This window comes from Barbatula barbatula (genome assembly GCF_947034865.1).
Source record: "Barbatula barbatula genome assembly, chromosome: 15".
In the NCBI taxonomy this organism is placed as follows: domain Eukaryota; kingdom Metazoa; phylum Chordata; class Actinopteri; order Cypriniformes; family Nemacheilidae; genus Barbatula; species Barbatula barbatula.
The window spans coordinates 16,550,102-16,622,190 of record NC_136778.1 but is presented as its reverse complement, the minus strand read 5'-3'; the positions used below and the strand labels follow the sequence as shown (position 1 = coordinate 16,622,190).

Sequence of the window (72,089 nt, the reverse complement as noted above, 5' to 3'; positions counted from 1 at the left end):
AGACTCGGACCTCGAACTCTTTAATATTGTTAGATGTCACGTATAGGCCGATTCCTATGGGGATGAAGATGAGGCCGATGACGAAGAAAGCGGGCAGCACTGTCCCCGCTGTTAAGATGGGCTGCCAGGCGGGTAAGCGTTGCTGTTTGAACGCCGTGTTGTCGGGCTTTCTGGTCCGTATGGCGGTATCGCCGAGCCCTGCGGATCCGGAGTGATGCCCGTCTTCCTCTTTCGCGCTATAGCTGGACGCCATCATAGCTTGCTACCGGCTAGAAAGCTTAAAAAACTATATTAAAATACAAAGATATTGCATTTACTTAGCTGTAATCGGTCGTGGTACGAAATTTAAGTAGAAACGCGATTTCTTATTTCTACTCTACTGCAATGTTCTCCGGAAGTAAAGTGGTCTGTTTTGGTTTAGGCGGTACGAAGGGAAGAGTCAGCAAGTGGTGTCCGATTCGCGGAAAGAATTGTTTATTTGACCGGCTTACCTGATTCAGTTGAACGGATTCGCAAAGCGTTTTTTATCATTGAACAGTAACGCTTGTTTTGTAAATATAACTATAAAATAAGCAATATTTTGCGATCAAAGTCTTACAAAAAAACTGAATGAATGATTTCTTCTAAAACTATTTTCATCATGATCGAACAAAATCGGAATTTGACACAAATAAATGTAATCAAAACAGCTGAAATTCCCACAATTTCTATTTAAATAAATTACTTAATTTATATCGTAATGACGCATTCAATTGTAATCAATATTTTTTAATGCTCTGTAATCTTTTCAATCTTTTTGTAATCTTTTTTTCTGGGAACACAGGGCGACTCATTCGAATCAATGAATAGGTTCTTTGAACTACTTCATATAAAGAACCGTTTAAACGATTCGATAAAACAATCACTTACCCAGGATCTGACAGGCGTGTCCTAACACGTGACACCACTGCGTTTTAAGTTTTAGAGAATAAAATAAAATTGGTAGTAACATTGCATTTATATTATTGTTATTTTACCATTAAAAGTTTTTTATAAATCTTAATATGGGTAAGAAGTGTACTGAGAGTATTCAGCTTTACTTTTAGATTTCATTGTCTGCGTGCAGGGCCCATAGCCTACTGCAAAATGCAGTGGTTGGAAAATTCCAAACAAATGAGTTTGTGTAGGCTACTGTGTTTGAATATGGAAGTATGCAGGTGCTTGTGGGCAAGAACTACAATAAGAGATAGTACAGGTCACTATAATGCAAAAGAGCTAGGCCTACTATAAAACTAAATGTGCAGAGACGGAGGTCAGCCTCAATGCTTAGAACTGAATAATGACATTTTAAGAATACCCAAGGGTGCCATTTGTGAATGTCTGGAAAATGCTACAAAGAAATATTTGAATCTTAATGTATGCACTTATTTATAAGTATTCCAAATAGTCAAGAGCAAGACGTTCCTCCATTTCTCTGTTTTTGTCTTGTTTTACATGTATGCAGTAATCATTCATAAATTGAAAATGAGATCGATCAGTTTTAAGCACTTATATATAAATCTTATGAATAAAATAAACGAAACAACTTGCACTTGACTTGTTTATAGTATAGCTGATTCAGTGTCAGCAAAAGGTTCAAACAGGCTACACAATTTGCACCACACGATGGCGCAAGACACCAAAGTAAGGACTAGCTGTGGTCAAAATTGTCTCTACGGTTCAACAAATCTCTCACAGAAATGCACATTTAGATTTGCCTATTTTCTCGTAAGGCTTGACTTCTGTTGTTTTCCAATAGCTTTGTCTTCAGATTCTTCAAGTCTTCAACTTTGTCCTCCATTTAAGCACTTTATTTTAAAGGCCCCTTACTCAGCTTTAAGGTCTGACTTCTCTCATTGCTGTGCTTTATACTGTAAATCTTTTCACTTTGGCCTTTTCTTTAATTCTTCTTTGAGTCCATACTCCGAAAGCCTGACCAACGTCATGCTGTCAGCTCTGTGATTCCTAATCTGCCTGCCTGGCAGTCGTCTGCTCACATTCCTGAGCAAACATGGCTGCATTTATTTGAGCACTTACAACCTCCATCCTTATTTTGCTTTTTTGTTAGCCTCAAGAAACTTATTTTTGAATTCTGCAGGTTTTTCTGGAGTCCCTTGACCTCTGGCTGTAAAGCTGCCTCTCATTCACCATCAATGCAAATAATTTCTACCACATTAGCTCCTTTAGAACTGGCTTTTTGAAAGTTTAAAGATCACAAATAGTGTTAAAATTGGATAAACAGTTATATACGTATTATATATTTTTTTCTACACGACTGTCTATATCATATAGTCTAATCCACACACCTGTGTGCATGAAAGGGTTATAAGAATACATTTGAGAGTGCTGAATAAAATAGATTGGCCTACTAAAAAAATCTCTTTTAGGTCTTGTGTGGAAAATCCTGTTTGGTTCCCCGGTGGTGTATCTCTGAGCGAAGTGTCGTATGCTAACCGCAAGGATGTTAGTTCAACCAAAGATGAAAATTCAATGTGAGTGTAAATATTGTGTTTGAATACAGCCCCTGAGGCAGCACAAATTCTTTATGCAGAGAATCTATTTTAAACGTTATTTTGTATATCATTTCAGTCTTAAGGGCCTTATCTATTTTGTTTTGTTGTACAACCATATTACATGAGTCGTTGGAATGCTTGATTCTGATTGGCCAGTCGCAGCATTTGTAGGTTCGTTATTCCCAAATAACAACCGCTAAAGAAAATTAATAACACACGGTAACCAGGATGCAGCAAATCATTTTAACCGTTTTTGGACAAATTTAATATAAATATGGCTTTCAATAACATATATGACATTATATTTACAAATGTTTAAATCAAATTGCCTGTTTGTAACATTTAAACGTCTGCTCTTACCTTAAATCCGAATATTAACACCTTTTCCTCGCGGAAGGTCTGCATTCAGTAAAATAAATCAATTAGCAAATAAAATATTTCAAATTCACATTTCAGTTCCAGTTCTTTTCTCATCTGGCAAGTAGCCATGTAATAAGCAGGAAGCTAATGTACAAGCCGCCGGTTGTTAACGCTTCGCTTCAGGTCCTGATCACACTGACAGGTCTTATTTCTGCGATAATGTAACACGTGAGTAATCCAGGCATGAAGCGTAGATTATAATATTTATTAGACAAGACAAAGTAATTTAACAAAAGAATAAAGAAACAAGGAACAAAAGTAATCCATGAAACATATAATAACCAGGACACTGAAACAAAGAACAAATGACAAGAGAATGGCTTATATAGACAGAACCAAACAGGGTATCAAGACATACCCGGACAAAAGAACTACAACGAGCACACCGGAAACAGGAAGTGACAAAATAACTTAAAAACTTAAAGTCCACATCAGACACAGACTGTATCGTGAGATATAACAACTGGTTGCCTGTACATTATCCCTTAACACTCCATTGTGCAACAGCTCTCAATGTTCTTCTCCAGTTTGCATATGTAAACTGTCTGGCACATCACATTTGGTTTTGACGCGTGAGATCCATATATACATAATGCTGTTATTGAATCTGAATGCAGATCACAGGAACTTCGGCATAGGGGAACACAAAGACTATGGAAACGATTCCTTTAAATTGACACGGAATGCATGAATCATATAACTTTTAACTCCAGATCTTGCTGGTGTCAACTTTACAAACCAGTCAGACAGCTCACACACCTTTGCAGAGTAGCAGTGAAGCATGCACCACAGTCTTGTCCTGTTTTCCTCCCAACTTTTCTGCTTTCTCAGCAGGAGATATTGAAATGCTAAACCACTATGATTAATCCGCCGCTTGTAGCTGAAGATGAAGTAAGCTGCTCGGCCTAGAGAAACACAAACAGACAGCAAGGGGTCTATGTGCTGTCAAAGCCAGGAAGAAATACACAAATAAAACAAGAACTGGTCATGAATAGCTATTCAGTCATTGATTCCTACCGACTCTTGAAGAAAAGGGAAGAAAGGAACAGGCTGCTTGTCCCTAGTGGTGCACGGAAACTAGATAACTCTTTCAGTTAATAATCTCTGCATATCACGCAGGATGGGGTCTTGATGGGGTAACCATTTAAGAATGATTTAGGTGTTAGTTATGCAACAATTATTCTTTTAAATGCGTAATTACCTCATGCTGCATTCCCTTTGTGTCCAAATTACCATAATTATGTGTTTGCGACTGATACAAACCACTAATGTCTTCATCAAACACGTAATTACTTGTTTGAAACTCCAGCTTGACCATTATGAAATGGAAAAGTTACGGAAGCAAAAATAGCAGTTATTTATGTACCTTTACACACATTATTATAAGATGTGCCTTTTTATTATAGCCATTTTTTTATTATTAACATAAGCCATGGATAAATCGTTTCTGAGTTGGAAGTGAACATCTCCAATGACAGAGTTTTTGTTTCGTAATTGCAATAGTTTCTGTACATGAATGAAGCATTTAACACCTTACAAATGATCAACTTTCAAATTATATAAATATGTATTATATAAAATATTTTTAAACTTACAAAAGTTTCATCAATGTAAAATTTGCAATAATACATTGTATTCTCTTTTATATATTTTTCATAATCACCTCTCTCTACTACTGTTTTTATTTTATCTGTATGTAAAGCTGTAGATGTAAAAAAAGTGCTTAAAAATGCATTTAGAATAAAATGTTGGTATTTGGTTGAATTTAATTTGATGATGCTAATATGAGGCATAGGGTCACAGCTTGTAAATACATGCGCTATTATTATATGATCATTAAAGGTTAAAGGGGTGAACTTAGACAATTAAGAAAGTCATGAAGAAGACCAAAACATCGTGAGTCTGGAATAATGGATGCACCTTTTTTATGTAGGTGAACTCTAAGCCAATCCATTTTGGCCTCTTTAAAGGTCATTACATCAATTGTCCGAGACAAGAAGATCTATAATACCCGGAGACAACAGTCCATTAGCATTCTCATTCATCACAATTTCAGTTGGTCAGCTTGTAAGGAAACCCACATTGAATCACCCATCTCTGCTTATGAACACTCTGAAGCTCAAGGTTTTTTGAGACACTTGAGACATATGACTAACTGCTTGGGAGCCCTGGGATAATTAGATCATGATGATTCTGATTGACTGATGGCAGCGCAGTAACATTACGTTCAAAGCCCATCTGTGATGTCAAAGGTAGTAGACATGGAAAAATCAACACTCTTAAAAATGCTGCGTGGTTTCAACCCATGGCTGTATAAAATATAGACAAAGCAAATCTATATACTGTATATGGGCAAATTACAGAGAAATTACAGAGGTTTAAAAGGAGTTGTTTAACCATCACACATAGAGTGGATGAGATCTGTTGTCACCATAAGAAGAATATGATTTTTTCTGACTTTATGAAAGAAAGACACAAGGTTAAATCTGACAACAGATAATGACAAACCATACCTGTGTTATAAATCGCCATCTTGATCTGACACCTACTAATCTTAGGTGCCTCCCCTGAGATCCATCTGGTCGCGTTATTCCATGAGGTCACGGTGGTGGGTGTCTGCACCTACTTTAGCAACACTACCAAGCAGATGGACTCACAGCGTAAAAGGTTCCTGTGTCTTAGGATGAACTGAGAAATCATGAGTCAGCCAGGATGTGGCCTGCCTTAAAAAATACCCAAGCCTGGCAATGTCCTTGCCACCCTGAGCACCCATCCACATCATAACAGATTTCAATGACGTGTCATCTTTCATTAACTCCTTGTGAGTGATGGATTAACCTCAGAAGAATATTAAGAAAAATTTGCCTTCACTCACTCGGTCATGGTTTTTGAGAGATGAGACAAAAAGTACTGTAACTACTGTATTCTTAAAGTAGTCATCTAACGCGATTTCGTGTTTTCCTGTATCTTTGGTGTGTTACAAGTTGTCCATGCATATATTCGACACGTAAAATTGCAACAATTTAAGTCTCAAACCAAAAGAGATGTTTTATTTAAAAGCGGAGGCTCATCCAAACCTGCCTTAAACACCCTTGTTTAGACATGTCCCCCTCATTGTTACGTCTCTTCGTGAAGAACACCGCCAAAATGCATATTCAAAGAAAGAAGGCGTGTCTATTCCCGCTGTAGTGTTGTTGTTGCTGCCGCCATGTCGTGGAGACGCTGTGTGTTTCATTACAAATAAAAAATGACTTAGTTGTGTCTTCCAAACCTAGGACAAAATTAGAAATCGGTAGTTAAGTATTATTTACAACACTGTTCCAACACAGTACAACTCCAAAATCTGAGAGTGTGCAGCAAAATTAACACCTGGCTCTGCACAAAGGCTGTTTCTAAAAAGTGGGGCAATTCCCCCAAATAAATTTCCATTACGTTTTTCATTATTAAAGAATTTGCAACTTACTATTGAAACGTAAGCTTTTTGTCTGTCCTACGATCACAAATGCAATAGGCCCACACCCACTCATTTTAGGACACATGATCCTGACCACCAGTTTCAGGACCCTAATTGGTTTTTACAACGCCACCTAACGAATCAGAGTTAGGAGAGAACCGTAATACCAAAAATCATAAAATCACAACTGAACAGTTGATCAGACACACACAAAAACAAAAAACACACACAAAATGTTTAAATTACATTGAACATTTTCAACTCTCTAATTTAAATTAGTTCTTAGTGAACACAGAGCACATACACATTTTTTTACTTTTCCTGACCTTTAAATATTTAAGGCTTTGTAACGTGCCACTGATCAAAGCAAAGTTGCTTTGATCAGAGTTACAAATTATCAGCATTTGGCGTCTGACTTAGGTTGTATCTCCTCATTGGTGGTCCTAGACCTTAGTACTGCATTTAACACCATTGACCACATCATGCGCCTACATAGACTCGAAAATGATGTCGGCATTAAGGAAATAGCTTTGAAATGGTTTAGATCTTATTTATCCAACTGTTTTCAATATGTAATAAACAATGAGGTTTCAGTCAAATTGCACCGGTTACCTATAAAGCATCACATTAACTTTACATTTACATTTATTCATTTGGCAGACGCTTTTATCCAAAGCGACTTACAAGTAGTTTTATACAGTGGCACATTACTGCAGAGCAATCAGGGGTAAGGTGCCTTGCTCAAGGGCCCTTCAGTCATGACCTGCTGGCACTTTAAAATCTTGCGTATTGCCTATAAAGCCCTACAGGGCTTAGCTCCTCACTACTTGAGTGAACTTCTCTTGCATTACAGTCCTTCACGTGCACTACGCTTTCAGGCATCCAGTCAGTTGGTAATACCTATAATTTCAAAATCAAGTGCCGGTGGTAGATCCTGTTCTTATCTACGGCCTAAGCTTTAAAACAGTCTCCCCCACACTGTCCGGGAGGCAGACACACTCTGTCAGTTTAAATCTAGACTAAAGACGCATCTTTTTAATCTTGCATACACTACACTATTATAACTATTATAAGGTTTAGGTTGCACTAGTTAGATCAACCGGAAGCCAGTCTTGTCTTGTTACAAGGTAACCAGAGCGGGCCGGACCCAGTTCATGTCGAGAGCTGAGATGATAGAGCTGGATAAAGAAGGACGCAGCAACTTGGCACGTCTTCACTACAAAATTTCAGCTGCTTTTAGATTATTAATTGTTAAAAAGGCTACTGTTAGGCTTTTATTTAAGTTTCTTAGTTTGTTTTGCTATACGCACAAATGACGTAATCGTCACAGCATCCGTCCAGCGGGCCAATCAGTGCCGCGGAAAGGACGTGCAGGTCAGTGCTCCAGCCCACTGAACGGAGTCTGACTTATCGGAAAAGTGGATGGATGCGAGCTGGACTGTATAGTTTATATTTGCTAAAGTTGTGTGCGTAATTGTAAAGTAAGTAACGGCCTGTTTATACATTGTTATCTATTTAGTTTATGAACGTTTGAATAGCTCATGTGTAAACGTTAATGTAGCGAGTGACGATACAGCCGAGATCGTAAAGACGTTTGTGTGTATATACTAGTATTCATACTAGTTTCCTCACTTATTTCTTTGTCGTATCAATAATGTGCCTTTTATTCAGTATTTGACGTATTTAATGTATATATATATATTCCTCACTTTTATTTTTTAGTTGAAGTACTCGTTGGGCGCATGCGCACTAATGTGATAGAGCGGTCCCATCTCTGTTCTCAGAGCGCAAAGGTGTCAAATATCAACCGCTCAGTACTAATGATTCTTAGCGGTGTACTTTCCCATATAATGGCACATTTGGTCTACTTGTTGTACTTTGTTGATCATTGTAACTTAATATTCAGTGTGGAGATTACTGTTACTATGTTTCTTTTACTCGTTATTGTTATCTGTACTTATGTTTCTCATACCTTTATTTATAGAAAACCACACACATGTGCAAATCAGCATTATTCCGTGTACTGAGTTGTGGTGACAATAAATGGTTTACTCCCAAATGTCTGATCCTCTCTGATGAAAGTCTCTCACCGGACGCTCTGTAGTGGGTCTGTTATTCAACCGGCACATTTGGCTTCTACTAGTCAACATTTTTACAATTAATGATAATCTTAAATCTATTTTTTTTACTTTGCCTTGTTGTGCAAGCACTGTCGAGCTTGTGCAGAGGCTGCAGCTTTTGCCAGTGGGGAACTGGAATCCCCTGGTTTGACCTGGTTTCCCTCTGAGTTTTTTCTCCTCGCCACCTTTTGCATACTGTTTTGCACTGTTTGCCTGGCCGGGGGGGCTGCTAGAATTTTAAAGTTTTATTTAATTAACACTGCATATCGGAATTTATAGTCTGTTTACAGTTTTTCTCAAATGCTAAAACTCAAAAGCCAATCCTCTAAACCAAATGTCCAGTTGTCTAAACACATTTACTAAATATAGCCATCATTTTCCAATATCATAAACACATTTCACATGAAGACACAATTCACAAAACACAATCCTCCGTTCTCATAAATCTTAACACATTTTTCCTTGTTAAAACACAAGTTGCAAAATAACTCTGCTCATATTCTCAGATGAAAGCTCATGTGATGCAAAATGATTGCCACAGTCAGCAATATTTGAACACAATGAACACACCTGGCACCATTCATTACACACAACGACTCAAAATTTAAGACACTTGTTGCCAATGCTGTGACCACATGTATAAAAGCAAGTTCAGAGGGCACAGTTTGCTGAAGATTTGAGTCAGAGGAGGGAGAAGAGCTGGCTATAGAAGAAGAGGAGCAGGCCAACAAGGGAGAGGAGAAGGTCCAGGAGGGAGAGCAAGACAACCTCGCACCATCATTACAGACAAGATGCGAGCAACAGTCATTGACCATGTCATTGTCCATGGCATGACAATGGCTGAAGCAGGACTAAGTGTCCGTCCAAACCTGAGTAGGTTCACCGTGGCCACCATTATCAGGGCATTCAGACAACACAACAGGTATTGTACTCTATTGCTTTCTTTGTCACAATACAATTTACAAGCCTATGAAAGTAGTCTATTTGTTTCAAATAAGTTGTTACTGTATTTGTAAAACATGTCAATTGACCACACGTTTCTTTCTTTAGAGTTGAAAGAATGCCACATCGAGGTGGGAGGGTTGCCATATTTACAGCGGCACAAGAAACCCTCATTTTGGATATGGTTCGTGAGAACAACCTCATCAGACTCCGGGAGATCAGAGACAAAGTCACTGCCGATAATGTCAACTTTGCGAGCATTGATGTCAGCTTGGCCACAATAGGGGGTAATATCACTCTTTGTGCGGCCATGGGTTTGGAGGGGCTTGTCCACCGGCATTCTGTCCTTTGGGTCTTACAACATCCAACGTCTCCTCACCTTCCTAGAGGAGCTAAAAGACATCCTCCTGGACCGCCCATCACATTTATGTGATCATTTGGGACAATGTAAGCTTCCACAGAACAAACCAAATCAGAGAGTGGTTTGTACAGTAACCACCTTTTAAACGTCTGTCTGCCACCATACTCCGCTTTCCTGAATCCCCTGGAGCTCTTCTCATCGTGGAGATGGAAGGTTTATGACAGACAACCATACACTAGATAGAACCTCCTAAGGGCAATGGAGCTGGCCTGTGTTGACATCCCAGTGGAGGCCCTCCATGGATGGATTCGCCATTCCAGGGCGTTTTTCCCGCAGTGCCTGGCAAGAGACAATATAGCCTGCAATGTGGATGAGGGGATGTGGCCCGATGCAGCTCAGCGACATGATGCCGCACAGAGATTGTCGTGTGTGTGTGGTGTGAATAAAGTAAATAAAAAAACTTCACACCCTGATCATGTTTTCAAGAGTACTGTTGTGTGCAATAGATTCAGTTTTTGGATTGATTTGTGTTACAGTAGTGTACATGCAGAATTTACTATAGATTTATACTCTTCATATAAAACTCAGAAATCTAAATGCCTAATGCTCTGCAGAGATCTAAGATCCATTACTGTAAAGTTTCTAAAAATATGCATTGGTAGTTATGAAACAAAGAACCTTCTCACAAATTGAGCATTGTGTTTTCAATTTTTTTGCTGTTGTGTGTAATGATGTGTATAGTGTTTACATTTTTGAAAGCTTCGAGCTGCTCTTTTGGTGTGAAAGTTTGAGTTTTGAAGTGAGAAGGTGTGGTTGTGTTTATGTAGCTTTAGAAAAGGGTATTGTGTTTAGACATTGGGGAACATGGAGGAAACGTTTGTGAAATGTGTTTTAGCATTTGAGAAAAACTGTAATATTTGACCTGTGTTTCTCTCTCTACAGGGTGCTGGAGGGTTCATGGGAGTTTGCTCAACCAATCCACATGTGTTTTGTGGATTTGGAGAAGGCATTCGACTGTGTCCCTCGTGGCATCCTGTGGAGGGTGCTTCGGGAGTATGGGGTCTGTGGTCCTTTACTAAGGGCTGTCAGGTCCCTGTACGGCCGAAGCAGGAGCTTGGTTCGCATTGCCGGTAGTAAGTCGGACTTGTTCCCAGTGCATGTCGGACTCCGGCAGGGCTGCCCTTTGTCACCGGTTCTGTTCGTAATTTTTATGGACAAAATTTCTAGGCGCAGCCAGGGGCCGGAGGGTGTCAGGTTTGGGGACCACACGATCTCGTCTCTGCTATTTGCGGATGATGTTGTCGTGTTAGCCCCTTCAAACCAGGACCTTCAGCATGCACTGGGACGGTTTACAGCAGAGTGTGAAGCGGCTGGAATGAAAATCAGTACCTCCAAATCCAAGGCCATGGTCCTCAGTCGGAAAAGGGTGGCTTGCCCACTTCAGGTTGGTGGAGAGTTCCTTCCTCAAGTGGAGGAGTTTAAGTATCTCGGGGTCTTGTTCACGAGTGAGGGAAGGATGGAACAGGATATTGACAGACGGATCGGTGCAGCTTCTGCAGTAATGCGGTCGATGTACCGGTCCGTCGTGGTGAAGAAAGAGCTGAGCCGCAAGGCGAAGCTCTCAATTTACCGGTCAATCTATGTTCCTACTCTCACCTATGGTCATGAGCTTTGGGTCATGACCGAAAGGACAAGACCTAGGACACGCTGGTGAGACTATGTCTCCCGGCTGGCCTGGGAACGCCTCGGTGTCCCCCCGGAAGAGCTGGAGGAAGTGTCCAGGGTGAGGGATGTCTGGGCATCTCTGCTTAGACTGCTGCCGCCGCGACCCGGCCCAGGATAAGCGGTAGAAAATGGATGGATGGATGTTTCTCTCTTCTTATCTTGAATGTGAGGTTCTAGGTCATGGCTCCTGTGCATGTGTGTGTCTGTCTGTGTGCACGTTTGTATGTGTGTCTGTGTGTGTTGGTGCGTGTTGTAAGGAGTGTTTTGAGTGTGGGTGTTGCTGAATCTGTGTATATGCGTCTGTCTTCTGTGTTTTCACTTTTCTTGTATTGACTTGTATAACCTTAAATGTTTTGCTTATAGTCAATATGTTCTCTTGTACAGCTGCTTTGTAACAATGAAAATTGTAAAATTGACTTGACTTAAAGCACAGGTGCCAAGTATGTAGCAGTACCTATACCAATTGGATGTTCTACCCTCTTTTCTAAAAATGTTCAGTATCCCTCTATTAAATTCTTCCACTTCACTGAAATAGAAAATGGAGAACATAATCACTTCTGGGTTACCTGTTAACGCTTACAAAACAAAAAATATACTCTTACATGTTATGATAATCTGGAACAGAGATGAAGGCTTGCTCTGCATCCTGCAGTGACCATTTTGTCAGCCCAGCTAGGTCATATGTGATGGCCTATCAAAATAAAATGCTAAATGGAAATATACACAGGTCTGTACATAATCAGCATACAGTAAAATATACAGTAGGCTAAGGACAGAAATACGCACAATACATGACATGTTTACAAGGATCTCCCTTCTTGGATTGTTATGTGTTTCTTGAAAAAGAGAGAGTCCAATAATTTGAATAATTTTTTTTAATTCACTGAATATAAATAAATAGACTTAAACTAGGCCGAAACCTAGTACTTGACCAATTTTATTTATTAATCTTTTGTCATACTATTGCCTGCACTGAGCTGTGTCCTTGAATAGACTACACAGTACATTACAAATCTAGCACGTGGTATTTTAACAGTCAATTATTATGATGTCATATGTAACAATCAACATTATAGGAACAGTGTCAAAATGAAGAGACATACATCGTGGGATTAACAGATTTACTGTGAGCACGAGACAATTAAAAAATTAAGATGAATTAAAATTACTTAAAATGGAAAAACAATGAGTAATTAACAAGTTTTCACAACGAAGAGTGCTACAGTTAATTGTGCTGGTTCTGACTAGAATGAATAATCATCCTGTAGTCACAAAATCAACATAAGCTTGCCAGTATGCTACAGTTTCGTTAAACGAATATACTTTCAACTTGTTATAAAGCATTAGAAGCTATATGTTGGCTATATATTGCATTCAAGACTATTTAGCAACTCACTTCGGCTACATAAACTTTCCAACAAAATGTTAAATGTTTTTCAAATAAAAATGTATTCACATTTTACCCTCACACTCTGATTGTCATCCATTCTGCAAATGCACTCGTCACTTCCGTTGTCGCAGGGTCCTAGAAATGCATCCCCAGAAATGCGGTCCTGAGAGTGCAGCCTCCAATATTGCAATCAGATACTACTTTAGCAGGAGGCGGCATGCGGTGGCCGAGATAAAAAAATCTCGTCAATCATTTCATGTCACCGTGCCGTCAATTAAACCTATCAGGACTGGGAGAGGGCGTGTTGAACTTTATCCGTTCAGCACTAGGACAAAAAAAACAGCGAGAGCACTTCAAAATCAAACCACTCGAATATTTCTCGTGGTACAATCACGAAAGCTGATAGAGGTGTAAGTAGCAATATGTAACAATAACCAAAGTTGCAGCTATGACCACGCAAAGCCACAAGAACAATATTTACGTGAAAAACTGATATGTTTAAAGAACAACCGAGAATGAAATCAGAAGGTATATTTTACATTTACAAGTGCCTCTCACGATTCTTACCTGCTGCCTTGCGGTCTCGAGGCATGCGCTTTATTAGGTTGAGCAACTCAGTTGACATAGTCACTTCTTGCCGATGACAGCTTTTAGAGCTTCAAGCATTAATATAGGCCAATTCCCATGGGGGTCTGACATGACACAGTGGACCACAAGTTTTCGGAGAAACATCCAAAGTTTCGAGCAAAATGGCAATTTTTCAAAACCTGTGACCATTGGCTGGTGCTGTTCCCAAAATGTCGATGATGCTTAGAAAGTTTGTGCCGATAGATCAAAGAATGGCCGGGATAAGGCCTCAGATCATTTTTTGGGTCAACTTTGAAAAGAGCGTGAAGAATTTAAAACAGAATGGACATTCTTCATAATGTTGCAAATCCCACTCCAGAGATTAATGCATCAACACTCACGTTCTACATTAAATATGACCTACTTTTGTGCAAGTACTGTACATATTCGCAGTACATAATTGTGGCGAGCAGGACGGGATGAGGGCTGCGAGGGAACGGTGCGAGGCCGGTGACGTGAGTGAAAACGAGTGTGCACCGGTCTCACATCTCTCACAGAGGAGGTCCGGAAGCATAAGAGAGGAGCGAAAACAGGGTAGGACGAGATAGGACCAGACCTGGACTTTATGTATTGTGTTTGTGTGCTATTTTGTATTTGTATTTTAAGGTCGTTTGGTTGTTTGTTTATTTTATTAAATGTCTGTTTTATGTTCGCCGGTTCCTGCCTCGTTCTTTCCTTTTATTGAACCTTGCTACAATAATATTTATAAGTGGGGTTCTATAACACTACTAACAACAACAAAAAAAGAAGACGTTGAAGTGTTCACAATCTAGAATCATCAGATAATATCCGTTAACAAAAGCAGTTTCAGTCTCATCTGTAATCTGCTGTTGAGACTCTTCTTTAAGATAGTTTAAGAAAGAGGGATGTTGTTTAAAAGGTTTTCACAGAATTACAAGTATGTAGGTTATTTTGGGAGGGTAATGTTTATACCACTTATGTTTTCAAAGCAGGAGAAAAAAACAAAATGGCTTTGTCATAAAATCAATCTCTCTTTATGAAGTATTCATTGTTCTGGTGTCGTTCTGATGATGAAAGCCACAGACATCGTCCTTTAGTGTAGAATCAATAATATAGTGAGGACAGTCTGTGTGTAACCAAAGAGAGATGGCATCGGGACCCCCAGAGTGAATGAACCCCTCTGTCTAAGGATCTGTGTCAGGTTGGAGAAGCCTGGGTTAATTGGTCTGAGAGGAATCAATACCATCGGCTAATTTGCCTCCAGATCTCACCAGCTTAGTGACATGGAAGGGATAGCAGGATGAATAAATTCACAAGCTTTCGATGAACATCGCAAAGCACCAACCATCCGCAAACCTCAGCAATTACATTCCCTCAACACTAATGATTTGTATTTTTAATCTCTGATGCTTATGTTTTAGTTCAAAGCATAATCCCAATGTGACACTGTTGGTCACTGAGCAGGACTAACAGGTTTATGGGTTCTTGTTTACTGCTTTCTCTTGATTATTTGGTCAAAGTCAAATATTTTGTAGTTAAAAGAAATTCATGTTGCCACAATTGTATTTGCCAACTAAATTCAAACTGCCACAGTCACCAGCCAGAGTGTCCTTCTGCTCCACAAGAGGGCACTCTATACACCACCCAGACTGCCCGTTCTTACTACATTTCCAATAAGACTTTGGACTCATCAATCAACATTGCATTCCCCTTTGTCTTCTGAAATGTTGCCTCTGCCTAAACTCAGTTTACACACTCATTCATTCATGGCTTCGTATTGCTTTTAGTTACAGTTGCTGGTGTATTTACCCATTTCTATGTTCATGGGTTTTGTATTGTTTGGGCGGATTTTCTGTGTATGACCTCTGCATGTTTTTGGACTATGCCTTAGATTACCCCTTTTAATAAACTGAGTTTTTTTTATGGAGTGTTTATGACGTGTTTACATGTATGGTCTTAAATTAGGGCTGAAACATTTTCTTTTGAAACTTCCTTTTTGACACTCATTGAATTAACATTTTTAATGGAACCAAATGCACAAGCAAAGCTTATCCTACGCAGGTCACAACTACAGAGGATGAGATGAAGGGGTTTTATAAAATTAATTGATGCCTATTTCAGATTGCTTCATCTTTCAGAGGATATATGAAGTGTCTTGAGTTTTATTTTCCAGTTGAGTTATTGTCTAGGATTCCTCACACATTTAGACTGAACTTTGACCATCTTTTTCAGCCGAGACATGCCCACTTAGGAACAAAACCACAATATAAAAAGTACCAAAATAATACACTAAATCTAAACACAATAATAAACACAAATATACATGTTATGGCAGACTCAGACAAGAAGAAGAAGAATCAGGCAACACTATAATGTAAAGAAATGTAATACTGTCATGTTGTGTTTATATACAGTAATTTACTCGCTATTAGGTATACTTTTTATACTTATATTTATACCCAAAATATTACACAAAATTTTATACTTTATACTCAAAAGAACTAAAGCCAATATACGTGAGCATCACTGTTGTGTATGGAAATTAGTATTGAAACCATGTATGAGTATTTCTGGAAAAATAATGTCTTTCAAAGAAAGAAAGAATGTGACAAATAGGAATTTAAGACCATAGTTTATGGAGTATAGCTTCTTCTATACAACAACTATATTAAACATGTCCATTTGTTTACTTACTAATTTTTTTTAACAAACAGAAGAAATTACTGATGAGTTAGGGAGATGAATATCAAACCCTTATCTCAGGTGTGACCTTCTCCATTGCAGGCACAGTTGCCATGGCAGAGATGTGTGATGCTTTTGACAGGACAGATGGGTGTTCATCACACACACATAAACACATTCATCTACAGCCGTGTTAAACAAGCAGGTGTATCTTACAAAAAATATGTTGCTGGTGAATGAAGCATTCATGTTTGAACAGGCTGGGTAACTACAGTATATGCAGAGAATTTCCAAGGGCTTCCATCTGTCAAAACAAAGAGAGTGTGTAGAGCAGGGATCTATATTGTTAAAACAATATGAATGTAAAGGTAATTGAAATGCATGTTAAACTGTGGAAAATTAAATGGCATAAGTTATAAAAGTTTGTCTGTAAGCGAATTCTGTTGTTTTGCTACTTTGTGCCATTTTGCAAACCTTCTCTCCCAAACCTTGCCATTCAAGAACATGTCAGCCAGTCTAATGTTAATAGACCTCAATATGCAATATATTCTCACAAGCATGTTGTGATTTTGCCTAGTTTTTTGACACGTCAAAAAAGCATCGCAATGTGGAAAAATCACCTACAGTGCCATTATAATGTTTTCTAATTGAATGCATTTTTTATCACAGAAAGTATTGTTATAATGGCTGATGGTGACCATAAGCATCCTTCACGCTCCAAGTGAGCATGCATTTAGACATCCTCAGCTCCCATTGCTGTAGCTCACAGTCCTGAGCATCTATTTAAAACAGGAGAGATTCTCCCAGAGACCTTGAGGCGTCAGTTATGGTGGCCGATCCATCAAAGTCCCAAGTGAGGGATGATGTCATCACTACAGGTCATCTGAATGACTGAATGTTTTTTTGTGTCAGCTCATTCAGGAATGTGGAAGTTACATCTCTGCACACCTCAAACTGCCTTCCCTTTACAGGTATACTTCTCTCTGTCATCATATCATGTCGTTGCAAACCTTAACTGCAAAACACAAGTTTTTTAACAATGATATTGCCTGCATGAACGTGGGTCTGCGATTCAGTTAAACTATGTACCGTGTGTAAGCGACTGCTCCTTCTATTCTTTCACTTCAGTTCCCTCAGCGGTGCCTCTCAATGGCCCATTTCACCAATTACTGTTTTCACTGAACCAATTGAACCCCAATTGTCTGCTTTCTGGGAGATGATAATTTGAAGTGAACTGCGGCCGACTGTGTCTCCCATGTACTTCAGCAGTTTAATTGCCATAATTATGGAATTACAACAGCAAATGAACTGCCCTGTCGCCATGCCATTGAGTGAATGTAGATTTTACTTATGCTCTTCTATGAAGCACTAAGAAGGATAGTGATAAGACTCATAGGACACTGCAGCGGAAATGAAATAAGCTCATTGACCAGCAAGTAAAGGCCCATTCTCACACATTTCTCATTTTTATTTTTTGCCTCTAGCTTTTATTTTGTGTAGATTATTTTGCAGTGTTAAACACCACCCTGGTAGCTGTGTTTTGATTTTCTTTAAGCTTTTCTAAGCTGGTTCATGCACCAACCTGAACCTCAAACAAGGTTTAAAGCATTAATATGGCTTCTGAAACATGATGGTTTATGAACCATAACCATCTTACACCAGCTGTAATCAATAATCTGATTGGTACATCTAGAAACAAGCTACCATGTTGCAAAACACTACCTGTTTTAAACTGGATTTTCCAGTGGGGTAATGATTAAAACTGCATCATATACTGGAAACTTTATGGGGTTTTTTCAAGTCTGTGTAAAGAACAAGTAAGACTTGTTATGATGTGGAACACCCACCCTTTCTTTGTGTCTTATGACTGCTGTTCTGTAATTAATCATAATTGCACAAAATAGACAAACAATGTTATCCGATGCTCAATACAGTTTTGCTACAGTAGTTACATGCATGGTGTGTGTATGCCATTATGTACTCACTGCTCTCTTTCCGCATGCTTATAAATACATATACAGTAGATGAAATTAGTGTTTTTGAATAGAGAATTGGTTGCATTTGTGACACATTCATTCATGTGGGACATTGAACAGAGCTGCTCTAAGTTTATGCTTTCATCATTTAGTCTGTGGATTCTTCCATGACAAAATAATGGAACGAGCCCAGGGCATGTTGGCTGAAAGTTTGTAGCATACTACACACTTAAAGTAAATTGAAACACTTCCGCAGATTTGAAGTTGTCCTCTGATTGTGTCACGGAAGCCAAACAGGTAAGTTTATTGACAATGGTGAGAACAACAACCGTAGATTTATTGGAATGGTAATTCAGATACGGATATAATGCCTCTTTGAATGGGAGATCGACAAAACCAGGAGTTGGAGGACCATGGTAAGGGTGCTCTTTCTCTTTGGAGAACACTGGAGATTGCAGGAGCTCGTTGGAGAACTTGGGAGAACACTGGAAAACAGGTAGGTTCATGGAAACAGGTAAGTAATCCAATAGGGGTTTGAGTCCATGTATCGCGTTGGAGACAATGTGGCTGTCTGCGTGAGGAGCTTTAATGCTGGTGTGCGCTGATGAGGTGCAGGTGCTCAGAACTCTATGAGTGAAAGCATGGAAAGTGGGATGGAGCCTTTTGTGTTTGTGACAGATTGGCCGTTTCTCAATTACAATAATGCAAAGAACAGACTTGTGTTCTCGTGGAGACCGGTCTTGACTTCTGAGACTTCAAACTAGTTCCATACAGGAACAAATTTTAACTTAATTTTGTACGTTATACGAAATGCTGCTAGAAGTCATTTTAGTTCAAGTGATTTCATGGCATTTTGATTTAACTTGGAAAATTAGGCCAGCTTTTGAACTAAAGTTTGTAAGTTGAATTTCTTGCAGTGTGGTAGACACTTATGGTAGAACCTTATTGTACAACTTAAAATGACCTGTTGATATGTCGACATCAGCACAAAGTTGAAAACTGAGGTATTGCAGTAACTCAAGTTATTATACTGAAAGGTCGGGTAACACACTCAGTTTCTGCCAATCTCATATTAATCTTGAGAACCTATACAGTATCTTTGAAGAGTTTTTAATTTGATCAAATTTATAAAAGAGAGATACAGCAATACGATTTTTTTCTGCAAAAACATGAGCTGCTGGAGGCAGGCAGTTAGATGGAACTACAGCACGAGCACACAACACATCATTGCATTAATCCCCTTTGCTCTTTACATCATGCACGTACACACCAACGGCCAACAAAGAACAAACATATGACATATTTTGACTTACTGCATGCAGTTCATGTCCGGCATCTTTTAGCACTGGGACCACGTCATCTATCAGTTTCAAACGCTCTCCAAATCCAGGGTTATATCCACCGTTTATGTAACATCCATCACTGAAATGGCTTTAACAAACCGACACACCTAAACTTCACTATTGCAATAGTAAAGAGCTGCAGCTACAGGCCCATAGCGCAGCCAATCTTGATGGTAAGCGGGTCTCGAGGAGAATTGCCTAATAAAATGATTAGGCAAGACTTTTAAAGAACTTTCCGAAACAGGTTGGAGTGCTGGGGGAGTGTATCAAGCACAGAAAAACTACAAGTTGACCATGTAAAGCTTAAGAAGCCTTCCTTCATTCATTTATTTGCTGTTTGCAGACAGCCAGGGTTGTTTTTCATGAGCGGAAGTGTGTGCTAAAAGGTATAACAGGGATAAAGATAGTTGCATAGCTTTTAATCAATTATGATATTTAAAAAACTGGATTTTATATTTTCTAAAGAAATTGTGAATGGTACTTGCTTATGTTAAACTTCCATTAAAGCATTGCTGTGTAGCTGCTGAAGTGATTTGTGTGTTTTAGCTTATTGCTGTGAGATTGCCAAGGTGCTAGGGCCTTGCTTGAAAGCTAAAATGTGCTATTAAAACATTGCACTTTTTTGAGCATCCCACTAGCCCAAAAATAGCAACAAGATTGGTTTAGTTTAGGGCTAAGGTGAAGTGGAGAAAAAGTTGTTTGAAAACATTACTACCATTATGGTTGAAAATGAGCATGGTGATGCTACTGGTGCAGACATGACACATTTCACCTTTAAACATTTGGCATGGAACACTATTTTGCCCCACTGTAAATTTAGCAGCCACTGACTGTGTGTATTTCACAAGCACACTCAGATGTCTAACGTTACTTATATTACAACACGTCACATAACTCCTGTAACTAAATCCCAAAGACATGCCTGCCAATTTCAGTCGGCTCTTTTAATCACTGGTGGCCGTGAGCGGTAATGAGTTTGTGGAGACACAGCTGCTCATGGAGGAGTCATTTTAAATGAATATCTGTGGCCTTAATGGAGCAGAAAATGACAGCGGAGATGACAGGATGTTTTGGTCAGCAGGCCTCCACACTACATTTATCAGTTGCCCTCTCTGGGTCTACAACTCACAGAGGAACAAGACAAAGTCGTGTAAGCTCAGATCCAATCAGCCTGGCATTAATGGACGTGTTTGACAGCTTTTCGTCTTGCATTAGAAATGCCAAAATTGCTTTACATTATGTGATGATTTATTCATGCAGCCCCGAGATGAATGACTCTTTTGTCAATCTGTTGATTTACATGTTTGCTGAAACATTCAAAAGTGTGAATGGTCTTAAAAATCTATACTTTAAATTGAAAGTAAACAGTATGAAGGATTGGCACAAGCACAGCATTCCAACACACCCAAAATCAAACTCCCTGTTTGACCAACTCAAGGAAACACTTTCAAATTGACCTCAGCATTATGAATATCATCTTTATATTCATCATGAACAAATGACATTTCATGCTGAAGCCCTTTCTTTCACGGGTAATGGCACACTGCACAGTCACCATATGGGGGGACGGGATCCAAAAACTCAATCCCAGATCACCCATGCACTGTTCCAGCCCAGCCGCAGCAGCGGGATATAATTAGATTGGAAATTACAGAAAGTTACAGGGAGCTAAATCCCCCTGTGGATTGCGTGGCTATAAATGTCTTGCAAAAGCCAGTGGATGTATCACCATAGCAACAACCCTCTTCTGCATTCTATTTTAAGGCAAGGAGGAGAATAGTGGAGTGGAGGGCAAAAAAGCGCAAACATTGCTATTTTAGCATTGAAAACGATACATTATTCAAATGCCAAAAAAGCTCAAACTTTGCATAAGAGAACCACTGCAATAAATAGTTTGAAAGCATGGTTTGTTTTGGCCTCGCAAGGTCAAAAGGTCAAAGAAACAGCATAATTTATTTCTATTCAAATATGAAGTTTTGTATGCAACAGATAGAACAAAGAGTGTCTGAATTTTGAATGATGTTGTCAATTAAACTGTACATGATATTCCAGCCCTTCAGAGTAAAAAAATGTATCACATTTAATGAAACAGCTTGGCCAACTGTAAATCTTTACACATTTCTTTTCAGTCTTCGAGCAGCAGTCACCCTCAGCTAGGGGGTGTGCACAGCCTGATTCAGGGCAGTAACAAACAGCCTTACCGATTTACAGACTTTGGTGTTTTTGTTATTTTATTCAGACATCAAGGAGAGTGCTAATGTATTACAGCTCACACCGACCTTTATATAACCTTTACTGATAGTTCAGCCAAAAATCTTTAAAATATCTTCTTTTGTTTTCTGTGGAAGAAAGAAAGTCATAAAGGTTTGAAATGACAAAAAGGTGAGTAAATGACGACAAGTTTTAGAAAACACTTTAAAAGAAAACAACCCAATCATTTCATGTTAAATCTAAAATTATTAATATTTTGGAGGTTTTAATGACACCCATCCCCACCACGTTCAGTTTTGTGAGGTTTTCACAGAATGAAACTGGCACTATGAATACTCGATTTCAGATGAGAAATCTTTCCTGTAGCACAGTGGTTAGAGGATGGCGCTAGCAACGCAAAGTTTGTGGGTGCATATACTTAAAAACATTTCATTTATGAGTTTTTGAAGGTGGGATAACGTGCTATGTCATGCATTTTGAATTTGTTACATTGTTGAACATGCTGGCTTCTCAAGCTTTACATGGTCAACTTGTAGTTTTTCTCGGCTTGATACACTTAAAGTTTATAAACACTTTAAAAGTCTTGCCTAATCATTTTATTAGGCAATTCTCCTCGAGACCCGCTTACAATCAAGATTGGCTATTGCAATAGTGAAGTTACTATAACCATGATTTCTATGAGGAAGTCTGGAAATCTCCCGGATGTCACCTAAATTATTTGTATTTGTGTTCCGAAGATGCCGGGTGGTCTTAAAACATGTTGAATATCATATGGGTTAGTAAAAAATTTAAAAAATTTGATTTAGATGAACTTTTCCTTCACATAATTTTTCAGGCAGTGGTATTCATTCATTTATTTGCTGTTTACAGACAGCCAGGGTTAAATCTACTAAAGACATCGTAAAAAATTGGTCAATCCACTCATAGTGTGCAACGACGATACTACATTTGCAAAAACAAAATAAGGACTTTAATTGATATATTCTCCTCTGTCTTGTCAGTCTACGGTGCGCGTTCATGAGAGCACTTCGACGCATGCGAATTTGGTTTGTACGGTTGGGCAAAAAAGTGCAAGTCTTCCTCAATATCGATATTATTATACATTTTGCAAAGATCAGCTTATACACAGCATGCGTCTGCTTGTAAACACACAGAACGCCGGCGTCTTCCCCCACCGAATGCGCAGGCGTCGAAGTGAACTTTACCATTAAAAAACATGTTGCCTCCACACTACTAGGTGCCACTATAACAATATGTAGTCAAGTCAGCTTTATTTACATAGCGCTTTTTAAAATTGTCATTGTTACAAAGCAGCTGTACAAGAAAACATTGACTATAAGCAAAACATATAAGGTTATGCAAGTCAAAACACAGGTCAAATATCAGACGGACTATAAATTCCTATATACAGTGTTAATTAAATAAAACTATAAAATTCTAGCAGCCCCCCCGGCCAGGCAAACAGTGCAAAACAGTGTACACGTCAACGGTGGCGAGGAACCCAAAACTCCATTGGAGGAGAAAAACCTCACAGGGAAACCAGGCCTAACCAGGGGATTCCAGTTCCCCTCTGGCAAAAGCTGCAGCCTCTGCACAAGCTACTACCAACTGACAGGACGCCTGAGAGTATAGTGCACGTGAAGGACTGTAATATGAGAGAAGTTCACTCAAGTAGTGAGGAGCTAAACCATGCAAGGCTTTATAGGCAATAAGCAAGATTTTAAAGTTAATGCAATGCTTTATAGGTAACCAGTGCAAGGTTGGCAGAACCGGGCTAATATCCTCATACTTTTTTGTATGAGTAAGAACTTGAGCTGCCGCATTTTGGACCATTTGGAGTTTTTGCAATAGGCCTGCAGGGCAACCACCTAATAGTATATTACAGTAATCTAGTCTTGATGTAATAAAGGCATGAATTGTGACAGTTTGGTTAGGACAGAACCCAGATGCAGGCAAACGAAGGGTTAACTTAGAAAACTTTATTAAATTGAAAACCCACAATGGGGAAAACATGAACAAGACACTAGCAAACAAACACTTCCCACGAGGGGGACAAAATGAAACAAAGTCCTTAAGAAAAACCAACTAATAAGTGGTAAGTGGAATGAAACACTAAAGGGAAGATTGACAGGGGATGGTGACAAGACTAAACACTAATGGCACGACTAACGGAGAAACAGGGGCATGGCTGAGAGACATGACAGGAGGACACATGGTGCGAAGTAACAACAAAAGCCACGTGTCTTCACACATAACACAACAAAACCCGAAAGACATGGCAATGTCATTACTCTGCCCAAGGATCTAGAAACTTGAGACAGGAAGGACAGAGCGTGACATGAATTAGCTTCTCTGCATCTGATGGTGACAGCATATGACGTAGTTGAGATGTGCCTGAAGATGAGGGTTTTATGAAACATCCATCAATAGTTAAGCATTCTTGGTTGTTACGTATGGTGGTTTTCGAGTTCAGTTATAAGAAATTGTTACTTTTTTATATCGACTATGCATTCCACTATTCGGTGGAATTCTTGTGTTTCATGAGGCTTCGATGAAATATAAAGTTGCGTATCATAAGCATAACATTGAGAGCTAACTCTGTGCCGCTTTATTATATCTCCAAGAGGTAGCATGTATAATGCGAAGAGCATAGGCCCTAAGACAGAGCCCTGTGGTACACCATACTGGACTTGCGATTTGCGTGACACCTTATTGTTTATTGCTATATATTGAAAACGGTCGTATAAATAAGATCTAAACAATTTAAAAGCTATTCCCTTAATACCGACATAATTTTCGAGTCTATATAGGAGCGTTTTGTGGTCAATGGTGTCGAATGCAGCACTAAGATCTAGCAGCACAAATTAGGAGATACAATCTCAGTCAGACGCCAAAAGTAGATAATTTGTAACTCTGATCAAAGCAGTCTCTGTACTGTGATGTGCCCTAAATCCAGACTGGAAATCTTCATTGATGTCATTCTTTTGGAGGAAGGAACATAATTGAGTTTAGACTACTTTTTCCAGAACTTTAGATATGAAAAGTAGATTCGAAATAGGTCTGTAGTTAACTAGTTCTCCAGGGTCGAGATGGGGTTTGACAATGGGCCTTAAAACAGCCACCTTATATGCTTTAGGCACATGTCCTAATGTCAGGGATGAGTTATATAGAGGATATATAATTTCTTGCAAAATCTCAGTAGATTTGTAGGTATAGGGTCTAACATGCATGTAGTTGATTTAGAAGATCTAATGATTTTAGATAGTTCATCGTGACCTATGGTAGCAAAAAAACGCAAATTCTCCTTAGGTGTACGGTCGTTAGTTGTTTGTTCACCGGGTTTCACTTCTGGTGGCATAGTTATACTTTTTTCTCTAATATCTTGGATTTGATTTGTGAAATAGTTCATAAATTCATCACTGCTATGCTGGTATACAGAATGTCGAAGTAGTTAAATAAAAACCTAGGGTTGTGCTAGTTTTCTTCTATTAGTGATGAAAGGTAGGCGGATCTAGACGTTTTTAGGGCTTTCCTGTATTTTCGAATACTATCCTTCCATGCTGTACATAATACTTCCAATTTAGTTTTCTTAAAGTTGCGCTAAATTTTTCATGCCGCCTTCTTTAGAGCCTGAGTTTGTTCACTATACCACGGTGTCGGGCTGTCATTTGTAATCTTTTTTAAGCGCAGAGGAGCAACTGTTTCTAGCGTTTCCGATAAGGTGGCAGTAACATTTTCAATGGTAGAAGATTTGAGACAATTAAGGCAAATTATCAAGAAAAGCACATTTTGTAATCTAAGTTATTGTTCTACCATATTTGTAACTAGGGGTTTGATTTGCAGCATAGGGTAATGAAGCAAGCATGATACCAGATAATGATCCGAAATGTCTTCGCTCTGCTGAAGGATTTTTATGTTGTCCACATTTATAACTTAAGACAGTATTAAATCTAAAGTATGATTACGAAGGTGAGTGGGTCCTAACACATGTTGTCTAACGCCCATGGAGTTAAGAGTGTCTTTAAAAGCCATTCCTAAAGCGACTGTACCGTTATCTACGGGGATGTTAAAGTGACCAGCAACAAGGCCAGTACTAGTTCTGATAAGAACCCACCAAATTCTTTAATAAAATCTGTTTGGTGCCCTGGAGGCCTATAAACAATAGCCAGAATAAATTTTAAGGATGTTTTATCCTTAGTATTAGGTGTTGATACATGAAGTACCATGACTTCAAAAGAATTGTATTGAGGATTAGACTCCTCTGTAACTGAACAAAGAAGAAATCTAGAAGTTTAATAAATAAAAAATGATTTAGTTGTTTTTCTGAAACATAATTTTGGATAGTAATTTAATAGCAATTAACACCAGCTGAGCATTTAGCAAACAAAATAAGAGAAACAAACAAATAAACAAACAGCAGATGACATCAAAGTGCCACACTTGCATTGGTGACCAGATTGGATAGTTCATTAGTGTTTATCTAACCAGATGGAATTCATCATTATTGAAGCTTCAGCTGTAAGAGCGGCATCAAACACACACACACACACACACACACACACACACACACACACACACACACACACACACACACACACACACACACACACACACACACTTCCCTCCCCAAGCTCTGTTTGCTTTTTCCTAACTCATTGATTTTGTTTATTGGTTGTCTCTTGGCGCTGAGCGGCCTTTTTTTAACGCACATTGTGGGAGCATTCAAATTTTTTCTTTTAAGTGGGTCATCATTTCCTATGGACTCCTGAAAGGTAAAAAGGAGCTTTTGTGCATCTCTTCGTATAAGGCAAAAGCACCCTGCTTTCATTCTCCTGATGAATGCTCATTTGTGAGCATTTCGGAACTACAATCTAATGTCTATGATACATAATAAAATATTGTGGGTGGATTTGAATACTGGTTTATGTGGTTGTGAACCCTTGAAATTGTGACACGAGCTGAGCTTGTCTGTATGCCACAGTGAGTAAAATCGGCATGGAATCTGGTTTGAAGATCTGAGTGTTTAAAATGGACATTTTGCTTGAGTCTGTGCCAGTAACTCAGCCATGTAACCAATACATGGCTTGAGTGCATGTATGCGATAGATGTGCTATCTAGGGCACTACGATGTAGAATGGAGGACATTGTGAAATTCTAGACTGCTTTGTAATACTACAATCATTAAAGTTTAGGGCTTACTGCATTCTTATTAAATGTAGACTGTTATGGTAACATGTTTCTTCCAGCAACTTGTTTTGTTGTTGTTTCAGCTTCCATTGATCAACATGTTATCACCCTTGGTTGAGATACTGTAATTTGTAAAATGTGTTTCAAAGTTTTTGAAAACAATATCACCACTGTAAACCCAAGACTCCAAAACAAAAAAATTCGACAAACTCTTCAAAATATTTACATTTACATTTAGTCATTTAGCAGATTCTTTTATCCAAAGCGACTTACAGATAAGGAAATATTGGATGCAATTATAACAACATAGGCCACAAAATACATAAGTGCATCAAACTAGTCCATTAAAGCCTAGCACAGTATAAAAAGCTAAGAATAGAGCTCTCTTCGGTTCATTGAAGACCACTCTTGCCGCCGCATTCTGGATCATCTGGAGAGGTTTGATTGTGCAAGCAGGAAGTCCAGCCAGAAGCGCATTGAAATAATCCAGTTTGGACAGGACAAGAGCCTGGACTAGGACTTGCGTAGAGTGCTCCGATAGGAAAGGTCTAATTTTCCTAATGTTGTAGAGGATGAATCTACAGGACCGGGTGGTGCTGGCAACATGACTTGTGAGGTTAAGCCGATCATCGATTACCACTCCCAGGTTTCTGGCTGTGCTGGACGGTGTAATCATTGATGAGCCTAGTTGAATGGCAAGGTTGTGGTGAATCTTTGGGTTGGCTGGGATCACAAGCAGTTCCGTTTTTGCAAGGTTTAGCTGCAGGTGATGATCCTTCATCCAAAGCGAGATGTCATTCAGGCATGCCGCGATGCGAGCATGACCGTCGGATCGTCCGGTTGAAATGACAAGTAGAGTTGTGTGTCGTCGGCATAGCAGTGATAGGAGAAGCCATGCCTCTGAATGACCGAGCCGAGGGATGTCATGTAAATGGAGAAGAGTAGCGGTCCAAGCACTGAGCCCTGTGGCACCCCCGTGTTGAGCTGTTGGGACGCGGAGACCAGGATACTCTGAATGACCTACCCGAGAGGTAGGACTCAAACCATTGCAACGCCATTCCAGAGACACCCAGAGCACTGAGAGAAGCCAGGAGGATGTGATGATTGACAGTGTCAAAGGCAGCAGACAGATCCAGTAGGATGAGCACAGATGACATGGATGATGCTTTTGCCAGTCTCAGGGCTTCGATGACTGAGAGCAGTGCAGTCTCTGTGGGATGACCGGTCTTGAACCCAGACTGATTGCTGTCTAGGAGGTTGTTTTGCATGAGAAAGGAGGAGAGCTGGTTGAACACAACTCGCTACAGGGCTTTGGCGATGAAGGGAAGAAGGGAGACAGGCCTGTAGTTTTCTAGCAGTGTAGGGTCGAGGGTGGGTTTCTTTAGAAACGGTGTGATGCGGGCCTCTTTGAACGCTGTGGGAAATGTCGCAGTGGTGAGCGAAGAGTTGATGATGTGGGTCAGAGCAGGCACAACCGTTGGAGAGATGGCCTGGAGGAGATGGGTGGGGATGGGATCCAGTGGGCAGGTGGTAGGGTGGTTGGAGCCAATGACCTTGGAGACATCAGCTTTAGACAGAGGAGAAAAGGTGGGGAGCACACACGTGTCAGGGATGTGGGCGGGTTCGACAGGTGGTGGCGTAGTGAACTGGCTGCTGATGGCAGTAGTTTTCTTTACGAAGAATGATGCAAAATCAGCAGCTGTTAACTCCGATGAAGGTGCGGGAGCAGGCGGACAGAGGAGAGCAGAGAAGGTTTTGAAGAGCGTTCGAGAGTCCGGAGAGTTGCAGATCCTCGAGTGGTAGTAATCTGTTTTTGCAGAGGTGACATCTACAGAGAAAGAAAAGAGAAGAGATTGGTAGAGAGAGAGGTCTGCAGGGTCTTTTGACTTGCGCCATTTTCTCTCAGCTGACCGGAGGCTGGCGCAGCGGGAGTGGCAGAGTCCTCTGGTTTGATCCATGTTTCTGTAAGTGCTACAATGGAAAGACCAGAATGTTTAACAAAAGCTGTAATGAAATCAGAATCCACAATCCTATTGGGAAAGTAGAAGGGGCAGTTGCTAGCAGTGATACATTGTGAAGATTATTAGCATTGCGTCGCCTTCGGCATGCGGCAGATAATATCCAAGATAAATGAACATTCATCATCATTCTCAACAAATCGTGTTGAATTTACTTTTTAAATTACGTTAAATTAACTCAAAAGTAAGAATTATTTACAGGAGCTCAAAATATTTAAGTTTACACTAGTTTAACTACTTAATTACTTTGAACATCCAGTACAGAAGCCCAACTTTGTGAAAACTGATTGTCATGCAGATGCATATTTCATGCTTTAAATACATGCACTTGCCTGGCCCAAAATTAACTTCCTGTCTGTGTTTGGTTATTGGTTGGGCTTATGGCTAGTTATTTAACAATTTATTTATATTCAATAAATCACAACTAATAAACTCTTCTGACTTATCAAAAATATTCACTAACTTGCAGCTGTAAGAGGTCAGAGGAGACCTGGCCCTCCCGGTTGAATCTCTCCCGAGTTTTATTTTCTACTTTTATACATTATTGAAGTTTTGGTTAATGTGCAATAGTATGGTTTTATGGATTAAACAGTTTACTCTGGACTGCTTAATCCAAGGAGTGGTTGCTTTTCTGTCATATTATCTGAAAGCCTATGTCGTATGATATATATGTGTTTTTAATTGGTTAGACTGACTGAATAGGCTTTCAATACCACACAGGAGCTATGACTACAGAAGTCTGTGATTTGTGTCGATACGTGGACAAGCATGTGGGCATTTACATGTTGGTTCCTCTCATCTGTCCAATTAATGGCTGTTTAGAAGGCAGGGACCCTTCTAGTCCCCTCAGACTTTCCAAAATAATTTAGCTTGTGCACTTTGGTATCTGGATTACAATCTCTGAAATCTCTCTTTATATCCAACCTTTATCACTCTCACAATCATACTGTCTTTCACCCTGTAATTGTTGTTCATCTTTAGTTGATGTCTTTGTCATTTGGAGGTCTTTTTTTACAGGTAACCCATTTATTTATGTGATGAATGCAATTTTTTAACTACTGTTAAAATATTTAAAACCAGCTAAAAGGAATTATGACTACAAGTGGAAGCATAATGTTATTACTGTCTGCGTTGATCTACAGTGCCCTTGGCATCTGCTCAGAAGATTGCTATGTACTGTCTTCTAGTGTAGCTGGTTATTATAGTCTCCTGAGAAACAAAGAAATGCAATATGTTAGCCTGCATGTGAAGCCTGTATTTCATGCATGTTGTTTAAAATACACAGTGTTTTTCCTTCCCATTCCTTGCATATTTTCCCCCTGACTTTGTCAGAGCAGTCAGTTGTCTGAAGTCAGTGTGCGGGTTGTGCATGTTCATGTCCCTTGAAAAGTTATAAATAAAGATGACTGATGATGGATCACAGTACTGCAAGAGCGTAAGCAAACTTCTGGGGATGTTTTTTCTAATCTCTCTTGCGGTAATTTGGTGTCCTCTCCATCTCAGTTCTTGCGGCAAGAATCTGTTCTCCATAGCAACATTTGGTCTGCCATCAACATAATGGCTTGTCCTCAAATCCACTAGTCCTGGCACATCAATGATTATGCCACCTGCAGTCTCTGTAGTGACTAGGGTGAGCAGGGCTTCCCCCTGAGCGGAAACAATGGCATTTAAATGCATTGGATGAGCACTAGGACCCAGAGAGCGCTGCATTTTCTTCCAGGGGTTGCCTAAGCCTCAGTGCACACCCCTGCCTTGGAAAGCTGAGAAAGAGAGAGAGGGAGGAAAAGAGAGAGGGTGAGAGCGGAGGAACGCAGCAGCTCCGTTGTTGTGGTCACTCTATGAACACTGCTCAGGCAGAAATGGAGGGGCTGAAGTATAGGAACTGACCCACTGTCATCAAGAACAGTGGAATACATGTGGATGGTCTTTTTGAAAGTGGATCAGCATTAAAAGGTGACTTGATTGTTCTATTGGGCAGTACACATGGACACCAGTGCATGATTTTCAGAGTGCATGCTTTTGTGAGTCTGTTTTTATTGTAAGGGTTTTAACAAAAAGAGGCTGGAGTCGGTTTGGGGTGTAGGGACAGTCTTCTCATACCTCTGAAGACGAGCAATGTGGAAATGAGTCATCACTCCACAAGAGAGGAATACTTGCGTGTGTTTGTGTGTATGACAATGTGGAGGACACATTTTTGCTCAGAGGTTGCTAAGCAGACTTTGTCGAGTTCTCAGTTGTTCAGTGTGTTATTTAGATTAAACTTTGTCGCCAATGTTTTTCCTTTAAAAATCTTTAGGTGGAAAAATTGACACAAATGAGACAATTGTTGGCATGCAGTAAGAAAACAGATTTGTAAATGATATTGGATAGACTAGTTCAGATAATCTGAACTTGGAAAATTTGGAATCAAGCACGGTTTGAGATGTTGTTGAGGTCTCTTTTAAAAATCTAAGAAGTAGACTCAGTCGCAGTCTCAATTTGCTGTCAATCTATTCACTGCTGTCTTGGAGAAGCACTTTAGCCATTACAGAGATGTTATGTGTGATGTTTATTTTTTTCCTATGGTTATGTGTAAGGAAACTTGTTCCTGTATGACTGTTTGTTTAAGAGGAAAAACTCTTAAGTAATACACTCCACAAACAAACATTAGAACAGTGTCTGCTGTAGGCACAAAAGTTTGCTGTGGACTTAAAAGGCATTCCACTGTCAGATTTTTACCGTAGCATATCTTAGATCATCTAAAGAACCTTGTGTTTCTGGTGTTTTTGTTGGGGAGAGACTGTGGTGAGGGCAGGTTTACCACAGACTGTCTGTGATCTGCGCGTTAGCATGGACAGATGGTGGGAGGCGTGTGTGTGCGCGTGTGTGTATGCGTGGTATGTTGTGTCTGTCAGGCGGAAAACTAGTTAAGAGAGGAAGATCTGATCTAAGCACAGCAACAGCAGTCAAAAGCCCCCTTTTCAACAGCACTGCCACGTGTTTCACTGTGATTGTACTTACAATAAGTTGGAGTGTATTAATCGGTTTGTGGTGATGTGTGTGTCTAAGCGTGTTTCGTTAATTCTGAAGGAACCTGTTTACTCACTAACTGATGAATACTTGTGTATGTGAGTCAGTGGTATCAGCTTTACACAATGTTTATTCCTTTCATGGTATTTCTGATGTCTTGCCTGTGTGTGTGTGTGTGTGTGAATCATAAGTTGTTTGCTGGTTTCGTGAATGGGTGTGTGTGTGTGTGTGTGTGTGTGTGTAAGAACCAAGAATGTTAATTAATCCTGAGCTATCCTATTCATATCTCAATGGCAGTTGTTCAGCTGGCGCACAGAGTACCGATTTGACATTCGTCATGTTATTGTCCGCATAGTTATGCAGGCAGTTTTTTCAACTAATCACTTGAGTCATAAATGTCTTGTGACTAATCACTCTGAAGCTTTAGAAAATAACACTGCAATGATGCTGATGGCACCACAAGAATACACACAGTACCAAAGACCTGAACTACTGCCTAGCTGTAATGTTAAGATCTTATTTGTTGATATTTAACAAAGAAAATATTTGTTGAATTCATATTTTAAGATCTCTTCAATTTAATCGTTTACTGAAATAAAATCTTTAGTAATGCAATGAAATATTTTTTCTCTCTTATACGATCCGGTCATATTGGTCTCTAGGTCAGTTACTGGTCAGTTGACTTTGTGGATTGCAGTTAATATGCCATAACAATCCATTATTTATGATATAAGAGTCCATGAAGTATTTACATATGGCGTCCATATAATATACACTGACTATACTATACACTGACTGAGGATCCACCTGAATACGTGAAACCACTTCATCTTAAAACACAAAGTAATGTGAAAACAAGTGTGACATTGTTACTTTAATGCCACATTTTTACTGAATATGATGTCATGTAAGTTAATGCGTTTCAGACCACAAAACCAGCTCTACGGACGTCAGAACAGTCAGAACAATGTGTTTCCTCGCTGTGTCCTTGAACCTGCTTCAGAGGAAAGAGCAAAGCCACGAGCGAGCCAAGCGGGGTGTTCAGTTTCAGGCGCTGATGTCATGACTCGTGAGGTCATTCTGTCATCTGACTGATTGGTCTGCAGCTCTGATTCTGATAGGTTGACCTCTTCTGGGGGAGTGTGAGTCAGTGACTGTTTTTATTTTTCATAAATATTTACTGCCAGGCTGCTGGTGAAAGTGGTCAGTGCTGATCGAGTATCTATGTGTGCAGGGTAGGTATATACTGTATTTTGTAGGGCACTGTGCAAGTATGTTATGCTCGTATTATTATACTGTTACACTTACAATGCTAAACTTCAGTCAGCATGATGTTGTTATGATTAGCTGTGTTTATCTGTGCTACTGGAGTACATGGAGCAGCTGTGATTTCATGAGCTATAGCATCTCTTGAGTGATGATGTCATTCCTTTGAATCATTTCTGTTACTAGTAAGTGAGTCATTTTTCCACTAGACTATTATGCCATTTTGTAAAATTGTATTAACAAGGACAGTTTACTCTTGATACCAAGCCATTAGTAGTGCTTTTGATTCTTAGTGTTTCTTGGTTACTTTTCTTAACACAAGTAAAAGGACTTGCTTGCTTAAACGTGCTTAAAACCAGTCAGAATGCCTTAGCAATGGGTTGGCAATAGCAGTGAGCAAATTCTTGACCAAACACCTCTCTTGTTTTCCTCAGAAAATCTACAAATCCATTTATACTGTTATTTTACATTATAGAGGACATACACAAGGGCATTGCCTTGAAATAGCCACCGCTATGATAATTGCATTTATTTTGAGCTTATTTTCTTCCCTTTACACTATGAAAGCTGAAACATTTCTTCACTACACTTATTTATCCCTCCCCCATTTTTTCTTCTCTTCTGGACTGTAAAAGCGACAGTGTCAGCTCACTCAAAATGAGTTTGAGTGCACAGTCTGGAAGGTCTCTCAGACTCTGCACTTCAGAAGAAACCTCATGGGCCAAAGAACAGCTTGAGCTGAGCAATTCCCTTTTAACGTCAGTTGATTATTATAAAGGTGTAGTGTGCAATTTTCACAAGGTTAAAATACTTTCTCCCATTGCAGCTTGATGAACATACTCAACTATAAGCCATTTCCAGGATTATTTTCCCACTGTGGCTCCGTTTGTTTAAATTAAATAGAAACTAAGACCGAAGCTGTTTCATGTGGGTTCTTTTTACAATGATGAAACTTGAGGCCTCGTAATGACTGTTTAATTATTGTTAATGGTGATTATAAGTATTAGTAGTTGATATTTAACATATTAATAATAAACAAATAATAGATCGTGAACGAGATGTTGAAACCTCTTTGAAAAACAATTCCGTTTAAACGTCACCTTGTTACAAAACAGAGTGTTTTAAGATATGTTAATGGCAACCTCAGATGACAATTTTTTTTATTTACAGCACACCAGCAGTGTTCACAGGCCAGCATCTGCTTCTCAAGCAAAACAATTCCAACCACAAATAAAATCACTTGTATGGATGTAAATAACTTTGTTCACTTGGCACAGTGTATATCATTACACGTGCACTGATTACATCACTGCATTCTTAGGTGTACTGTGTATCTAGGTCTGCTATGATAACTACAACCAACTGTTTCTTGGTTCTCCTTATCTAAGAAGTAAGAAGGCTCATCTTTCATCTCTTAACATTCTCTGTTTAATTTATCCAGCCACTTTTCATAAGCGTGTCCCTCTGCTCCTGCATGTCTGCCTTTGGTCTGTTTGGACCATGCGTGGGCCTGTTTTTTGGCAATGCAAAGGGGAAAAATACCTTCCTGTATGATGTCAGGGCTGAAACGCTAGAGCAAACACAGTCGGAGCGGGGCCCTAATATCACTCCTATGAATAAGGATGTTTTTTTGTGTTGCTGGCTGCTTATGTTAAGGGTAGTGTGGCGTTCATACCTTAATAGTACTTTTGGTTAAGGCTTTGGACACTCCATTCATAGCGTTGGTCATCTGAGATGTGGCTTCTGATCGACCAGCTGTAGCAGTCATGAGTGTACTGTATGGGTATGGTTTCTCCCATCTGAAATGCAGCTGGCTTTAGTGACAGTTCTATGGACAGGACCACACAAATGCATTTCGGGTTTAGCCAATCAATATTCTTCCAACTTTTTAATGTGTGGAATAAATGCATCTACATTCGTATTCATTTCTTTGCCTGACAAAAAGTGGCTTACAAAAATTGCTTTGAACATGTTGTGACATTTTGTCAGCTGGTAGCAAATGGCTTCATTCAAATACTGTGATGACTAGTGGCACTACGAATGTCTTGTTTGTACAAATACAAGCTTCCCGTTATAGCTTATTGTGTAGGTGTGCGTAGTATTATATGGAGCGAATATATTTCTATGATATTTCTACATCTGTAATCAACATAATAAATGGTTTCACATGTATTTATTTTTTGTAGGTGTTCATTTAGATGGCACTTTACCGCTGAAAATAAGCAGGGTATTTTGGGCTTTGTTTTGCTGGCCAGGCCTGGAAATCAAATGTCCAATTTACTAGCTTAACTCGGTTGACCAGGCTGGAAAACCAGATTAAACCAGTTTAAATTATTTTAGTTTTCAATTCTTATTATATTTCAATTTTTTTTTCATATTTTAGTTAAATTTATAGCTTTGTGATGTGAGCTATAAATGTGCCCTTGTAATTAAATTGTTTGTTTGTTTATTTATGTTGCTATAAGTTTCAACTATTTTTATTTGTTAACTTTTTTATTTATCTTCAGATAATCATTTTTCTGCCTTGGCTGAAATGTATTATTATTGCTAAATAAACTTTTTTCTTTTGGGAGGCAACAAATTTTCGTTTAGGTTTCCCAAATAATATTTTGATCAATATTAATATCAACATTTAAACCACCTAAGACTGGTTAACATGTTTTTTAGTTTAGAATGGAATAACCTGGTTTTAAAGGTTCTGCTTAAAGGCAGACTGTTGGGTCATGTTGGGTAAATTTGTGTACAGTATAATGCAATCTTTCGGAGAGTATTAAGGGTCAAATGTAGTTGAGAAGCTCTTACCGATAAAAGAGCAAGAAACTCTTTCTTACCCCCTCATCGTGATGATTAAGTGCCCAAGATTATTGTGTGAGGGGCCCTTATAGAGTGTGAAAGCTGATCAGGAGGTACTGAGGTGAGATCGAGCATGCTGCGGTTAGACAGAGACATGCTGACTCCTCTAATTCATCCTCTGAATACACTCAAATAAATCAGGTATTCACGAAAATGCGCCTCTCACATTTCAAACACCTGAGTCGGTTTCTCACAATGTCCATTTTGCATGCAAAGCAATCGGAATTACCAGATAGGAACAAGGAGATTCCTTTCACCAAGCTGTTTTTAGGATAAGACACAACATAATGTCGCTAAGGGACATAGCAAAGACACAATCGACTGTCTTGTGATGGTTTCATGAACAGAAGTGGTATTTTGACCTCAACAGATCACAAAAGGGCACATTTGATGAATATGTATCTGGTGCTGGACTGTCAACCCTATGGTCCCCTTCTCGACTTCCTCTCCCATCCCTCCTACTGTGCTTTGTGCATGGATCCGTGGAGGCACGGCCTCTCCCTGGAGCTTCTGTCTAATCATGGTACCATCATCCTTCAGTCACATTACCCTGGCAGGGCCTGTCAAACCGTAGCCGCTGGAGGACACATTGACTTTGAAATGCTCCTAAAGACTAGAGGATGTTATTTTTTTCTCAATGTGGTGAACAGTTAAGGATCATGAAAAAAATTGGGCGACAATACTGGGATGTTCTTTCGTTTTCCCCTGGGAACGATCTTTAGGCTGATGGCGAGTGGTCCATCCTCTGTTTTGCTGAAGATAAGTCACAGGGCCGGAGGGTAGAAGGCTTTATGTGTGGAGGTTTATGACATGAAGTATTGGCAATGGAGATTTTGTAAATTCACATCTGTGCCATCTAAGTGGAGAGGCTGGTGATTCTGTAAACTATCAAAAGACATAAAAAAATAGTTTTAACTCAGTTTTGTAGATCGGTGTGTCCAATTTACAGTGGTTTACTTATAATTAACGTACAACAATATCCATAACACTATCTGCAGGGGCATTGTAGGAGTATAACCAGAATTCATTGCATATATAAAAAATGTCAGAAACTGTACATTTAATGTAGGTGGTTTGCGCTTTGCAGTTATGCTTTTATATGATCTTGTAGGATTGCCCTATAGACTTGTAATATTTGTGTAGATATATTTGAACATAAATGTATCTGAAATACTTTTCGAGGATTACTGTACAATTTCTTTATCTTTTGATCTGTTGTTCTAAGTATGTTGTTCTAATAAAAACATTTGTTTACACAAAATGCTATAAATACACTATTTAATTTATATCTGGAGTAAAGTGCCATTTATACATCCAAGAAATACTGCACAGATGCCTTTACGATTATAGGAATTAAGCACTAATCTATATAGATACATTGCAATGTTGGATATAAATGATCATAAGGGAGTCTTCTTGGCTCCCATCAGTAATATTTCAGGTCAATGGCAACAACCACGTATTTAATAAAAAAACAGAGAGCGAGAAAGAGAGGAGGCCACTCTGCCAAAGTATATCTTAGCATGCTGCTAGTGTATGCTCTAAATGTAGGGGCCCGGGGCCAGCGCTGTTTTAAGCCTGACTTCTGCAAGTAGAGGTCTCCTCTCTGCAGCAGACTTCATTCAGAGAGCCTCAGGCTCAGAGTTGTCCGGTCACCTTCACTAAGCTCAGATCACACGAGGGAACCAGGAAACCCAGGAACAAGGGACTAAAGCAAAATGAGCGCTTTCAAATGTTACCCCCTTTTATTGGTGATTGCCTATGGGTGGATCGGTTCATATGGAACGAACTTGCCCAAGGACTACGGCACCTGTAGGGAAGCTGTGCGCTCCAGCCCCTTTGGACATCGAACCTTCGCCTAGCTGTCATTGCTTATGGACTTTTCTGAAATTGCTGGCTGAAAAGATGGACCATATACTTTGATCTGTAGACAGACCAGCTGATCGGTGGCCGTATGTACATGCTCTGGTGTGCCCTAACACTGTTGTCATGGGAACTGAGGAAATGGAAACTAAACAAGTCCGTTGTTTTCAGAGCTGAAAAAGGAGGGAAAACCTCTGATCTCTTTTTATGCTGAGATGTCTTTTTATTTAGACAAAGGTCTTTTATTTGTACTCTACATGCCAGAACTGAAATCAGAAGTGAGATGCATCTGATTGTTTTTTTATCCTGTATATAGGCCTAGTTTGCTTTGTGAAAAATCTCTTTGGGCTGTTTTGAATGAAATCAAGTCCATTGAGACCCATGCGGTCACTGTCTTGACGTAAAGAGATGTGAAACACAAAAGGAGATTTTTGTCCCCTTTAAGAGCCCTTTTCCACCATAGCCCCGAAACGTTCCTGTTTCACTCCGTGCCAATCCATGCCAGCCGGTACATAAATGGTTTCATTATCCACCGCAGGGCTGATAACAGAAATGTTTAGAATGTAAACACAAACACGTCACAAGCTGCCATGGTAACACAAGAGATGGTGCTTAACGCTTCTGCGCACATTAATTAGCATGGTTAGTCAACCGTGATGAACATTCCGAGCCGAAAACAGTTTGTGATCGTGCCGTCTTGAACCAAGCTCATGTGGAAACATAACTGTAACCGTGTCAGACTGTCTGCGCGGTGGTGGAAAAGCGCAATATCAATATTCTTGTAAATTTGTATTTCATGGAGAAATGTTATTTGTTTCAGTCAACATGAGTGTGGTTATAAAATTATAGAATTTTTAATAAACCCTTCATTCACAAAGTCTTTGCTACCTGTTATAAAAGACTCACAATTATACTTTGTGATAAATGTACAATGCCACAAAACATTTATTTGATTTATATATTTGCCACTATGATTCTTCTTTTAATGGTGACCAATCCGAGTTATCTCATTTTGGAACCAAACTCTTCATTTATTCCTGGCACGAGTATATCAGCATAGTCTCATTAAGGAAAATACTCTAAATGTTTTCCCATACCTTTAGCTGAAATGGGCAATAATGGAAACTTATCAAAAATATGCACATCTACAGAAAATTCACAAGAATAGCATTGTCTTGAAATTCTATTTTTTTGTGTGTGTCCCCAAAGGTAAACAAAACCCAGATTTCACATTTCTGAAGCAATGTTTGTGAACAGTGAGTTGTAGTTTATTCATGAGCGTGAGGGAAGTTCAGTGGCAGCCCCAATCGTACCCATTTCCAGTAGTTCGTTGTCATAGCAACAAAGATTTAGCTGGCCCTTTTCTGTCAGAAGTAATGTTTTGTGGCAGCGCCACCATGGATACACAACAAGCAAAATTGTGTAATATGTGCGTGCATGCTCCCAGAGAAAACCTTTATGTCTGTCAATCTGCTCCATTCTCCATCAATTGTCTACTGGATTTCTGTTTTAACCTAATATGTTGTCAGGCCATTAGACTATCTTATATCCTGCTTTCTTTCAAAAAGGGTCTGTCATCACGGGTACAGTTTATTCCCAACTGAAGAGAGCACTCCTGTACACTTATTATTTTTAACAGATTTTTGACTGCGGATAAAACAGATCTGACATTTTTCACTACATAATCTGAAAAGCCTGAGAGAGGGCGAGTGTGTATTTTGTCTATGACATGATTTCCATTTTTGTATTCTACTGGAAAACCAAAATTTGCCAAAGGACTTAAATGTGTGCAGGGTTTTGCGATCTCAATATGATACAGAGTATGCGTATAGTAAACTGCCAAGTGTGATCGATCACTCCCAAGTCATGTGACTTGCACTTGGAGGCACTTTAAATTTAGTCTGTACAAGTACAGCTCTTATTGGTTGTTTAAAGTGTATAATTACCATTTATTCAAATAGTAAAGGAAGAAAATAAATGTTTGTCACAAAAGACAAACAGTATTGCAGTGGTGTTGTGTTTTTTTCAGTTGGGTTTAAATATGGTTAAACCACTAATGTACAACAATATTTCAAATTGTCAATATAATATTCAGACAGAATTTTGATAAAACATTAAAATATGCTTTAAACAGAATAGACATTTAAAGAGAAAAGAACTACTAATAGACTAAATATCTGACAAAACCCAAAACTGCTCATTTGTTTTCCCTTAGCGTGATGTAGCTCACATTTGTATAATTTGCCTTATAAAAGCAGCCATGCTTTGACTGACCCCAGGGAATTTCTGCTCCAGATTGTGAGACTGGCTAATGTCTCGCTTTGTTGCCAGGGATACAGATGCTGTATTAGCCATTTGGTGCTAGCTGTGGCAGCTGTCATTCAACTTAAGTGAAGAGAGATACAGCTTTGACAGGAAGGCACGGGTGTCAAAAGCAGCCCTGAGGCATGACTGCGCATTTTCCAAGCCCTGCTCAGCTGCATATGCTGTTATTGACTGATTGAATTGCTTTGTCAGGGAGTTGGTGCCCGTGGCATATCGGTTGACATGCACATACGAGATGTATAAATTGTGTGTGGGGGTACAGGTTGGCATGTGTGAGAGTTTAAAGTGATGTGTGATGCTTTAAAGAGAGATTATGGGATTACCTACTGTGACTTGGGCAATGTGTGATAAATTCGTATTTAGATAAACAACAGTGGCTAGCTTACTTTCTACGGGAATGCAACTTTCTACTAACCTCACTTTACAATACACAGAGAAATAAACACAAACACAGATGCACACACTGCAGATACAAGAAAATGGTTGTTAGTAATGTTAGAAAAAAGTGCCCTAGAACTGTTCGCTTCCCTACATTTGTCGTGGTGGAAGAACCCAATTGCAGGCTGTTGATGAAGGGGTTAACAAGACTTTAATAAAACAAACACCCACAATGGGGAAACCACTAACCAAAACACAAGATTGAAAACAAATACTTCCCACATGGGGGACAAAAACAAACTACTCTCAAACCAGTCACACGGAGAATAAGAAACAAAGACAAGGGCACTAGGAACATCAAACTCACAGAATCTTGACAGGGAACAAGTACAACGAACAAGCACAAGACAATAGACAAGAGGACATTAAATAGGGAGACTAATAAAGGAGCTAACGATGGGCAGATGTGGGTAATGAGACACAGGAGGAAAGCTATACTAGGAACGAGAGGGGCGGGGCCAAATGACGAGACTGGAGAGAATGCATATTAAGTCCAGATTGACAATAACATGCTTCTCTCCACATAAAACACGTGGGTCTGTCATGATTCTGCCCCAGACTAGAAAAATCAAGACAAGAGAAGGCAGAATCATGACAACATTCTTCAAAATGTATTCTTTTGTGTTCTAAAGTAATTTTTCCTTCTACGGGAGTCAATGGGTGTTGAGATCTGTTATGTAACTTGCATTATTCCAAATATCTTTCTCTGTGTTCATCAGAACAAAAACATTTATACACATTTACAACAACTCGATGGTGAGTAAATGATGACAGAATTTTTGGGAGAAGTATCACTTTAAAGGGAAAGTACGCCCCAAAATACAAATGAAAATATTTTAAAGGACGTTTGTAATTTGACCTCACTGACTTCAATGTATGGACACGAATCCATTGAGACGTTTCTCATATCTTCTTTTGTTCTGCAGAAGAAAGAGTCAAATTCAGGTTTTGAATAGCACGTAGGTCAATAAATGATGTGAGAAAGTTCCTTTTTGGTCGAACTATACAGACATGACACATAACATGAGTTAGCATTGGTATGGAGTAGATCTTAACTGTTCACCTTTTAAGGAAGGGGTTTTATATTTTTATCTGCAATAAATTGATGAATTTACAACATTAAGATCTTTGTCTCTCCAAGGAACATCATTTACAACATTACCCGTAATCCATAGGATCAGGCAAACAGTCCTGAGCATATTTACATTTTAGACTCTGGAGAGTCCTTGTTGTTTATTAGTGGTTCTGTTGCATTACCACCACCTTGTTTTGCCTGTATCTTTTATTTTGACACTCACATTACTGATATCTGTGAAAAAACACATTTTGGTCCACAGCTAAAAATCTTCTTTAGAGTTATACTGAATACAAAGTGTGAGTAAATGAACAGCAAACATTTTTCCTTTTGAGTGAACTGTTGCTTTAAGAATAGCACACATTTTTGCTGTTTTAGTATTTAGTCAGTTTCATCTTCGTCTTTGATTGCTTTTCAAGCAAACCCATTTCAGGTTGTCAAATCCAAACCTCTGCTTGAACGAGTATTTCAAATTTTTTCAGGAGCTGAGGGCTGCATGGGTCCAGTGGTCATGCCCCCAGGGAAGAAGGCAGAGGGCCCCAGCAGTGGGAGTGTTGCGCGGGGTCTGAGTCAGCTCTACGAGGACACAGAAGCAGCTGATCTGTCTCTCGCTCTGTCCACATCCCTCAGCCGGGCGGAGGACGAGGAGCTCACCAGCCTAAGCTGGCTGCACGAGAGCACGGATCTTTTAACTAGCCTGGGTCACTCTGGTCTACGCAGTGTCAGCCCCCTGCAAGATGCTAACGGTGGCCGCGAGCCGTCTTCTTCCTCACCTTCATCCTCTCCTGAGCCCAGCGAGCCACCCTATCACCTGTCTACGGGTCCCAGCCGTAAACCTCCGTACTCTTTTAGCTGCCTCATTTTCATGGCAATAGAGGATGCTCCCTCAAAACGACTTCCTGTAAAAGACATCTACGGCTGGATACTAGAGCACTTCCCATACTTCGCTTGCGCTCCTACTGGCTGGAAGAATTCAGTGCGTCACAACCTGTCACTCAACAAGTGCTTCAAAAAGGTGGATAAGGATCGCAGTCAGGTAAGGACTTGTTTTTTTGTATTTGGGTTAAAGACGTTAGACGTCCCCATCAAAAGAAATTACAAGAGATTTCATGTCCATAGAAAGCACATTAAATGCAAGTAAAATATCTACTTTATGGTTTCAACTAAGTTTTTGAAGTAATGTTACATTGTCATTCAGTGTAACACAATATTCAAACAACATGCTTTTTCTGACTGTACACATTAAAATCTATAAAAGAATAAGGGGGAATATTACATTTTATTGTGCTTTGAATGAGTAAAACATGCTTATTAACAAATGGTCAAAACCTAGGATAGTGGCAAATAAAAATAATTGCATTTGGGTTGAAAGTAATTAGTCTTTTAATGTGTCATAAAAAGATTTGTTATTGTAAATATGCCTGACAAGATTGTTACACTGAATTACATTTTAGTGCGCGTATTCTGTATATCAGGGAAACATTTATGATATTTATATTTTGTTCAGAAAACCAAAACCAAAAATGCTATTCATTTTCATTTTTTTTAAAACAATAATTTGAAACAGTATTACACTATTGTTTTTATGCTTAAATCCTTTTTCGTCTTTGACCCATTTACTGTGCCTGAAAATGCTTTAATCTAAATGATTTTTCACCAGTTGCTTCTTGAATTATATTAAATATAATTTTTGCTAGTCCTTTAATACTTTAATTTTCCCATTCATCCTTGTTGAATTTTTACATTGTTGTCCTGTTCTTGATTGGTTTTATTTGTTCATGTCTGAGCAGTTTCTTACATGTCTCTTTTAGTTTACGTAATCATAATACAATATTAATCTTGTAAGTTGAGATTTATTGTGCTGTCAGTTATTATGCTGTATTTTTATAAATATGTAAACCCACCCATGATTACAAATGTGATTATAATCAAAAACAATAATACTTTCTGTTTAGACATAACAAATAACAGGCTTACGTGCACGCAGAAAAAAAAGATTTTCACTCTTGGCGAGTGTGTTTGCACTGTTATGCATGTGTGCGTGTTAGAGTGTGTGTTTGTTCATGCCTAAGCCATCACGCTGTCATTTGGTTCTTAACTACGACCAAAAGAGTTTGCCTTGTATATGTGTTCCCATAGCAACTACAGTGTAGTTGACATGAAAAGCATGCAGTTTCTCTAGCAACAGCCAAACTGATTGGTTGTGTTGCTATGTGTGTGAGCAAATGAGTGTGTGTGGGTACATTTTCAGGGAAGTGGTATGAAGTACAGTAATCTGTATTGGTGGGTAAAGTTCAGGCCAACTGTATCACACCTCAGTAGTAGAAACTAATTCTGGTGGTATTTCAAGCTAATGTGCCGAAATTATACACTCTACAATTTCACACGCTCATACAGTGTTCAACCCTTCTAAAATAGACATCGTGATCCATTTGTCCTAAATACAAATAGTGTGTTTGTGCGTGATTGTGTATAAGTGCGTTTCAACAAAAACAGCAAGTGTTTTGTATTTCAGAATTCCTGTTTCCAGGTTTTTTAACTTAACCAACAATGTTTGTCTCTGGATGACTTGTTTTCTGTTTAAAACATACTCAAACTATTAAAAGCCTCTCTTGACTTGATTAAAATCGTATTTAACCTTATTGAAACATACACACACCTCAGAGGGGGAGTCTGGTGGGTGAACAACAATGATTCACTGCCTGGACCTTAATTGCCCTGTGTTAGTCAAGAGCAGAAGTTAAGACACTAAAAGCTTTTATTCTGGTAACTTTGGTAGATTAGTTCCAGCTTTCTAACAGGCCAGAAAGATAAAGGTAAAAGATAAAAAAATGCAAGTTATAAACAAATGCCATTTTCTGTGCACCACATTTGTGATTCTGTTTTGAAAGCAGTCATGTTCTACACTTTTGCTTTTAATGTTAGACAAGGTGTCTTTTAACAAAAACAACCATACTTTATTTGGCCATTTTTGTCTCCTTTTTTCACACATTTAAACAGACAACTGTACCCTCCTAGAGACAACTACTACTTTACACTCCTAGAAATAAATGCACCAAGAACACGGTTTTCTAAATAACTCCTGGAGGTTCATGTGGACATTGCAGGGGGTTTGTGAGTTGGATTACTGTATTCTACCAGTGAATATACAAGTTGTTTTCGTTCTTTAGAAAATAAGTAGTAAGCTTCTTACTAAGGTATAGTAATAGCACTAGTTATGTATACTATAATAGAAACTTTAAAAAAATAAATGCAGTTAAACATTTGCAGTTAAAATGTGTACTTAAAATATCAGGGGGGAAAGTACTCGAAGAAAAAAAATTCAGCTTTTTTCAGCTGATAAAAAAGTTAGAAAACCCTCTCACAGAAGAACCATTTTCCACAATTTGTGTTGGTGTGGCCTAGTGGTTAGAAAGTTGGGCTTGTGATCAGAAGGTTGTCGGTTCAAATCTCAGTGCCAGCAGGTCATGACTGAAGTGCCCTTGAGCATGGCACCTTACCCCTGATTGTTCTGCAGTAATGTTCCTCTGTAAAAGAAACTACTTGTAAGTCGCTAAATGAATAAATGTCATATATTGTATATTGTGTGACTGGAGTGAGGAGTGTTGCACTGTAAATTCTGCACTAAAAATATTATGTTATATACGTGCATATAATATGTTATTATTATTACAGGTTCTCTGCACACTTTGATCTTGTAGTCTGTTCACTTGTAATGACCAATATCTCATGAAATATCTTACATTTTTGTTACATTCTAGTGTCCTGTAGATGTGTCAATTAATATGATTTTATGATTTTGTGTTTTTCAAGTCGGTCCTTAATGGACATTTTGAATGAGAAAATGTAAATGCAAACCTTCTCTTTTAATACAGTCAATTATTTACCATGGTTCTCTTAGCGTAACGTCTGCAGCAGTGATCCGCTTTCATACTTTAACACGGTAGGGAAAGATAAGAATGGATCTGGTCTGACTTTTAAATGGCACTAAGAATACTCCTGCCAAGCCTTCCAACCAGACACCAAGCCCTCCATCTCTCTCTTCTGCTTGTTGCCTTGGAGACCGGTAAAACCATAGGTGCATGTCTGCCCCTCCCCTTTCTCCTGTAGCGAGTGTTCGTGTGGTTTTCCCTGGCAGGTGAGCAGGAGATATACCCAGATGCTGCATGATGTACGTCAGATCGTGATGGTGTGTTGGTAGCTATTTGAGGACAGATGGAAGACTGGCGGAGGAAGTTATGAATGAAGTCATGGGGAGTGTGTTTGAATTATCACACACCCTGGGAAGAAACGGCATGCTGGGCCATGACTCCTTCACAACACAAACATACATAAAAAATATGGGTCACATTAGCATTCCGATTGCTAGTTCATCAAACTGTATAATCCGATTTCTCCTTTAAAGGAATAACGGAGAGAAAAAAATTAAGGTTCTCATGATTTGTGTATGACTATAGGTTATTTCTTTGTAAGCCTAATTCAAATATATGTTGCTTTATATATAGGTTTACTGAAGTTACTGAAGTGTTTTTTGCACACAGTTTTATGAGTACATTTTATTTTAGTGTTTAATTTAACTTTAACTTGAGATCAAAGGCTAACTGGTTAAATTCATGGCTTTTGTGTGTGTGTTTTTTGTTTTGGTAAAGCGATTTGTGGCTCTGGAAGCTCCTGATGGAGGGCAGACAGCTTAATTAGGAGGAGAATGGATTCTTTGATCTAAAATACATGCTATTGTTGCCAGTAGAGGCCATTTGAAAGGTGATTCTGTCTTTAACAAGAGTCTCAAGCTCTCAGTCATCTCTTCAGTTTCTGCTCAGCTTTGCAGATATTGATCTCTAGTGTGAAAAGACGTGTATGAATATTTACTACTTATAAAGACAAACAACAAGTGCATCTTGACGAAACCTAATGCTACAAATTCTTTTTTTGTGTGTGATTGTGTGACAGTGTGATCACATCATTACTTTATAGAATTACATTATAATTATAATATTAAAATCAATATACTGAAAAATTAAGGATATAACATTACAAAAACCTTTCTTTCTTTATATTCGCAGAGCATAGGAAAGGGTTCTCTCTGGTCTATTGATCCTGACTACAGACACAATTTGATTCAGGCGCTGAAGAAGACTCCATATCATCCGTATTCTCCTCGGCTTCCAAAACCTTCTACCTCCCCATCTGCCTCTCCTCAGCAATACCACAGGTAATGCCTCAATTTCTCACTCAGTTCTTTCTTCTTTATCCTTCCATTTCTTTTTTTCTCTTTTTCCTTTCTGTTTCTCTGCACCTAGAGTTATTGCTTTTTGGTCTTCATCAGTTTGTTGTCTTCTGTTACTTTCATTTACACTTTCCATTATGTTTGGCCCATGAAAATCAGGGATTTTCCATCTCTGAAGAAAGAGCTTAGTGACAGGATTCATAGTTTTTTTTATTTTATAATGTTTTACGATTAAACAAATTAATACATTCAAGGGAAGGTTCGGTTCACCCAAAAATTTTGTCATCATTTACTCACCCTGAGATTGTTCTAAACCGTAGAAATGTATTTGCTCTGCTGAACACAAAGGAATATATTTTTAAATAAATTCAGTAACCAAACAAATCTTCCAATTTACTGCCATAGTTGAATAAAATAATTTATATGGGAGTCAATGGGGGATGAGATCTGTTTGGTTACTGACATTCTTCCAAATATCTTCATTTGTGTTTAGCCAAACAAAGACATTTATACAGGTTCAGAACAATCTGAGGGTGAATCATAATGATGACAGAATTTTCATTTTGGTGTGAATTTTTACCTTTACTTATATTCAAATATTTTTTATTCAGTTGCATTTTAATGGTCTTGGTGTTTTGGAAAGTATATTTGTTTTTTGGTCATTTATTTAGCCAACCAAACTGTTTTTATTCAGTTTTAGTTTTTAATAAATGCACTGTTTAAATAATTTAGACTGCAAATGGGTCAAGAATGCATTTATCAACATGCAATATTTTTGATAAATCCATTACCTAAGGATTAAGTCTCTTTACATCCAAGATAGAAAGAGGGATTGCAACAAAGAAAAATGATACCCACAGCTTCCTTTGATGTCCTCTCTCATGACCTTCCTGCAAAGAACGCATTGATCAGCTATGTGAGGGTTTGGGGTCAGTTCCTCACTCATTCCTGAACACTCCGTCAGCATGTAAGACTTGTTCCTTTGGGGAATCTGTGGGATGAAAAAAAAACGTTTGCCCTTCCTGAGCCGTTCCTCCTCTGCCGTTGCTGTGACGACCAGAACACCTCCATGGCAACACATGCATTAGACAGGTGGAAGAGTAACACAAAGCTATTTGTGAAAAGAAGAAAAACAGAGATAGGACAAGATAGTTAATGCAAAGAAATACATTATAGGCTTAGCAACGCTATACTCCATAACAACAGTAGATAATGGGCACTTGTTTTCTTGCTTTCCCTTGATTGTTCTTGTTACATTCTTTCTCTTTTGAGATAAGCTTGTGGTCTCTACATTTTTTGGGGGAAATAAAATTCAGTTAGCATGTTTGACAGTTAATTATACAGTTACACTACAAACAGAAATCTATAGAATCAGGCGATGTTTATCATTAACAAATTTATTCCTAAAATATTAGCTTTTTACTTCTGCTGATTGTATTCAGGCTTAAAAAATGCATACATTTTGTGTTTATTTGTCAAGATTGTCTTATAAAGATGTGTTTATTTTGCTGGACTAACTGGCCGTTGACCTCAGTCCTGTGGCTGTTGGTTTATTTTGGCTAAAATGTAGGAGAACTGGTTGAGCTGTTTAACATGCATTGTTAAGGAATGTGTTATTCAACACATCGGCATGTATATGTACTTACTGTACTAGTAATAGTAAAGTATGCACAAATTGCATGCAACAAAACCAACACCTAATCTTAAACCATTAGTAAGTTTGTGTTGTTTCTAATTGTTACACATTACTTAATATATATACATTGTAACAGGGACACTTTAAAATAAAGTGTTACACATCTCTTATTACAGTGCTTAAGGATATAGTATGAGGGCTAAAAAAATTGGTTCACCTAAGCGAAGAGATAATGGATTTAATCCATTGCTTTGGACTGTAATGAGTGATCATGGAAATAATATGGTTTCTAAACCTCGCCTGAATGTCTGTATTAGTTCGATCAGACTCCAGTACCTGCAGTCTGCATTCCACAACATCAGATTCCCATTCTTCTCAATACCTCATCGGAGTTCATTCTACCTTTATCAATGTTTGCCTAACATTTATAATGTGTCTGTATAATGTTTTAAATGTAATTGTATTACTGTTTTCCAGCAGTGTATCACTTTTGAATTACCTGTCTCTTTTTGTCTGGTTTTATTCCACAGTCCTCCACTATGGCCTGGAAGTCCACTCTTCAGAAAAAATGGAGGGGTGCTCTTACAGGGTAAAGACTATACATTTTTATTTTGTCACACAGACTTAAAGATCTCATTGTTATTGTTTGCAGGTGGTATTAGATGGAGGAGCATTCTTAATCTAGAGATCATTTTTATAAGTGTATCACCATTATTGCAAAAAATTGTTAAAGGTGTTTCTTTCTCTACACTGTACACCATTGATGCAATGTATGTTTCTTGGATAAAAGGATTGGATTGTTCATATTGCCACAAACCCCCTCATACAGAACCCTCCCTGGTATCTGCATGTGATCCATATATCGTTTTCTCTTCTTTTCCTGGATAAGAAACCAACTCTTTATATCTCCAAAGCTGCTCTGAACCTACAGATTACCTTTGTATCATTCTTATTTTTGCCACTGATTCTCTCATTTCCCACAACTGCTTTATCTTTCATTGCCTCTATTTCTCTCTCTTTCACTCACTGTTGGGTGTCCCAGCAGTTTAAATGTCCATTCGATTCCAATCAGGGTGCTTCCTTTCCACTCCACAGCGAACAGCTAAATGGAAGGAAATGGATACATTATCTGTCTGTAGTGGCTCCTCTCTTCTTCTCGTCTGCTCTTTATAATGGAATAATGGAGGCAGATCTGGCTTTGAAAAGTGTCTGAACAGGCCTATTGGCTTTTGAGTGATGTGAATGTCTTGATGGCTGTCTACATAAAAGCAAAGAGCTCAGTGTGCATGTGTAAGTGTCGAGTCCTCAACTGGACAGTCTTGGCTCAAGGCCAATTTGCTTAAACTTGCAACTAGCCAATGGCAATTACAATGTGCTTACAGTTTGTGAGTGACTGGATAGTTCTGAACACTTTCTACTGCCCCTTTTTTTAAAGCCACAATACAACTTAAAAAATCACTCCTTGTTTACTCATTACCTCTTGTTGTTCCAGTCCTACATGACTTTTTGTTGGTTTCTTGAAGAGTATTTTATGTTTATATGAAGCATTTCTTCTATTATGTTCTCAAAAATATTAGATAGATTTGACTTTACTTTGCAAGTTTTATATTGAGTGTCAAATGGTAACCAACACTTTTTTTGTAGTTTTATGTTTTGTATGTAAGAAAAAAAGGGCAGAGATGCTGTGTGAACAAACACTAGGTCAAGACTGTTTAGCATTCTCTGTGTTCCGTGCCTTGTAAAAGAAGGTCCTATGTAGGACAACTTAAGAAAGGTTGAGGGTATGGTGCTGTATAATGTTTGACACATATTCTGTATAACAACCTTAAATTGTAACAGAGGGTTTTTTGTTCACCAGTTCCACAGAGAGTGATACAGCATGGCTCAAGAATGGCCGCTCAAGGGCTCTTTCCAGTTATCAGACCCCTTCCCTTGAGTCCCGTGAGCAGGAGGACCACAGTGGTGAGGTTAGTATCACACTCTCAAGACCCCTTCACAGAGCCTGCCAATTGATAACATTTTAGAGCTTGTGTAATGTTGTTTAAATGTTGTTTTTTACCAATAGTTAAAAAAAGCAATTTGCTAAAAATATGCATAAAGTGTTTTAATATCTTTTTCACTGTTGCTTCGTTTTGAAAAAGTTTAGATATTTTTATTGGAAAACACATTTAAAGGGATTCTTGACCCAAAAATGAAAATTCTATCATCAATTAATCACCCTCAGATTGTTCCAATCCTGTATACATTGCTTTTTTTTATGACACAGGAAGATATTTGGAAGAATGTCAGATCTTATGCCCCATTGACTGCCATAGTATTTATTTTCACTTTATAGAAGTAAATGGGGAATAAGATCTGACATTCTTCCAAATATCTTCCTGTGTGTTCAGCCAAACCACGAAAAGTTGCGAACAATCTGATGGTGAGTAAATGACTGAATCAAATTTTTATGTGAAGTATCCCTTTAGGCAATGAAATAGCATGGTACTACCAACCATATGTTCCCTTTCCAGGGAGAAATAAACAAAAGGAAGACACTCTGTTCCTCTAAAAATATTATTATTGAATTAAAGCATCTTTCACTTGCATAAATGAAATATATGTAATCTAATTTAATTCTTTTCTTTGCCTCTCTCTGTATCAGATCTGCCCTGGGCGACTTTCTGACACGGGGTAAAAATGGTCTGCACAGTGACTCTCCCCCTCCCAGCGATGATCAACAGGAGGATCACACGTACAGCAGCTCGCAGTCCCCGAGTACAAAGAGGGACATTTCTTCCCCCCTCTCCTCCTGCTCCACTCAGGGATCCCTCTCTGCCTACAGCCACGGTCAGGAGGGGATGGTCACTGAGGTCAAGGAGGAACAAAAAGACTTTCCGTTGGACACCAAACCACCTCCTTCCCACCTCCTACTCCAGCGCAGAAGACTGCTGTGGACCAAAGGTCATGTACGGACCCCAGGCGACACACTTCCCCTGAAGAAGAGGCGGGCGGAAAAGCTTCTGGGCAATGAACAAGAAGATGAGGAGATGAAGGAGGCTGCAGGGTCTTTGCTTCACCTGGCCGGTGTGCATGCCAGTGTGAATAAAAACGGCCAGCGTGCATGTAAAAATCAGAAGGAGCTGAAAGAGGAAGTGAAAGATTAGCAATGAATGAAAGTATGGTTAATGCAGATCTAAATACTTCTGTTCCAGGATATCAGGTGAATCTAGTCAGTTGTTGCAATATCAATAAAATCACTGTCGTCCTGTTTTAAATTTTATTTCTGGCTGAAAGATTCTCATGTCCCTTGTTGTTTTGTGTGAGTGTGTGTGCCTGTGTGTGATTGTGTGAAGATGGAAAAAAGCCATAGTAAAGTTTTGGTCATTTGAGTGCAAAAATGTTTTTTTTTATTTAATCAAGTCTACCGAACAATTTTAAAAACAATACAAGAGGTGCACACAGCAATTATTTTGCCTCTAGAAAAGCTTTACCCCTGAAAACAATTATAGTACTTTTGAAAAATGTAAAATTACATAATATTAGTAGTTAAATGAGTGATCTCAATAACCTCTCTATTATAGCTCATGGCCGTATGACGAATAACGATGGCTGACCATTAGTATTACACTTCTAAAATAGAACTGTTCACAGAAAAAATAGTTTTTACATAATGTGCAATTGTATTGTTTGCATCGACACTGCTAAGGGTCATTCCAAGACCATTGCATACACAAAAAATTACTGAGTGCACCTTTAGTTATGTTGTAGCAATCCAACTAGTTGTAAGTTTGAAAGTTAAACTGAGATTTTGTATGCTGCTCTCAAGTGTGCCAAAGATGATACCCGTTAATGACAGTGCAGCTAATCCATGCACACTTAGGAAGACCAATAATAGCTTAAAAAAGTGGAAATGCCAATCTATATAAAAAAACATCCGCAAGGCAAATATATTATATTTATTAAGCAGAAAATGTTTCTTAGGACATAAAGGTCAAATGCAATATACCACTTCTGGATTTTGATGTTCAAAACATTAATGATGTTGGGTCCTGTTTGAAGCACACTAAGACTGATCTGATTTTTTTAAACAATGCCTATTCTGTTCATATCAAGTTTTGCCAAAATGTTTTTGTAATTAATTTGTATTTTTGATTTGCTTCATTTTTTTATTCTTCATCACAAATCAAGCAATTTGTCCTGTCAGGATAACACTGTAAAAAGCTTTTCTCTTTTTTACGGAAGGCAGATTTTGCCTTAAATTTTATGTTTTTTTTCCAGTTATATTGCATGGGTGCTTGTACATATAAGAAAGAAGTATTTTCTTTTTTTAACGAAAGATCATGTAAGATAGATATTTAGCATGAGGCATGGCTTATTTTCTTACGAGAAAACAGAGAGAGAGCCTAGCAGGCATCTCTTAAAGCATTGGCTTCTTCGTTCTTTTCTTATTCTTATCTCTCATATGGCAGACAACTCTTCCAAAGGAAGAGTCTAAACCTGTTAACAAAGAGATCTGCCTTGTATTGGATAAGGTGAAACAAATTTTGCCTTTTTTGTGGTCCTCGGTTTTGGTGTTCCTTTTCAATTCATTGATGTAAGTGTTCTGATGTTGTTAATACTCAGTGTTAAATGATCCACCACTCTGTACACCCTTTAAGGTTGTGCCTGCCTTTAGTTCATGTGCTTGGATGTCTGTTATGTTCTTTTGTAACCGTTAAATACTCTGTTAACGTTTTTTGGAAATCTGCATCATTGATATCATAAATTGTACTGAAATAGTTTGACAAGGAATTAGAATTGGCTGCAGTGGATGAATTGGGATATCCTTGTTGCTCTGTTTTGCGATAGAGAGAAATGTCAAACTTCAAGTCTATTTCAAATGATTTCTATACAGTTTGCGACTCAGTGGTTGAACAGTTAAAAATGATGACTGTACTGGGATGTTCCCTTTAGCTCACTTTGAAGTACCCCTCTCCGCATCACCTCACAAATTGTATCTGTGAAACTGAATGCATGGTTGTCCCGTGGCATTGTTGGCTGCTTGGGCCCTCGCCTGCCTAACCGTAACTTTGTTATGCAGCATATCATGTTTACAATCCACATCTGTTTAATGCACAGTGTATAGTGCATAGTGGGGTATTTTTGGAGTGGTAGAGTAGGTGTTGGGTAGCTGTGTGAGAAAAACAAGTGCTATAGGTAAAGACACGCAGCATGAAAGAACATGATTCGTCCCTGCTCTATTTGATTTACATGGGCAAAAACTGCTGCAACAGTTTTGCTTTAAATTCATGCCAGTCCTATAAAACTCCCTTTGTTTTTGTGTACCAAAAACACAATTTTAAACTCATACAAATCCATATAAAATAAAAGGGGGAGAAAATATGCATGACCTATTTATTGGGAAACTCTCACTGCCTCTGGAATTATATGTGAAATAATATAAGGATTTTGTCAATGTTGTTGATGTTTGTTTTTGCCAAATATGTTTTTTGTCCTTTAATTCACTAGTGATCTGGTATATACAGCACAATGGAATCATGACAAATATGTATTTGACCAGGTCTATTTTCAATACACTCAGATGCCAATGCCGTATGAGTATAAAGCTGTCTATTTCCTTGGTGTGCGATTGTATTGCCAAAGAACAATATCAAACTATTTCATCAATACATGTAAATAACCACGCTGTCTCTGTGACAATACTGTCATGACATGTTACTTTTCCACATATTTCTCCTGAAACTTAAAATAATGTTTATGTAATGTATTGTCTTCCAGTTGCAATAATAAAAATATCAGTTTTAAATGAGAAGGTGTGTTATTGGGTCATTAAGTTGTTTTCATGGAGTTTTACACATTTAAATACGAGGGTTCAACAGTCCACTTAGTAACAGGCTTGTATAACAGTATAATTTGTATTATGTAAAAATAGTACAACAAGTAATATCACACCATATTAAATACCATATTGTTTACAATTAAGAGAATATATGATACAAAATGTATACTGTATTTGATTTGGTTAAGCCTTAATAGATTTATCCTATGCTTAAAGGAATAGAATATGTCAAAAATCCAGGTGTCAAGAGATTTAAACTTTATTTGCTCGAGCCAACAAATTGAGATGTCCTCAAACCATCTGAAGAAACAGCATTTTGCATCAACAGTAATATACAAACTTCAGGGGGCGTTCTCTGCCTTTTACCAACCAGGTAAGGCCATGTTATCTCTTATTTTCTTTAGCCAATCCCTTTAGTCTGGACCAGTAATTCAGTTTTTTAAATAAAATACACACAACGGCACACACCAGTCTCCGAATGTTGCAGAAAAACATGTTTTTACCATTATTACTGGACCACAACCATTACCATGGATACTCATAAAAAGTGGAACGTCGCCAGAGTATATGCAAGCATTTGAATAAAGGTTGGTTCACTTTGTAGGCCTCACTCCCTTAAACTCTAGGCCTCGTAACCTTAGGCCTTACTGATTGTCCAAGGTGCTCAAAAACCACACAAAGTACATTTGTGTGAAAGTGAAGTTATGTGTGGCCAAGTATGGTGTTCCACATATTCAGAATTTATGCTCTGCATTAAACCCATCCAAGTGCACACACACAGCAGTGTGTAGCACACACACCCAGAGCAGTGGGCAGCAGCACCCTGGAGTAGTTTGGGGATCGGTGCCTTGCTCAATGGACTCACCTAGCCATGGTATTGAAGGTGGAGGAGAGCGCTAATCATTCACTTCCCCCACTTACAATCCCTGCTGGTACTGAGGCTCGAACCTGCAACATTTGGGATATAAGTCCGAGTCTCTAACTATGAGGCCACGGTTGCCCCGTGTAAGTATTTTTAGTTATAAATAAAATTGTAGTATCATAAAAGATCAACCATTCGTTTGCAAACGTGTGATTTATCTATAGCAACATTTCCAATGAAAACTTCTTAGTTTAACATAATAACAGTGCATAACATAACTGTGGTGAGTGAAGAATTTATTATGGTGTGCTTTTACATAATACCGTGGTGAAAATCCATCATAAGTGCCTTAGAAATACACAATATCCACCCCAAAATGAAAATGTTTCATCATTTGCACCCTCTCTTAATTCAGAACCTGTATGACTTTCTTTCTTCTGCTGAACACCAGAATATATTTTCAAAAACGTTGATAACCAAACAACACTATGGACACAAAACCACTTCTCGTGTTCCAAAAAAGGGTCAAATACAGGTTTTGATCTACATCACGATAACGGGATTTTTATGTTTCTGTGATTTATCCCTTTAAGACAAATTGTGTTTGGGAGTGGCTAATGACATTCAGGTTGCGGGAAACTGGAGCTCTATTCATAATTAAAGGCAACACAGGCTTCATCAGGAGCCACCAGCTCCCTGATTTCACTCTGTAGTATTGAAGCCAGATCTGTTGCTATGCAACTCCAGGAGCCATAAGCAAGCAATCTGTACTTGATACATTTTATTAGAGTCCTTATGAAAAGATTACAAGTATTTTAATACCTTTACTACTTTTATACACCAAGAGGATATTTTCAGTTCCCGAAGGATGAGAAAAATATTTGTGCTAAAATTGTTTCAGTTTAGATGAAGTGTCATGAGATAAAGACTATGAAATTAATTTTAATATTTGAGACCCAAATCTTAGAGATAAAGGAAAACATTTTATTGATACCCTCGTACCACAGGGTAAACGTGTCCGCTTTCTGTCTCTCTCTCCCTGGAACACAACTTTCTAGTAAGATAGTAAATGTTTTCATTCCCATACCTACAATTTAGAGAAATGGAAACAATGTTATTGATATCATCACACCACGGGGTAAACGTGCCCTCTTGTGTGCTCACTCTGTCTCTCTAGAAATGCCTACACAACTTATAGTATATCAAAGGTACTAATTCCCCTATTTAATATTTTTTTAATTGTTAACCTTAAAAACTTTGACACCGTTTGTCTTTCATAATAATTTAATAGCATTAAAAAATCATTGTTTAAAACAAATGCATAATAATTTGATACATTAATCTTGAAATATACATTACGGTGGTTGGAAATTGAATGGTATGCGTTGCCCTCGTGTGGTGGAAAATATAACTACATAGGACTTCTTATACTAAATGAAACCATTCTCACATGCGAGAAGCGCATAATAACCATAATGTGCGCAGACCGAAAAACATTATGCTACAAAGCATGTATTTACTAACACGTATATATTTATTTCGTGTTTTCTTTTGTGTTGAACGTAAAAAACAAAAACACGTAGAGCTCTTGTGGTCTCACCCCTGATGGCCAGCTGCCACATCTGCAGTGCAGAAAAAAACAAGAAACAACCTACACGCCCATATAAAAATGCCATATCAAGATGGTTAACTAGACAACAGGTACAAGTGTGCTTGTTGACGCACTCTTGTTAAGGCTTTTATTTACATATTTAAATGAAACGGTCCAAATAAAGATCTAGTTTCAGTCTGAAAAAACAATATAAATAAGCGTGGCTTATAAATTACGTCTGACTTCTCGGTTTACGTTGACATATACAACGGCTTTGATGGCTGGTCCGGGAACAGTCTCTACGTCAGACCTTCATATATATATAACATTTATCCAAGGTCGTACTGATCCAGGATCTGAAGACTTAACTGTCCTGTATTACGAGCGTCTTGAAATCTCGCGATATTTCGCCCAATGCCTGCTTGACCCTGCCCTGTGTCTCGCGTAGCTCAGTATATAAAGGCAGAGGACTGAAGAAGACGGACGGCTGGGGAGCAGCAGCCCTGGGACTGTGATTAAGACCGTAAACAGCTGTGTTTTTATTTCTAAAACTTAGACCGGCAACTTTTAAACAATCGTCTTCTGCGTTTTAGATGTTTTCGTTGTTTTTTTAAATGCTTTTTGGGGTTCTTGCTTGATATTTGCTGTGTATTTTTCCCCCCACTGCGCTCATAATGGCGAGCTCGGCTAACTCGAACCAAGTGGTAAGGATCAGACAAACGGCACTCATACTCTAAATCACACACGTGTCCAAGCATTGTGGCTAGATTCAGAACATTTTAACCAAACCCATACTTGGCAATTTCAAAAATAAAAGATTTTAGCCGGACACGTCAAATCTGATCCATGTGAGCTCTGTGTAAGGAAGTGTGTGAGTGTTTAGTGATCGGGGCATACGGCTGCACTGATCCGTTAATTCTAAACAAAATGCCGTGAATATGGTGACGACCTTAAAATCAAGTTATGATGTGCTGGAACATTTTTGTTTAACTTTAACAACGTATTCCCGCGGTCGTTTAAAACGTGTTGGATGCGGGAAATAAAAGGTAACCTGGATATACGTTATATAACCAATAGTGTAATTCGATATTCTCGTATGCTACTAAACCGTCTTTCCATCCCGAGCGCTAATCGGAAAGATGTTACGACAGAAAATACGATTCACGTTACACGTATTATGTGAACAAGAGTCTTTGCTGTGTGCGTATGTCGACTGCCATGTTCGGAATTTATCTTCCTGACCATTTCATTTTTCGAGTATCGAGTTGCACATTTCCCCCTAAAATACAGAAAGTCATGCACAAAAAAAACCAGATATGACCCGACTTTCACTATAAAACCTCTTAATGGAGTGTTACAGTGAAGGCAAATGCTGTTTCATCATGGCTGCCGTCGCCCTTCTCTGCCTGTGTGTGTCTCTCTCCGCCTCTGACCCTCCTTCTTCCAGGCGCCTGGTTTTATACAGCCATACCGACGCTCTAATATAGACTGCCCGGGATGGGAAGGTGCTACCCAGCACTACGTCACGGCTCTGCATATAAACACCAGACTGCGCTTAAAATAGTGAGCGGACGGGCCACGGACAGGACATGACACGGGCTGCGTGCTCGTATATAGGGTCGATCCGCGTTTTTAAGCCTCGAGAAAACGTATTCGTGCTGGCGTAGCTATTGGTGGTTTTCAGGGGAGAGAAATGTATTTTCTCGGTTGTTCTGAAATGAACTGCGTTTGAGTGACCGCTGTCTCCGAGATTCAGTGGCTGTTCACGCGTGATTAAAGCGCTACAAATAGATCCATTGGGTTGCGGATCGAGCAGGACAAAATGTACGTGTTACCGGAACGTGATGTATCTATTTTTAGAGCTTCGGCCCCTGTCCACGCAGTCTTTATTTCAGTTCACTGCAGAGTTGCTTCTCTAAAACAGGAAAATTAATCGTGGTTTTATTTTCGTTAGAAGTGAGTTAACCATGTGCCGGCGGATTATTCACCGTATTCGTGTTGTTTAACTACAAAAATATGCTTACGCTATGATGACTAAAGCCAGACCTTGATAAATTGGTTGTTTTGGCATTATTTAATTCCTTAAATGCGACGGAATTGTAAAATGGACAACAAAGTTAAAGTGACTATATAAATGAATGTACAATGAATAAAGAACACACTCGTTATTTGCAGCTCTGTATAAAAGTTAAAAACTTAGAATTACATGAGCCAAAAAGCAGATGCCTTTTAGAACCAAGTGCTTTGTTGGTCAAATGGTGCCACTGAAATGTCCAAACATTACATTTTCCATTAAGATTTCTGCATCACGTTGAGCAGGACACCTGCTGCTGTGCTATGGTTGAATTGACTTTCTGTGTGCTGTGCATTAACCCTTTCACGCAAGAATCAGGACAACCCGAGTCAGGATTATTTTCCTGTGTCAATTTAGACGTCCACTTGGGTGGATGGTATGCTTTCTGGTTTATAACTGAAGAGATCATGTATTAATCATAAGACCCAGTCCCATCTTTGTATCTGCTTCCGGGGCATCTTCAAAGGGGTGTCTTTTAGGGTCAGAGAATGAGAAAAACAACAGATTGTTACGATGTGACGTATAGGGCAGTGAATGCACTAGTGTCCCCTGTAGTTGTTTATACACAGTTAGGCCATCTGAACTCATGCATATGCAAGGTTGACTTTTTGAACCGTGACTTCTTGGCATGAAAGGGTTAATCTGTGCTGCTAAATTAAAATATGAGCGGATTACATTTGTTTGCTTTTATTGTAGCCTAAACTGTATAGATCGGTGATGGAGGATGTTATTAATGAAGTCCGTGAACTGTTCCTGGATGAGGGAGTGGATGAACAGGTCCTAATGGAGCTTAAAACGGTAAAACATTTATGTTAAAAAAATATGTTTATGCATCTTATCTGTATTTTATCTACGTGTTTTGATCATTGACATGTTGGCTGCTTGAATAGATGGTTAAATTAAGAATGCATCTTGTTGCACTGCAGCTATGGGAGAATAAACTGATGCAGTCTAAGGCGGTGGAAGGCTTTCACACAGAGGAGCAGCAGGCGCAACAGCAGGTCCAACAAACTCAGCAGACACAGCAACAAGCCCAACAACAGCAAGTGCTTCTGCCCCCAGCACACCACGGTAAAGCCCAACCTCAACAAGTACATTATACTAATTAAAATGCTGCATACAGCAAGCATTACTTTTACCGTATTAATCTATTACGTTGTGGCCCCTTTTTAATATTACTTAAATTTGAGTCTTGAGGGCTTCTAAACAAGTAGACTTATCTTGAGCTGTACAACTTGGTTGACTATAAAACTGACTTAATCTCAGGGGTCCTTAGGCTTGAATGACTTAAGATATTTCGAAAGATGACTTTTCTAATGTTGATGATTCTCTGTGTGATGGATCATAGTTTTTCAGTGCAGTGGATTAGTCTGTTGCCCTCTGTGTATAAATGGCACATTTGTCTCCATTTCAGTTCCTCAGCAGCAGGTCATTGTTCAGGATCCCAAGCATATCCAGCACATGAATGCAACAGGAATGGTAAGTGTGGAACCCCTTCATAATTATATTGCAGTTTGTAGCTAATAATGTGGACTTGGTATAAGTCGTTTGTTTGTAATCATCAGTGTTAGCTTGTAAGCCACCAGAAGAACAGAGGAGGATGAGGATGCCAGCAGAATAGTTTAGACTTGAGTTTTTGACTATAAATTGGATTACACAAAGACAATTCCAGCAAGGATATTGTTTCTCTTGCATATCTGTCCCAGAACTTTGTTGTTGTTTAAATAGATGGCAGCAGGTTGTTTGCACACGTTGCAGAATCTGCCATTCTGGAACGACACACCGTTTTTATTATTAGAAGAAAGATCTATCAGAAATGTTACTTATATCAAAATATTTAATCCCTTAAACAAGTGTTAGTAGATTGTGTTGGGTTTAGCACCATAAGAAATTAAAAAGTTTGAGTTAAACCAAATATAGTTTGAGCTTTTAGCAAAAACTATATAAACTCTGACTGCCATTAAACTGAAACATTCTCCCTTCTACGTACCTGAAGTGTGTTTTTCTGTACACTCTTAAACCAATTGTTAATGCGTTGGCCTTAAAGGGATACTTCGCCCAAAAAAGAAAATTCTGTCATTTACTCACCTTCGAGTTGTTCCAATTCTGTATACATTCCTCTGTTCTGATGAACACAGAGAAAGATATTTAGAATTATTACAGCCAAACAGATCTTACACCCCATTGACTATCATAGTAGGAAAAATTAATTTATCATTTTGTTCTGTTGAACACTAAAGAAATTTTGAAGAATGTTGGACAGCAAACATTTTTGGGGCACTTTTGCACTTTTGACTACCACCTATTTTTTCCTACTAGGGTAGTCAAAGGGTTGCAAAATCTGTCTGGTTGTAAACATTTTTCCAAATATCTTTCTCTGTGGTGATCAGAACAAAGAAATCTATACAGATTTGGAACAACTCGGAGGTGAATAAAGTACGTTATTTTTTGGGGGGGGTTAAGTATCCCTTTAACTGAACCCATCACTGTGTCTTGGGACAACATGTTTTGTTACTTTAAACACACATCATGTTTTAAAATATGTTGTGTTGAAAGTATCACATATTGTTAAATAAATAAAACCAAACAATGTGTTTCAATCCTACAAGAGTGTAGGTTCACTTATGTTTAAATATCTTTGTTCCACTAGAGCGCAGCAGCCACAGCTGCAACATTGGCATTACCCACAGGTGTAACACCATTTCAGCAACTCATCACCCCTCAGGGTAAGAGATTATATTCTGTGATAGCTAAACCAACAGGTAAACTGTTATTTAATGTTTATATTGGAGAAATCTGGCAAATAACTATATTTGATTGCCTCTGCTTAATCTATGTTTGATGGTTTAGTTTAGTCCCCCTCGTGTATGAGCCTGTGTGACTTTGCTTGTTTTATATGCAATAAAAATTAAAGGGGGTTAAAGCTTTTACGTCTCTGAAACATCATACTAAAGTTGTGCGAGAAGTAGGCTAAATAAGAAAATCTGCGCTTGGTTTCCTTGGTCCTTGTTTGGACCTTGTTATTTAGTTTAAGATTTAATGCTTCAGCCTTTTTTCTAAAAAGCAGAAAAAAGGTGTTTAGAATTTATCAAATGATGCCCAATAAATGAAATACAGAATTGGAACACTGAAGGTCACTAAATTGCAGAATTTGTGCTTTACTGTTTCTGTTCGTAAAATGTCCCCTTAAAGTTTTTGTATTTCTTCTATCCTCTAGGTCAGATCCTGCAGGTGGTCAGAGCTGCCAATGGGACTCAATACATCATTCAGCCCCAACAGCAGATGTTGTTGCAGCCACAGGTTCTGCCACATATGCAGCCTGGAGGAGTGCAGGCCCCTGTCATACAGCAGGTTTGTGTTTCTTTATTTTAATCTGAAATTTAAAGCGCTAAGGAAGATACTTCCTCTATAAGACTGAGAGGATAACTAGAGGATACTTTAATGTTCCCTCTGTTTGTGCAGGTGTTAACACCTCTACAGGGGGGAATTTCTCAGCAGACTGGAGTTATCATTCAACCCCAGCAGATTGTTCTCACTGGAAATAAAGTCCAGCAGAACACACAGGTCAGCATAATCCTTAAACTTCAAGCTTTAAAAGAATATCTCATACATGGTGCCTTTTGTTGGTATCATGAGAGGTTGCTATGATGCATTTGCTGTTCTCATCAGAAAATGCATGCATATATTGAAACTGTGTGTGTCCTTAGGTCTTGCAAGCAACGGCCATGACAGCACAACCCGTACAGGGAGCTGCACAAGTACAGGCTCAAGCGCAGCCTGCACAGCAGGAACAGCAACAACAGGCCGCTCAACCTCCCATGATGCTCCAGGTGGATGGTGCAGGAGACACATCCTCAGAAGAAGATGATGAGGAGGAGGAGTATGATGAGGACGATGATGAAGATAAGGAGAAAGATGGTGGAGAGGACGGACAGGTGGAGGAGGTGCGTGCTTTGCGGAGTGCCTCTGGTGCTGGTATTGGTCTAGTCTTCGTACAGCAAAGAAACATAGTCATGGTTCTAAGTTGTTATTATTATTATTATTCAGGAGCCGTTAAACAGTGGAGATGATGTTAGCGATGAAGAAGACCAAGAGCTGTTCGACACAGAGAATGTGGTTGTTTGCCAGTATGACAAGGTGAGTGTGAAAGGTGACTTGGATAATTCTAAAGGCTTCTACAACACAATTCTGTAAACCTGAATACAAGTCTTAAATGTTATTTATTTTATTGTAATAATTTATGAAGTTCCATCCAATTCCCCCCCCCCTTTCATGTTTATTAGATTATCTAATTTGTCTGGTTTCCAGGAAAAGGAATTTAAAATGAGTACAGGGAGTTTGATTGCAAATGACCCGTTTTCTTTTAATTGAAACTGACTAAATACCTTTGCTTCAGATTCACAGAAGTAAGAACAAATGGAAATTTCACCTGAAAGATGGAATAATGAATCTGAATGGACGGGATTACGTGTTCTCCAAAGCCATTGGCGATGCAGAGTGGTAAAGGGCAAAGATCAAAACCCAAAACTGTCCACTGTCAAGGAAGGACACACCGAGACCTGAAACTGTACATTTCAGGTGAAATCTTCTCTGATCGGCGACTGCAGAGTCTCAGTGCTACTGTGCTGTTTGAATGATATCTGCACAACATTATGTGCCATCCAATTATTATTTTTTTAAAGATCGCCCTTTCTTTCACAAGAGTCCCTAACCTTTTATTTACAAAATATATTTCCCCCTCAGATGTATGAAAGCGTATTTGGTGCAGGGAGCCAATTGTAGCGCCTAGCGCTAACCGAAAGGTCTTTTCCTGGTGTGTTAGGATGGCCTTTTTAATCCAGTTTTAAGTGTTTGTTGGTGATTTTCGTAGCAAGGTCCATTTAAAGCATATCGTCCGATGTCGAGATCTTTCAACCCATACAAACACTAATGCAACCGACAACAAGCAACCAAGACCTATGTACCAATTGTTGAGATGAGAGTAATGTCAATTCCACTAAATGTGTTTGTGTGTCTAGGATTATTTTTTCTAACTGTACTCCGTGTGTATGGTGCAGGTTTGGGCCGTAAATCGCAGATCTTGTATTCTTCTAAATCCTGTGTGTTTGTATGTGTTTGCGTGCAGTTACTGCATCAGATGTCGATGAAGCGCTCTGTCAGGCTTCCCACTTTAATTATGGTCAGGTTTATTTTACACACTTGTTTATCATATTTATTCCTGAAGCTCAGGCAGCGTCGTGTTTTGGGGGATGAAACCGAACTGTGCTCTTATGAAAGAAGTGCTCCTTTCAAGTCTGCTGGGGAGGATTTCAGCATTTTGTGCATTGCAAATATTTCCCCATCCATAAGAAGTTGTGTGTAGTCTGAGCTTTAATCATTTCCCTTACAGTCTGATGTTTTTCCTCCTGTTTGTGTCCTGTTCAGCAATTCAGAGTGCGGTTCTTCTGAAAGAATGCAAAATGTTGATACTAAAGCTTGTTTTAGTTCTGAACAGCTTGTCTCTTTGGCTCCGTGTCAGTTTGGAAACATTTTAGTGTTGTTAATTTCTTATGCTCCTTTGTTTTTGTGCCTTTCAGATTTATTTTAGATATCAGGTCTTTGTCTGAAAAGAGGAGAGCCTTTTAAACAAATCCTATGGAGTGTAAATTTCGCTTTGCTTTTTTTATGTAGCCAGTATTTCAGAACTACTGTCTGGGTTACATGAGGGAATTTACTGTTTATAGCTTCATGTACTGTTTTACCAAAATGTTCTGTCACTGATTTGCATCTCTATGAACGCTGTTTTATGCAAGTAGAGATCTTAAGCCGTTTGAAATCCATTAAAGATTTTTTTTTGCCTTTGCTGAATTTTATTAAAGCACTATTAAAATTTGACTTATTCTTGAGGTGTGTTTACTTTTTGCATGTGGTCTTACTGCAGTGCTGCTGACGTTTAGTGCTTGTCACAAAATCAAACAGGTTTTTTAAAGTTTCATTAACAGGTTTCTTTTTTTAGGCCTTAAGCGTAGTTTTCACAATTACTTTTTTTAAAGGCCTTAATCTCGTTACTGTAATGGTCTAAAATATTTCTATAGTTTTTCTAAAAGATAAATAAAATTATAATTAGTCATCAACATAATAGAAAGTATCAATGTGACTTTTTATTATAGGACACTGAAAGTAATGACAATCACTATTGTCATGAATGCAATATGATAATGGAATATTAATCTTTAGTAGAGAAAATTTGTAAACCTGGTAGCTATCCGGTATGAATTGAAACAAATTCAAGCTTAATGTAAAATGCGTGTGCTTGTAAAGTAACATTTAAAGAACTATGTAAAAATGTTACAGTGGATGAGAATGTCGGTCATGGACACTTTCCAGTATTTCTTCAAGTTTGTTATACATGAAATCTGTAATTTTTTGCTATTTTAATTTGCATACATTTCAAAATAAGTCATTTTAAAACATCTAGTGGTACATCCAATTAGTTTTTTTCTGAATTTAAATGTGACTTGTTTAAATGACAACGTGCAGAAAATAAGATTTTCAGTAGAAAGTGCAGTAACATTTGTGAAAAAATTACTTCTATGTTAAATTATTCTTCGTGAAAGGTAGAGAACACAATGATCCGTTTTATAGTGTTTTTGTCTTACTGAATTGTTTGTATATGGTTTTGTGAGAATGGCCTATATATCTTGATTTTAAACATTTGCAAATTGAGATCATCTAAAAGAACCTATAGCATACCTTGCTTTTACATGTTTCTGGCTTTACTGTGCATGATTCATCTTTGCATGTTACGAAGAAAAGCGGTAGACCTAACACTTAACAATGAGGTTCCATTAGTTAGATTCCATCACTTCTGAAATTATTAATCTTCTAAAAATAACACTTACTGTATAGATTTTGTTTTGGCAAGTTTTTAGTAAGTTTGAACTTTATTCTGTTAATACAATTTGTAGACAGACAGATATATATATATATTCAATTGAGTGTGTCAGTTGAGAACCGCTTATATGCCTGACAACGTCATGTCCACTAGGTGGCAATATTGACTATAAAACAGTAGAAGCTGAATGAATGACCTAGAAGATCAGATTTAAAAGAAAAAAACGATTAAGTATGTAACTGTTTATAAAAAAGAGACCTAAATAACTTCTAGGCTATAAATATAAGGCCTGGGTTGGCCATTTTCCGCATGTCTCCCTTTAACGATCATTACGCTAAATTTGCCTCAGGCAAGAGAGAAATGCTTAATCTGCAGTAAAACTCCCCGAATCAGCATTCCACTGCTGCTGTTGGAGCTGAACTTCACATAAATACTCATCTCACTCCTCAATCAAGTTATCTATATATAAAGAAGAAAATAGTTTTGTTCTGGAATTTAAATTAGACGTCACCATATGCTTATGCAGTTTACCTATAATAATGCAAAAGATTGTCTGAAAAACAGGTATATCTGGGTCTTCCTGCTTTTAGGCAGTCACAAATATTATACTTTTCAACAACTACAACCTCATCACATTATTGTGACAATTCACAGGTGGATAACCTTTAAATAGTCCCTATTACAAATTTAAGCGTGGATTGCAAAAAGAAATTCCTACATTTTATTCCTGATCCATAATATAGTTCCTGTTCTCTGCCCTATCCCTTTCATTGAAAGTCATGCTGGTTTGTTTATTCGCGATCTGTGTTTATATGCTTAGTTAATCTTCACCCATACCATTAGATTTATAATGGAGAAGACAGCTGTGTAGAAGCCTCGGTTTATTAATGTTCACGCCTACAACAACATCAGGAGATTATGATTTTATCTCCAGCCCTGTCTTTAGTATAGTGATGGTGTGGAAGCGGTAACCCTGAGCTTTTATTTTAATCAACTACCCCCACTTTACAGCTCTTCAGTATCCCTTGACACCTGGCAGCTTGTTCACATATGCCGTGGATTGAAGTGTGCAGATCCACATGTAGCCTACATGACATATAACACAATGGTTGTACAATGAAATAATTATACTTTCCAAGCAAAAAATCGTTAAGAAAAGTTGGTTTGACACAGCAATTATCATTGTCCTTCAATTTAACCGTTGTGGGCATTGTTAATGGATTTATTGATGAAAAATAGAAAGATTGTTTCCATTCCATTCTGGGGCCTCATTTATAAAGTGTGCCACTATGCTGAAAGTAAGAATGTTCCATCTCTGTCATATTTCAAATAAGTTCCCATTTAAAGTTTGTTTTTCTGGAATATTTTTTCACTGCATACTATTTTTATGATAGTTGCAATTCTCTGCAACAATAAGAAAATATTTGTTTTGGCAATTACTTTTTTGCAGGTTACTTAATTTGGATATACAGTATTAAGCAATACATGTTGTATAGCAATAATTCCACAATAACTAAGGTTATCTTATTTTTGTTCTCTAGACGTTCACAGAAGTGTTCCAAAATGTTAGAAAATTATCCGTGAGAAATTAGACCAGTTCCATCTGAATGGTGTAACAGATATGCTGGACAGTTTAATGTGAGATTAAAGATATTGTCTTGCTAGCAAGAACGGTACGACTAAAACAGCAGGGCTCGACGGCCCGTGGCCAGCATGGGAGATCATTGCGCCAGTTGAGAGAACTGTGTCGTCATGGAAAATTACAATTTGTACGTTTTTAAGACGTGCCTATTTAAATATTCCCAAGAAGATGCAAAAGAGGACTAGACTCTTCGGTTCTATGGAAAGCCGTTTGGGTCATATTTCGCCATCAACCAGACGCCTGGTGTTCATATGACGCCTGCTTTTACGGCGTTTAAGACGTACAGACGCCGTAAATTACGGCGTTTAAAACGTACAGACGCCGTAAATTACGGCGTTTAAGACGTACAGACGCCGTAAATTACGGCGTTTTAAAAGCAATGCGAAACGCCGTTCATTTCGCCGTTTGAACTTCCATATTACGCCGTAAATTACGGCGCTTCCGTGTAACAAAGACGCCGTAAAAAGCGGCGTTTTTTATAATATTAAAATCAGCCCCGCCTTTTCTACACAGTCCAGCCCCTCCAATGAACACAAAGACATGTGTAGTAGAATGTCGATCTGAATAAGTGTTCCTGTTTTTAACTTTATTGCGAATAATGCTTAGACTTTCATCATGTGTTATTTTTACATTGAGCGCGTTTATCCTCCTTTTCGTTTATAATAGTCTTTTGAACGAGCACGTTCGTGACACTTTGTGGGTTTATCTGACTTCGAGCTCGTTATGATTGTCATCCGCGGTGGCGTAGTGGACTGCGTGCGCAGCAGCGAAACTTCATCCCTTTTAACGATTGGAGTTCGACTCCGCGGTCCGACCATATTCTTCATTCCTTTTGAATTGTTCTATTGAGTCGTGTTTTTAAATGTTGGAGCACTACCTGTTGCTGGCAACTTATTAAATGACAAGAAGCGCTTAGTACAAGCCAACGGTCTAAGGCCTTTATGCATGCAATAGCTGCGGGCTAAGTCTGCTACTGTGGCTGTTGTCAGTATGTTTTTATTGAATTAAATTTTTCCCATCTACGAACCCGTTTGTATTTCCATTTACATATAGACTGCATATGCTGCATGCATTCAGTATAAACCTCTATAAGATTTTGACGATCAAAAATCTTAAAATGGAGGAGATTGTTCACATACAGAAACAGTAAGGGAAATGCTGACCAAAAAAATATTGTTGCGTAATTATTATATAGCAATTTTTAAAGGAAAATATAGGCCTGTTTTATAACTTACTTATTGGTAAAGACATAACAATCAGCAAAGGTGCAATAACGAAAGTTGCAGGCATCTTAAGCTAAATTGTCAAACAATAAAAGCCAATTAAATAAATAAATAAATTAATTAATTAAATGAAAAATAATGTACACACAGTCGCCTAACTGGGCAGAACGTAAAAGGTATGCAACACAAAAGCACTGGATATTTAGGTTATTATATGCTCCATCCACATCGAGCTGAGTTTCTTTATTGAAAAAATACGTGCTTTGACGAGTAAAATAAATCATATCTAAATTCAAGTTTGTTTTTCATTCTCAGTCTGTTGATGCCGGCTGCGGAGAAACGCGCTCTTTGAGACTCCCTACATAAATACTGCCTTTCTTTAGAAGTTGCTAAGCGATCATGTTTGTTAAATCGTTTTGTATTTTGGGATGGCTATTTTGACGAGGCCGCGTTCACTTATCATAGTTTTAGTGTGGGACTTATGCATAACTGCATTATGTAAGTGATTTTTTATTTATTTTTACGAATAATATATAACTCCCTTAACTCTTATTTGCTTAACCAAATTATTTAGCCTTAATTATGCGTGCGTGTTGTTCTTTTATTATATTTATATAGGCTATTATATAATTTAAAGTAATGCATTAATATAATGAATTTATAAATGATTGCAAAATTAAGATGTGTTATTCCAGAACTGTATACTGTACATTATAAAATAACCCAACAGACTACTCAGATCATTAGAATCAAGTCAGTTAGAGATAACAAAAGTTGACTCAAAACAAGGTTCGTCAGCGATAAGACCTGAAGCCGCAGGCATCAGATGCTCTTTAATTTTAGCTACTTTTACATCCAGATTAAAAACACAACTAGTCGTTCATTTGTCTTCCTTTTCCTTCCGTTGCACATTTGATTTCCTATTTATTGTAATTTTCTATTCTTAAGTATGTGTGATTTAAAAGAATTAACGCTTTTTGAAGATCTCTTTTGCATTATGTATCCTTCTTTTTTTGTACTTTATATATAAATCACCATTAACTGTTTGAAATGTGCTATATAAATAAACTTGCATTGCCTGTATGTATGTAAATCATTAAATGGACGCCAATTGACAACAAGCCTACCCCAATTCTAAATGTACTGCAAACTCTTAATTTGATTGAAAATAGATGCCCTTACGATCTGATGTGAGATCTGATGCGCAAACAAAGTCGTTTTTCATCGTGACTTTAGTCAACATGGCGGTATCGATCCCTATAACATTACCAGTTACGCAGCATTTGTTAAAGCGTATTACTCAGCGCCGCCGCTCCCACCAGGCGCATCTGTGCGTAGGGGCACCAAAAATAGCCTAATCATTTTTCTAACCTAATGTTATTTCATTAGGATATAGAAAAATCATAATGGAATTATGCTTAGGGCACCAAAAGGGCTAGCAGCGGCACCGGTATTTCTTGTACAAAGGAATTGTTAAGCAACTTAAAGTATTTAGCATTACAATGACTGATCGCCGTTTCAATGTAATATTTACATTGAAACGGCGCTTCAGAGCCGCAAATACCAGGACAGTCAGGCACAAGAACAGTTTCTTCCCCCAGGCAATCTACCTCATGAACAGTTAAATGTTCCCCACTTATGCAATAAAAATGTGCAATATCCTTATATTTATTGTTACCCCTCCAGTACATCCCTGCATCTACTTAATCCTATCCCATTATAATTTCTAGCACAATTGTTTATACACTTATTTATTTGCCTATTTCTTGTCTGTGTGTTGTTGTCTCTGTGTACTGGAAGGTTATGTCACAAAAACAAATTCCTTGTATGTGCAAGCATGGCAATAAAGCTCTTTCTGATTCTGATTCTGATATTTATATCATTGTTGTTGTTATAAGTGCCCTTAACAGACAATAACAAGACAAGGAAGTTTTGCTTTTTATACTTCGTTGTCGCAGCACCACAACATCATACACGAGCTTGAGGTTTAGAAGTTAACTTAGTTTTTTGCCTTTCACACCAAGAACAATCAAAATGTGAATTTGTCAGCATCATTACCCCAGTCTTCAGTTTCACATGATCCTTCAGAAATTATTTTAATATAGCAATTATTAATAATGGCTCATATTATCAATTTTGAACATCTATTTTTATATTCCTGTGCAATTCAGCATACTAGAATTGCACTCTATACTGCTCACTTGCACACCAGGAATATTTAACTGAATGCTCATTTGCACTAATGGACCACTTCCATAACTGCATTAACCTATCTACTGAACTGTAATTCTATTAACTGCATCTACTCATCAATTGCACTATAACTTCAATAACTGCATTAACTAACCAACTGCACGGTAACTCTATTAACTGCATCTACTCATCTATTGCACTGTAACTTCAGTAACTGCATTAACTAATCTACTGCTCTGTAACCTTATTAACTGCATTAACTCATCTTCTGGACTGCAACCTATTAACTGCATTAACTCATATACTGCACCGTAACTTTAATAACTGCAACTTCAACAACTGCATTAACTCACCTATTGCACTGCAACTTTAACAGCCAATGTCAATAATGTATGCATACTTAAATCACTTGCACTATTTTAGACTAAATTAATATCTGTTCATATCCACCTGTACATTAATGTTCATAGTATATAGCCATCTGTATATATTGTTCATAGTATATACCTACTGTCATATTTTCATAGAACACACCTACTGCAAAATATTTTTATAGTCCATGCCCACTGTATTATATTCTCTCATATTGTATTCTGTATTGTATCACTGTATATCCTGCACTTGCTAACTGCACTTCTGGTTAGACCTAAACTACATTTCGTTACACTGTACTTGTATATGTGTAATGACAATAAAGTTGAATCTAATCTAATCATCTAATCTAATCTTTATGGAGAATCACGTGACACTGAACATAACGATGCTGAACATTTTTGATAACGTATCACATATTAATATAGACAACTGTTATAACAATGCACTTTTTATTACAGCCTCAACTAGCAGAATAAAATGTACTACATAGGCTAAACTCAGACCTCAATTAGCACCATGTAAAATAAACAATATTACGCCTTTCCAAAGCCTATGGAGCCTTTTGTGGCAAACTACAACAGCCACAGTAGCAGACTTAGCCCGCAGCTATTGCATGCATAAAGGCCTTAGACCGTTGGCTTGTAATAAGCGTTTCTTGTCATTTAATAAGTTGCCAGCAACAGGTAGTGTTCCAACATTTAAAAGCACGACTCAATAGAACAATTCAAAAGGAATGAAGAAAATGGTCGGACCGCGGAGTCGAACTCCAATCGTTAAAAGTGACGAAGTTCCGC

General features: G+C 38.3%; 3 protein-coding genes across 5 annotated transcripts in view; 2 read left to right on the top strand and 1 right to left on the bottom strand.

Moving 5' to 3' along the window:
• tmem30ab (transmembrane protein 30Ab) overlaps positions 1–498 on the bottom strand; it is a 4,523-nt gene extending 4,025 nt beyond the window's left edge. The window contains exon 1 of the mRNA XM_079475190.1: positions 11–498. Coding sequence (XP_079331316.1) covers positions 11–256 — 246 coding nt within the window. The 5' untranslated portion in view covers positions 257–498. The remainder of the gene's footprint in view (positions 1–10) is intronic.
• A 30,212-nt stretch (positions 499–30,710) lies between these two features.
• ches1 (checkpoint suppressor 1) lies at positions 30,711–54,432 on the top strand. The gene is made up of 6 exons (XM_079474035.1): positions 30,711–30,901; positions 42,260–42,813; positions 46,841–46,989; positions 49,171–49,229; positions 50,499–50,607; positions 51,285–54,432. Exons 2-6 carry the CDS (start codon positions 42,274–42,276, stop codon positions 51,784–51,786), a joined length of 1,359 nt encoding a protein of 452 aa, XP_079330161.1. The 5' UTR covers positions 30,711–30,901; positions 42,260–42,273; the 3' UTR covers positions 51,787–54,432.
• Positions 54,433–57,365: 2,933 nt separating this feature from the next.
• Positions 57,366–64,862, top strand: gtf2a1 (general transcription factor IIA, 1). 3 transcript variants are annotated; one of them, XM_079474177.1, is made up of 10 exons: positions 57,366–57,437; positions 59,685–59,786; positions 59,915–60,059; positions 60,403–60,467; positions 61,639–61,714; positions 62,206–62,339; positions 62,451–62,552; positions 62,696–62,932; positions 63,036–63,125; positions 63,385–64,862. In XM_079474177.1, exons 2-10 carry the CDS (start codon positions 59,706–59,708, stop codon positions 63,490–63,492), a joined length of 1,038 nt encoding a protein of 345 aa, XP_079330303.1. In that variant the 5' UTR covers positions 57,366–57,437; positions 59,685–59,705; the 3' UTR covers positions 63,493–64,862. The 3 variants fall into 3 exon arrangements, with proteins under 3 accessions (XP_079330303.1, XP_079330301.1, XP_079330302.1); XM_079474175.1 differs by having other exon boundaries at positions 57,366–57,618; XM_079474176.1 differs by lacking the exon at positions 57,366–57,437 and adding an exon at positions 58,276–58,738.
• The last annotated feature ends 7,227 nt before the right edge of the window (positions 64,863–72,089 follow it).

Coding starts and splice junctions, on each gene's coding strand:
- ches1 (XM_079474035.1), top strand. CDS start 42,274: ATGGGTCCAGTGGTCATGCCCCCAGGGAAGAAGGCAGAGGGCCCCAGC. Junction 42,814..46,840: donor TGGATAAGGATCGCAGTCAG/GTAAGGACTTGT, acceptor TTATATTCGCAG/AGCATAGGAAAGGGTTCTCT. Junction 50,608..51,284: donor AGGAGGACCACAGTGGTGAG/GTTAGTATCACA, acceptor TCTCTGTATCAG/ATCTGCCCTGGGCGACTTTC.
- gtf2a1 (XM_079474175.1), top strand. CDS start 57,589: ATGGCGAGCTCGGCTAACTCGAACCAAGTG. Junction 57,619..59,684: donor CGGCTAACTCGAACCAAGTG/GTAAGGATCAGA, acceptor CTTTTATTGTAG/CCTAAACTGTATAGATCGGT. Junction 61,715..62,205: donor GCAACTCATCACCCCTCAGG/GTAAGAGATTAT, acceptor TCTATCCTCTAG/GTCAGATCCTGCAGGTGGTC.